The sequence below is a fragment of the Sabethes cyaneus genome, chromosome 1 (assembly GCF_943734655.1).
Source record: "Sabethes cyaneus chromosome 1, idSabCyanKW18_F2, whole genome shotgun sequence".
NCBI classification, from domain to species: domain Eukaryota; kingdom Metazoa; phylum Arthropoda; class Insecta; order Diptera; family Culicidae; genus Sabethes; species Sabethes cyaneus.
The window spans coordinates 86,304,808-86,365,755 of NC_071353.1; the positions used below are offsets into that span (position 1 = coordinate 86,304,808).

Genomic DNA, 60,948 nt, shown 5'->3' on the forward strand with positions numbered 1-60,948 from the left:
GCAACACAGTTCGTAATGTTTTATCGCCATAACTTGCAACACAGGCTCATTGCGTTTCTGTCGCAACCTTAATCGTGACTTAAGCATACAAAAGCATTAAACAAATTGTTTTCGAATACGAACGTTATTGCTTTGTTATTGCTTGTTTGGATAATGAAGGATAAACTACGCTTTATTCACTATGAAATTTCGGCAAACCGGCGTTGAAAATACAAATTCATTTCATACTGAATTTCATTTCGTTTCTTCTGATAGAACGGTAATTCCTAGGTTTATTTACTTTGCTCGATTGGTTCCATACCTTGTTGGGATGCTTGGAAAGCTCCGAGGTAGCAAAGATATATATTTTTGGATAGAACTAAGTGTAAACTCAATTATCTGAACAATTTTAGGTGAAATTAAAGCAAAATTGTAATTGTGCGGTACATACATATTGTACCGGGATGTTGAATCTAAACATACTGTCGATAATTGTAAGCGGTAGGTACCATACAATTGTCCTAGAGCTATCGAAACATCAGCATTCAGTCTAGATTTGAACCCTTTTGAACATCTTTTGACGTAGGACTACGTCTTTGTTTACTATACTGGGACTGGGTAGCACTTTGTAAAAACGAGAAATAGAAGTGTAACGTTTGAATGAAATATTTCAAACGCTAATAGCTACTATACTACTGAACGAAACATAACAGTTAATATGTCGTTGGATAGATAAAATGTCCAGCAATTTTATAGTAACATACTAATAATAATTTTTTATACGCTAAATAGTGAAAATGTGTGTAAAGATTCAAGGTCGAATTTTTCCATACATTTCCCTTGTTATCGCCTAGCTTCACAGGCACGGACGACAATTAGATACACCAAAGGATTTGGATCCAAATGATAACCTTGAGACCACTTTGTAAGCCACACCCCTTTTCCAATCCAATCGGCAACATCGATGGCTATTGACGGCAACACCGGTCCCAAAGACAAGCAAAATCAGAGGGCAATGGCCAACGTGAATCCCACACGATGCACTTAACATTACATTTTGCATTATCCCCATCGCAGACATGCGAAATTGTTCGATAGCTTGCTCAATCAGTGTCGGACAATCATTTAAGCAGCAGCAGCCGATATGGTTTCCCCCACCACCTACACTAGCTTACAAGCAGCAGCGGCAGTGCCAGTGACTATAAAATGGTACTCTTGGTTCGCCGTCTGCACATTCATCGCACAATCGCACTGACGGACGGTCAGCATTTACCATCGACAGCTATTGGTGGCGAAAGCAACGGCATTTGGCGGCAAACACCAGCGATCGGAGCCAACAACGATAGCAATCGGGAGGTAACGATAGCATTTTTGGCGGCTATTGGAGGCAAATCCAAGGACCTTTGCGGCATCTAATGTCATTTTCGATGACAATTCGAGGCACCCAATAGCATTTTGGCGGTTATTTTCGCAAACCAACAGCAAATGGAAGCAAATCGACTGACGGGCAGCAGCAAATTCAGCAGTAGGCCGTTGTGGTCTTAAACAGTTCTTATAAGAACTAGAGTAATTGAAGAATCAAAAGAATTTTCTTCACTTTTCTAAATGGTTAACGTTTCAACGTTCCATGGAAAATGCTTGCTCATTCAGCGTCGGATAATCATTCGAGCAGCAGCAGCAATTGATCTGGTTTCCCCCACCACCTCACTAGCTTACAAGCAGCAGCGGCAGTGCCAGTGACTATAAAATGGTACTCTTGGTTCGCCGTCTGCTCATTCATCGCACAATCGCACTGCGGACGGTCAGCATTTACCATCGACAGCTATTGGTGGCGAAACCAACGGCATTTAGCGGCAAGACCGGTTATTGGTGGCAACACCGATTGTTGACTGCACTGAAGAGGTTGATGTTACTTGTAACCAATGGCCCTTTTAAGGGCCGCAAACTAATTAAATGAAGCATAATCAGAATTTATCTCAAATGTGCAAAATGGTTTTGATTATTATTTGTAACCAACGGCCAGAAACTATTTGAAGGAAGTTGGTTCAAATATCAAACTACGCATAACATATTTATTACAATGATCTGTGGGCTGGCCATTCATTGCTATTTCAACCTTTGTGAAATACAGTAGTGATTTGTTAAAGAATTCGCTATGTCTAAATGGTTGCAGGCGTTATATTTACGTAACCACCGTAAACGTATTCGTGAACAAGTGGCTGGTGTAGTAATTGAACCAAGGATATCCTTAACAGGAGCAGAGCGTACTAGATTATCACGCAAACGAAAGCGTGAGAGTGCTTCTAGTTCGGCAGGTGAAGTTGCAAGTTTGTCGCACGAAGAGGCATCGCCCGCAGATATCAATCCATCGCATACCGTTATAATTCCGTCACATGAAATGACAGGTAAGCATATTTATAGAAAATTATCGCATGCTATTTGAGCTGTTTAGAAAGAAGTTCATAATAAATTTCGTAGCGAAATTACAAAAATACACTACAACTCAGTGCATTGATGGCAACAAATGTTTGTTTATTCGTGAATCTAAAATTGAATCTAAAATTTCAATTTAAATTAGTTGTGAAAATCTGGTGAATACTTAAATTACATAGTGGATCGTGAAACAATGTTCAAACTATCTCTGCTCTATTTACTGTATTTACTGCTAAATTGCTAGGGAATAGTAGGGAAGTGAACTGCTTGTATCCTCATGACTCAAGAAATGCACCGATTTTATTGTCCAGTCCCAGATACACCTGGCTGAGCTTCTATCAAGCAGTTATTAATAATTGTGTAAGACAGATTATCTAGTTTGACATATTATTTAATGAGTATTATATGACACAGTCCTACGTCACCCTTTCGTACAACCCTTAGGGCTGTATACCTTGTAGTTTTTAGATAATTTTATTTCTAAATGAGAAATCATTCGATTTCTTATCACAATGACTTAAACCGAGCTCTTGTAAAAAAATGGTCAGCAATTCACAGAGGGATATTTGAAAAATTGTTAATTTTATCCCAAACAGATTAAAACAGGTCATCAAGAATGTAAATGGTCCTACAAGGTAGCAGTTGAGCGAGAAAGGACATTTGTTTCAACTAATAGTTAACTGTCCGAATACTTTTTTGGCTGCATTTTTGAGGAATTCAAACTATATGTACCCTATCTTCAAAACGGAAAGCTTTTCCCCGAATTTTTGTTGTGCATCTAAATATGCTTTAGTTAAACATTGTTTTAAAAAATATGTGTTACCATTCTTTGCAAAAATACTGTGCAAAATTACTAAAAGAAAATTGTATGCGCTGCTGTCCGAATACTTTTTTGGTTGACTGTATATGCGACCCATTTCACAAATTTAGCACTTGACCAATAATAGAACTAACTATTAGTTTAAGGATTAGTTTGTTTTACGAAAAATTGACAAAAGTCTTGGTTTTAGCGATCCAACCAAATGTTTAAATTGTAGCAACGTTTTTACTTTAAACCGTCTAGTAAATTTCTTGAAATTTTCACTTAATACGCGGCTACGAAAATAAGGTGCTGCCACCAGTAAATGTTTAGTCTTCAAAACAAGCAAGGTCAGGAAATCATTAAAGAGTGTGAGGAACAGAAAGATTTTTGACAATAATTCTTCATTTACACTCACATATCTCAATAGAGTTAACAAAAGGGTGAGTGCCGCAGGTGTAAACAAAACGCGTGAGTTATTTTTTGCTGGACGAGCCTAGCAAAATCAACTCTCAAATGGTTTTTTGACGTAGGACTACGTCTTACGGCAAGTTTTGAGATAGGGTGTCATTCCAAAAAATCGAAAAATGCGAGCGTCACGAAAAATGAAAGGTTTTGAGCAAGGGTAAGTCGCTTAGAACATTGTTGCAGGCTCAATTTAAGGAACAGCTTACCTCATTGATTACAATTGCAGTACATTCATTTCACAGTTTATGGCACACTGTAGCCCACCTTTTTGACATTTAAATTTGGAAATGTTAAAAATTGGCAGCCCTGCCAATATTTGTTATTGTCAAAACGATCAAAACAGTCTGGCTGGGCGCAGGCGAGTTTGGCAGGTTTCACACGATCAGCACCTCAGCGGCACAGTAAGGCACAGACTGAACAAAATTTCTATGAATAAAGTGAACGGAATGTTCTCAGCGACTTACCCTTGGTTTTGACCGCTAATAGCTCAGCGGTTTTCCGATCGATTTTCAATATTCTTACACTAATCGATCGGAAAATCTTCTAAGAATTGACCCAAATGAAGAAAAGTATGGGTTCTTGACGTTGAACTATTGAAAAATTGAAAATAATGAACCTATCTTTTACCAGAATTCTCGCTTCGTGATTGGTTGAAAGATTCTTTGCGATGATCTAAACCTATACCAATTTGATATCTGTGCTTGGAAAGTAAGCCAAAACAAGTGACCAAGTTTCCTCATTTCAACAAGATTTCTTAACACCGCAGGTAAACCTAGACCATTTTGATGTCCTTGCTTGGGAAGTATGCCAGAAAGAGTGACAAAGCCCCCTCGTACCAACAGATTTCTTACGAACGCGATTGAGCCTAGTCCAATTTGATGTCTGTGTTAGGGAAGTGTGCCAGAAAAAATGACACAAGTTCGTTGTCCCAACAGATCGCAAATTGTTTACTGCGAGACGAATAAACCTCGGCGAATTTGATATCTGTGTTGGAAAAATGTGCTACAGCTGTAGTGTTCGGTTATAATACGACTCTGTATGAAGGTGAAATTAGTCATAATCGATGCTGCCAATTTCAAAAGCAGTTTTTTTGTTTGAAACAAAAATTCGGTTTATGAAAATATATTCGCTGTGTTCAGATTGGCAAAAAGAATGCAGTATATACATTTTTATAAACACAATCCCGCTTTTGGGCCGAAAAGCTGCTTCCGAAATTGGGCTTTCCGACGAAAAGTCAATGACTGCTAGTTTCCCGTGAATACGCATGCTTACCGTTTCATTAGAAGTGTATTGAAAAGATGTGCTGTTGATAAAATAGGATTGAATTGGTAAAATCCCTTCAACGTGGGGAACCATGGGTAATAAAAACAATCTTTAATTTCAGTAAGGTAGCAGGAAAGCAATAGTTTGTGTTCTTGATTTTGTTAAATTGTTTTCAAATGCACAATCTTTTGAGAATTGAACGTATGCAATGTTACTACTTTGATAAATGTTACATACAACGCATGTAGCATGTATGTATGTTGCATATAGCATTTATATATGTTGCATATAGCATGTATACATGAAGAATCGAATGATTACAAGCATGCTACTATCACTACCCAGGTAACCAATAAGCATTAAAATAAGCAGTAAATCAGTCGTTTATTAGCATCCCTGGCGTTTTATACTGCAGGTTGTTGTTTATCAGCTTTTTGACTGCATAACTGTTGTAAATTGGCATCCACAATTCTATTTAAATTCTTCTTGTTGGTAACTCGCTGCAAATAAGCACTGTCAGCACTATAAGAGGGCTAGCAGTAAAGTAGCCGCATATTTTGCCAAAATAGCATTTAAGCAGCATTTAAGGCAACTTAAATGCTTATTGGCTTGCTTTTAAATTGCATTGGAAATGCTTATTGGTTACCTGGGTACAAAGAGACTTACGTAGTCCTGCGTCACCTATATATGCGGTCGTGTCTTGTACACAACCCCTCTGATTTTTAACAGGGGACTGGCAACCCTATCTCTTTCAACGTCAACTGACAGCAACACACATATCGCGGGCCGTTTTGAATACGGCCCAAAACAAAAACCTGTCATTGCTAATTTTTGCTTTGTTTTGATCGTGGCGGAGCGCTCAAACTGCCATTTGGAACTGGTAGAAGTATTAAGCATCAAATCGGAAGCACAGAAAGTTGCAGGAGCGAAATTTAAAAATGTTTACGATATGTTGTGTTGTTATGCTGCGATCGACATGTTAGCTGCAAAAACATGGTCGCCTGCCAGCCCCCTGTTTTTTACGCTTGCGGTATTCGCCCTTTTGTTGATTCTATCTTCATATGCACAATTCCATGAGTGTAAAAGGGATGATGGAGAATTGAATTGAATTGAATTGAAGATAGAACTAGCAAACCAGAGAATGTGGCAAACGTGAACAAATCGAGCGAGAGCTGATTTTCTTATACTGGTCCAGCAGAAAATAACTCATTCGTTTGGGTTACATTTGTGACATTCGCCCTTTTGTTAATTCTATCTAGAAATGGCTAAACTCTATACTGAAAGCACAGATTGAAAGTTTAGAGTGACTGTATACAGTCACTCTATGAAAGTTGAGTTGTTTCAGTTAGAGTGACTATATACAGAGTGGCGACAATGTCAAAATTGGAATGATCAGTGTCATTCCAATCGAGCAGACGGCCTATCCAATGCGTATGCAGGAAAGAGAAAGAAAAACCTTGGAAAAACCGCATTGCATACATTTGGGATGACTTGTCGCCACTCTGTATATAGTCACTCTAGTTTCAGTATAATCAATATATATAGAATGCCAGTGTCGCAGGTGTTTCATGAATATTTTGGTGGCAAACATGTTGCTGGTTCGTGTCTTGGATACGGGAACTACAGCAAAGTTTCGTTAATTGGTGGTTCGTTAATTGGGCGGTTCGTTAATAGGGTGTTCGCTAATAGAGGTTTTCCGTCAAAATTTTTTTTTCCACTAAATGTTCGGTTTTGACTCTTAGAAATTATACCCATATAAAACTTTCTTTATTAAAACCTCTAACTACTGTAAAAATGAAAAACTAAAATACGTATATTTCAACCCGTCACTTCTCGGATGTATTACATGCCTTTTTGTACCAGTGTCCTCTATTTTCACCACTTCGAAACCATTTATGGCACTCTTTACTCTTGTGGCAAGCAACGCACGAAACGAAAAAGAAGGTAATCATTAGCTTCATTCGTTTTGTCCTTTTCACTCAACCGCTGATACACATATGTCAATATCTGTTGTGCAATGCTGCCAGAAAATCTGAAAATTTTAATAAACAGTGCAGCCGAAACGAATTTTTTAAAACTCAACATTCGTGATTTGGTGAAAAGAAACTCACCATTCTTGCAATTTACATTGTTTGAAAAATCGTAGTAAATTCTAGAGTCAACGAAAAAAATATATTTTTGCACCATTATCACTCGTGTTGGGAGTACTTTCGAGAAAAAATAAGAAAAGAAGGGGTATGATCTGACGGAAAACCTCTATTGGGCTATGTGACAACTTGAATGTCAAAATTATATCACAGACAAACAGACATAACTCTTGGAAGAAAAATCAACAAAAATTATCGTACCTCACATTTAGCCTGAACACTAGCACCATCTATGATCGACATTCCCAAATATCAAATAGCAATATGGGTATCCCCCGAAGTAGCAAGTATTTTTTATGGGGAATTCCCCTTCTTTCGTCAAAAAGCGCCACTTTGACCAAAACGGAGACATTTCCAACTAAGCCCAATTTTGAAATGACGGTTTAATCGATACGATGAATGGAAAACGAGTGTTATGTCTGTTTGTCTGTGATTATATGGAATTTTCGAGTTTAGAAATTTCTAACAACTGTCAGTCGGCCCAATTAGCGAATCAGCTAGAGTGCAGTCGTGGCCCAATTAACGAATTCAGGCTGTACATTGTCAAATTGCCCAATAGAAAATTTCCCTGCCGACGAAATACCCCAAAACGACCAAATCGGGTGATTTATCCTACGTGATTTACGGAAGAGCAGAAGGATTTTTTATTGGGTTGCCTTTTTAGTTTGACAATCAGATTCCCGTTTCGAATCGTGCACTCACACATATGCGCTTACAATGTAAATACATAATTTTCAAATGTGTGATGTTTACCACGAGCACTGCAGCGACACTGGCATTCTATATACAGTAGAGATTTGTATAACGCGGATTCGTAGAACGCGGATTTCTATAGCGCGGGTACTACGATATTTTTATAACGCGGTTTTCCGCGTATAACAAATACACGTAGCATATGGATATTGAGTTAATTGGGTCCTAAAATTTGTGATAAAAAGATGATTTTTTTAGAAGGAACGATAAAGCTTCCCATTATGACTACCAGAGTATAGTTTTTTCTTTTTTAAAAAGATGCAGAGCACTAAAAAATTAAAAAACAAAAATATTGTAATTTATTCTCCCTTGACATTACAGATCTTCCTTGACATAACGAAAATAACACGTTTCTGGCAACAATGATAACTTTTTCTCACTGGCAACTCTGGTTTGACATTAGAGCAGCTGATCGTTTTGACAGTTACAGCTTCGCAGTTGTCTCTTGTGCTTGTCTGCGTTTTGCTGGTCGTGAGGAAGTGGAACATCAAATTTGTATTAGTTATCGGATAAAAGTTTTGATTCGGGCAATGTATTCCAATCCATCGATTCACGGTGCTAGATTTTGTCCAAATCTAGTTTGCGCTAAGAATGACTAAACGATGTCAAACTGATGGCCAACAGTATAATCTAGGTACAATCGACCCCGCAGAACAGTATGAAAAAAAAACGCCAACCGAAACTGGCACCGTATTATCAATCAGATTGGTATGTTCTGCTACTCCGATGTAAATCAGCAGTAGGGCGAACGGCAGACCAAAAATTTCTGTGCGTTTCTAACCAAACACGGTCGCATCTCGATGGCGGGTGTTGCATCCGAAAACTGAAGCCATCCACGCTGTGACCAAGTGCAGTCACTACGCTTATTGCTGATTTTGACAAAGGCCTTAATTAAACTGAGATGACCGGAACCGGAAAATGAGCTGTAAACTCAGAAAATGTTTTAGGTCGCGATTGCCAAGCCATTTCCTGACTTTTCAACTTTTGACTTGTTGACACACTATCACATGAGCGTGAAGGTAAACAAAAAGTTTTCCGTGACATTTCAAGACATACTATGGTTTCTTTTTATAATTCGTGTTGTCTAGACACCGCTTGACACAACCATGCACAACTACCCAGCTTTTTACGCGCTATAACGGCGGACGCTATAAATTGTGTTCGTAATATGCAAACAATCTTTTTGACAACTCTGCATACATCAAATCTGGCACTCTTCTCTTGCAACACTACCGTGCTCTTTCTTTCGTTTACGTCAAAGAAGGAAAGCAAAACTGTGCGAAATGTAAACAAAACTATTGCCTTCCTGGATGTAAATGCTCCATCTCTTCAAGATAATCAGTTGGACATCACCCCGTTGATGGGAAACATATTTCCCGAAACCGGTCGGTTTAAAAGGTAAACTACCCGTTTGTAAGAACTATTAGTGTTATGTCCCGTTCACTAAATATTGAGTTATCGGTTCTTACGTTGGCATAAAAATAGTTTTTGTAGTGCCTTCCTTCTTTTGCGTAAACGAAAGAAAGAGCAACACTGCCGTACAGGAGAAGAGTGCCCAGTTTTGATGTATGCAGAGTTGTCAAAAAGATTGTTCACATATTACGAACACAATTTATAGCGTCCGCCATTATAGCGCGTAAAAAGCTGGATAAGGTTGCCCAAATGTTTATTTTTTGTTCAAAGTTTCACAAAATTAAAAAAAAAGGTCTTTAACTGGAATAGCCTAAAAATATAAAATTGAATATCAAAATATGTGTTCCTATCCCTAACCTCATCGATTCAAGCTAAAAACGACATAGGGCTTTAGGACCCAATTGGGGCTAAACTCGAATTTTGAGCGATTTTGAACAGATACGACCGTGGTGTCTTTTAAGAAGTTGTAGGGCATATAACAGACTCTCTAAGTGGTATACGGAAACCACAAAGTTACGGATTGGCCTGCTGGAGATTCCGGAATATCCGTTGAAATTTTCGTATTGGTAAAGTTGGTTAAAATTGGTGAAATATTTTTGAAGTAACTAAGGTCGGGTAATTGATACAAATTTAAAAAAAGTAATAAATAAGTGACCTTAGGAAGCCGTAGGTGGTCCTCCGGAAAATTCAGAATATATCGTGAATATGTTGAGTGTAATTTGGCTACACTAGAAGTATAGTTCAACTATTTGTGACTCAATTTTGCCATTGGATGGTTCATCGGGAGAAAATTCAAAGCTTACCTGAAATTGGTCACTGGAAATGCAAATGTTTTTAATTTGTAGCAGATCAAAATGAAATGGAATATCAGCAATCCTCAACTAAATAGGCCGCTCACAACTGGACATGGCCGCCAAAATGTTCATTGGAAAATTAGGATTTGCCGTCAAAGTGAACAATAAGTGAAAATTCATGTTGAAGTCCGCGTTACAATTTGAAAATGGTTTGATATAAAACATTTCGGATTTAGAAACAGAAATGATGCAAATACTGCAAATGTTCGCTGACAAATAAACGAGGTTATTTGGCAAGTTTGTTGAAATTACCAATTTCGCTAGTGTAATTTGATAGATGTTTTATAGTAAACTGAACTACCGGTAACATTTACTACCTATACTTACAAATCTAATAGCAAATAAATCAACTTTTGTATAAGCTCTTCACCAGGTATTGTGCTCTTCTGGGAAAATTTTAACAGAAATCTAACCATCGTAGTTAGCCATGGCCATTCCGTAATCCGCGTTGACGGTATCTAATATTTTTAAGGGTTTTGCCTGAGAAAAAGTGAGAGAGAAGTATTATTGCTTTTGCTTTCACCTTTTCCTGGACAATTCAGAATGGGGCTTCTTGTAAGAGCGAACAGGCTACGAAAACTTTGTTGCTTTCTTCAACGCGATAAGCAGACTCGAGACTTGATCATCAATTTTAATCATTTAATGTCGGATATTTCGATGCATTTCATAGTGGCCAGGTTGAGTCACAAACCGCTGAATTTATATTCCTATTTCACATTGTTCAATTCAAGGTTGAATGAACATAATTCCGAGCTCATAGAACAATTTTCGCTCGTTAACCACATTTACGGATGTTCCAGATTTGTCAGAGAATCGTATTTGGGCCTCTCAATAGCACGGATTGTTTACTTTACTTATATTACGCCAAATAGTAAGCCATAGGGACTTTAAAAAGAATTTTGAAGCTATGAGAAAACTTCACAGAAATGTAAATTTAGCGGATGTTCCGGAAGCTCTGGAAGACCAAGAGGGCATTTTTTCTGTCTCTCCAAGCATCTGTAAGATGGAAAAATATATACTTGACATCTTCCCCAAAGAAAGCATGGTCGTGTTGATTTAAAATTTCCTAAAATTTGGGTATAGCCCCAATTAACTCAATTTTCATATGCTACGTGTACTTGTATAACGCGTTTCATATAACGCAGTCCCAATTACAGTTGTTTCCGATAGTATAATCAATATATATATATAGAATGCCAGTGTCGCAGGTGTTTCATGGATATTTTGGTGGCAAACATGTTGCTGGTTCGTGTCTTGGATACGGGAACTACATTGTCAAATTGCCCAATAGAAAATTGTCCTGCCGACGAAATACCCCAAAACGACCAAATCGGGTGATTTATCCTACGTGATTTACGGAAAAGCAGAAGGATTTTTTATTGGGTTGCCTTTTTAATTTGACAATCAGATTCCCGTTTCGAATCGATCACTCACACAAATGCGCATACAGTGTAAATACGTAATTTTCAAATGTGTGATGTTTACCATGAGCACTGCAACGACACTGGCTGTGGGGGAGAGGAATAGCACCACTTTTGATAGTGAAACCCGAATTTTCATTAGGATTTACTTCAACTGCAAAACGATTATTTTTATTAAATATGGCATAATAATGTGATTAAATTCGCAAGCTTACAATTATTTGGTGTACTCAGCTATCCAATTGAAGGATCGTAACACTTGGTAGAAATCAGTTACCAAATATCTAATTAATTATAATTCTTTATAATAAATGTGCTTTCATATTGAGGTTATAATCTAAACTTACATGATAGATATTTAATAACAATAAGAAATATATCTTTTGGGCAATTAATTATGCACTTCACCAATCTACGTTAAATACAGAAAATATTATTTGATTATATAAAAAATAAGAATTTACATACTATAATATATAAACGAGTAATTATAACTCCGCGAGCTCCGTTTTACAATCTGATTCTGGCTTCTTTTTCGTAGACAATAAGATGCTTTTGATATCATTACTAACGTAGCCAAATGTACGTCGATCCAGCCGATCGCAAGTCGATTTATCTGATCGCTGGTCGATCAAGCTGATCGCATGAATGTGCGTCTGCTACTGCGCTGCATCGAGGGATCTCGTCGTCACAGTCCCCTGCCGGTGAATCCTGGTGTGGACGCGGTTCCTCCAAGTGCCTATGGTGGGATTCACTATTCTCTCTGACGTCGAGTACCGCCAAATTCACCGCTGCACGCTTTACCACGCCTGTAGCCGTTTGGACCAATGCCTGCCGTACTCGGCCGTCACGTCCCCGAATCACGTCTAATACGCGACCTCTGATCCACTGATTCCTTGAAGCTCCGCTCACTACAAATACCAAGTTACCTACTTTGATGTCTTCGACCTCGTCGAACCATTTGCATCTGCGGTTTATGACTGGCAGATATTCTCTGATCCACCGTCGCCAGAACTCATCGCGTAAATATTGAGCCAATTTCCAGCTGCTACGCAGAGTAGCATTCCCCCAAACAGCACTTGCAACATCTTCCATGTGGCTATTAAGTCTTGTTTAAATTGCAAAAAACTTCACCGGTTACAGCATTGAAACACGCAACAAAGAGGCGAACCAGCCGCAGGCTGAAAACCTCTCTAATATAGAATTAAAAAAAAAAAAACACGCAACAAATAAGCAACTTCATGTTATTAATATGCTGGATTCAGGTTATCCAATACTTATACTGGCTGTCACAAATATATTAGTCTATATCTAGTAACATGAAACTTCATCGCAACATCGTGTTATTATAATGCCATTACTAAACAATAATGTCACATGATGTTGCATCATGTTGATTACGGCATATTGTTAAATAAAATGTAACCAAACAAATACAACCAATGTAACATCATATTCTGCCATATTTTTATGAAAAAATATTTTTCAACGAAGGAATGTTTTTATTTTAACAATAATTACACGAACATTCATCAGGAATCCATGGCATTTACTAAAATATTATTTGATTGCAGTATCTAGTTCGATTTTACACCGCATTTTTCCATCGTAAACGAATTCTTAATCTGGCTGGGTTAATTCTTTAAACTTGAAAATAAATAAATTAATAACTTTCACGAGGCGCATCAAATAATACAAAGCAAAATTATATTTTGCACGATAAATTTTGAATGGCATGGAGATTAGCTCATAATAGGCCCAAAAAACTAAAGTCGCATTAAGAATATTAATATAAATAATTTTCGTCTTGGAGCCCTGAGAGGAAATCCCGGTTCCCGCTAAACATAATTCGTGATGAAGTTGCTCATAATTGTTTGGTTTTTGTGCGAGAAAAAAAGAGAAGAAAGTATTTTTGTTTTTGTTTTCACGCAAGTTGTGACAACGCGGCATAGGATTTCGTGGGAGTGCGAACAGGCTTAAAATCTCTTTTAGTATCGTAGTCGCAAGTTTTGACAACGCGACATAGGATTTCGTGTGAGTGCGAACAGGCATAAAATCTCTTTTAGTATCGTAGTCGCGAATACCTGCTTGTATTTAGATAACGCGCATTGGTTTTTGCGCGAGAAAAAAAGAGAAGGAAGTATTTTTGTTTATGTTTTCGCGCAAGTTTTGACAACGCGGCATAGGATTTCGTGGGAGTGCGAACAGGCTTAAAATCTCTTTTAGTATCGTAGTCGCGAATGGATAGATAACGCGCATTGATGTTCCATAAAACATCTGTGTAACCATTGGTTGCATATAGGCTCCACCTCTTGCGCTTTTTCAATCACATAACAGTTCGATAAAGGTAACTGATGCGAACTTTTACCATATTTGAATGTTTCAATTAGAGTTGCGTAACCCTTCATGCAACAAATGGTGCTGCTTGGGCCTTTTTATTGGCTCCGACGGAAGGGTTTTCTTCCCACTCGAGCATCCCAGCAGAAAATGGTTCGGGGTAAGTGCTTCCTGATCAGCCGACTCGAGTGGGATATACGTTAATGGTCTATGGTTTATCATGGCTTCTGCTTCACACATGATGGTAAGTAAAGTTTCGTCGTCCGGAACTCGGGGAGAATCCAACAACGTTCCGACAGCGACTTTCACGGATCTCACAAGTCGTTCCCACACGCCTCCCATGTGAGGCGTTGCAGGAGGAATGAATTTCCAGCAGGTATGGGCATCGGTGAATTTTGTGACCAATGCTCGATTTCTTTCCAATATCTCTTGTTGCAAAAGATTACTGGCACCCGTGAAACACGTACCATTATCCGAGTAGAACTCAGCTGGAGATCCACGTCGTGAAACGAAGCGCCGAACAGCCAAAATGCATGATTCCGTTGATAGACTGTACACCACTTCTAAATGCACTGCACGAATTGTCAGGCAGGTGAATAGGGCCACCCACCGCTTAGCATCGCTCCTGCCAACTTTGGCATGGATTGGTCCAAAGTAGTCCACGCCGACAGAAGTGAAAGGTTGAACGAATGGTGTCAATCGACTGCTGGGAAGGGACGCCATGGGGGGATGACTTGGAGAAGCTTTGGCTATTCGACACAAATTGCATTGTGACATTACTTTTTTAATTTGCTCCCGAAGTTTAGATATTTCGAAGCGCTGTCGCATTTCGTTCACCACGGTTTCTCGATTCGCATGACGAAAGTGACGATGATACCAGTCGATCAGAAGGAAAACTATTGGATGTCCCTTTGGGAGAATGATTGGATATTTTGCATCGAATAGAACGAATGGTGCAGCATCTATTCTACCACGCTTGCGGAGTATGCCTTTTTCGTCTAGAAATGGCCACGTTTTATAGATGGAACTAGATTTCGCAACAACAGCATGGCGCGATTGAGGAGACCCTTGAGTAGGTTTGAGAGTCGCTATTTCTGAAGGAAAACCCTCCGCTTGTGCCATCTTCCAGAGTGCTTCTTCTGCTTCTTGAAATTCCTGCTGTTTAATTTCTTCAAGTTCAAGGGGTAAGCGGTTTCTTTTTCGGTGAAGATTCTGAATGAAGCGGATAACGTAAGCCATTGTTCGATTGAGCTTTTCCCAGCGACCGAAGCGACTGACTTCCAAGAGTGGTGAAGCAGATGTGTGTATAAGCAGAGGACGTATTTCCTCCACCGTCGTAGTATATCGCCTTTGTTTTGGCCAATGTTCTTCTGTTGTTCGTAGAAAACATGGCCCTACAAACCATGGGCTATCGGAGCGAAAGTTTGGATCCGAACGCCACTTAGTACCTTCGTCTGCTATATTAAGCTTGGTAGGAACCCACATCCATTCTTGCGGTTCAGTCACCATTAGTATCTCACCCACCTGAACTGCAACAAATTTTTGATATCGACGATGATTTGATTGGATCCATGCCAACACAGTAGTGGAGTCACTCCACAGGTAACGTCGGCAAAAGGTTAAAGTGTGAGAATTAATAACGGTATTCATAAGGCGTACTCCTAGCACTGCTGCTTTTAACTCGAGCTTCGGGATCGACAATGTTTTCAACGGAGCCACCTTGGTTTTGGCGGCCACCAACGAAACCTGAATGCTTCCGTTTACCTCCAGCCGGAAGTAGATTACACAGCAATATGCTTGCTCGCTGGCATCTACAAACGCATGAACCTGCAGGTTGGGATTTCCTGTTGGCAGGCCTGGAAGAAAATAGCACCGTGGGATCCGGAGTGTATCCAACAGAGGAAAGAAACTTGTCCAACGAATCCAGCGTTCGTAGAGTTCCGCATTGATTGGTTCATCCCACGTAATTCCGGTTGCCCAACAATCTTGTATAATTATTTTCCCATGGACGAGAAAAAATGATAGCAGGCCCAGCGGGTCAAAGAGTGACATAACTACTTTTAATATTTCGCGTATGGTTGGAATGTGTTCCTCTCGAAGTATTGGAAGTAAATCTTTCCGAAGCATAAACGTGTAGGTAAAACAGTCGTCTGCGGGAATCCATCGCATGCCAAGCACGGACTCCGTTACTCCTTCACGTTCTAGCGCCAAATCTTTTGTACCATCGTCTGAGATCTCACCTATTAGCGATAAAACTTCCAGTCGGTTGCACAGAAAATTTCGTATCTCGAAGCCACCCATGGTATGCACGAGCTTCACCTGGTTAATTACATCAACTGCTTCCTGTACCGTTCGAAAGCTATCCAACAGATCATCTACATAGTGGCTATTTAAAATAGCATCAACCGCTCGAGGAAAAGCGTCAATAAATTCCCTTGCGTTAAGGTTCTTTACATATTGTGCCGAGGTGGGCGAACATGTAGACCCAAACGTGGCAACGTCCATCACGTACACCGTAGGGGGCTCATCGGATGTTTCGCGCCACAGAAAGCGCTGAGATTGACGGTCAGATTCCCTAATTTTGATTTGGTGGAACATCTGCCTTATGTCCCCACACACAGCCACGGGAAACTGCCGAAACCGGAAGAGTACGGTGGGGAGACGAGATAGCAGATCAGGTCCCTTCAGAAGAGTAGTGTTGAAAGAAACTCCATCTACTTTGGCTGCCGCATCCCAGATGAGTCGTAACTTTTCTGGTTTTCTGGGATTAACGACGACGCCGAGTGGTAGGTACCACACCTGATTCGCTTTCGTAGAATGAAGTTCCATTTCGCTGGCCTTGTGGGCGTACCCTTTTTTCACATACTCCTTTATTTGCATGTTAACGCGTTGCTTCAACTCTGAATCCTTTTGCAACTTACGCTCGAATGAGAGGAGGCGCTGAGTTGCCATGGGTAAACTGTCCGGAAAATCACGATGGTCCGCCTTCCATAGCAAGGCCGTCTCAAAACCCGACGTCGTACGTCGTGTGCTCTCCTCAAGAATCCTTCTCGCACGTCTATCTTCTGCCGATTCCAGTTTCTCGACAGGAATTGTAGTACCTGCAGCTTCGATGCTAAAATATTCTCGGAGTTGTTCGTTAAGCTCGCGGTCTGCATCGGAGATCGCGCTAAGATGAAAATAAACAGATGTTGTTTTATCGGAACTGTTTGCACCGCACCCGTATATACTCCATCCCAGCCTACATTTAGTTGCAATAGGATCAGCGTTGCCGCCTTCGCGCCGCTTCAGCGGCACAGTCAGACGAAGGTTGTCCAAACCAATTAATAATTTCTGTTGACTCTCTCCATAATCCTCAAGCGGTAATCCTCTCAGGTGGGGATATCGTCGTGCTAAGTCGGTATAACGAATCGTTTGATTGGGAAGTACTAAACTGCTAACCGTGCGGGCTCGAAAAGGTTGACGCCTCGTTGCACAGTTTTTACCTGCTATCTCCAACTGCAACTGTTGCGATTTCGGTTCCTCGCGTTTCATGTTCCCGGTCCACTGTAAGGTCAAAGGCTCAGACCTTCCTGCAACGCCGAGTTCTGTAGCTACTGTTTCCTCTAACAGGGTAACGGATGAACCCTCATCGATAAAAGCAAAAACCGTGATTGAAACACCGTTCCCAAAAAGCTCGACTGGTAGGATACGAAATAGTGGACAATGCAATGCACCTTGACTGCTGTGACTTGCGGAAATTTTCACAGTGGGCAGAGGGTGGAGCAGAGTGTGATGCCTGTCACTGCACCCGTCGATCGCACACCCTTTCCATGACTTACATGGCCATTTGCCGTGATTATTTAGGCAAGTTCTGCACAATCCTTTTTGTTGTACAATTTTCCATCTTTCTTCCACGCTTAGGGATTTGAAACGAACGCATTCATTTACACGATGTCCAGCTACTCTGCACGTAGGGCAAAGTTTACCGATCGAACCTTGAGACTTGCCTACCGCAGCAGATTCAGGCATTTTTCCGAACTTCTGCTCTGTAGAATGCATTTGATGAAAAAACTTTTCTTTTGGTTTTTGCTTCTCTCCTCTAGGCGTATTGTTGATACACGGTAGCTCAAACGTCACTTCGCTGGCTGCTTCTACCAGACCCGACATGAAATCTCCAAAAGTGGCTAACGTTACGGAAGGGAATTGCCCTTTGAACATAGCCCACTGTAGCCTCAAGGGCTCGGGCAATTTTTCAATTAACTCCTGCATTAAAACTGGATTTGTCAGATGGCTGACTTGGTGTGCTGCCTTAAGATGGTCTACAAGATTTTGCACAGCCAGGCCGAACTCCATAATAGTCGCTAACCGATCATGCCTGGGTGGCGGAAGTCGTTGTATCTTTTCGGTTAGTGATCGAATCAGTAGTTCCGGTCGACCATATAATATCCGCAAAGTTTTAATAACGTGAGGGACTCCAGCGGGTAGCAGCAAGCGACTGCGGACTGACTCCAGCGCATGGCCTTTCAACGATCGTTGTAGGCGAATTAGATTTTCTGCGTCGGTAAAGCCACAAGCAGCTGTCGATTGTTCGAAGCTGCTGATGAAGATCGGCCAATCTTCTGGATGGCCACTGAAAGACGGGAGTTCTCTCCCCATTACCTGACGGGCAGCTAATTGTTGAGCTACATTTACCTGTGGTTGAGAGTGAAACGGTGCTTCGACAGGGTGCTCGACCACCGACCTAGCACGTGGAGGAACTATACCACTATGTGCTACTTCTTTGTCTTCGACGGCGTTGCAAACAGGCCCATCATTTGCTTTCAGATTGCTCATCCAATCCATCGTACGTTCTTTTGGATCGAGCTCCGATCCAATGCGACTACCAGAAACGGACATCTGCTGCATTAACCCACGTTTCTTTTCTAAAGACTGCTGACGTATCAATTGTTGCTGTGCTTGGAACGCTTTAGATTCTTTTAACTTACGCTCGCGTAGCAACTTTTCCCGCTCCATCAGTTGTCGTTGCTCTTCGATTTGACGCTGTTCTTCTTCACACTCTTGTTTTCGAATTTTCTCCTGCTCCAAAAGCTGCTGTTCCTGCATACGTTGCTCCTCTTCAATCAGCCGCATATGGGCTTCCATTGCAGCACGGTTACTGGATGTAATGCTATTAACAGAAGGCGTAGGTGGAACTTTGCTTTTGCCTTTTGATCCCATTTTACTGGATGTTTTGGTAGATTTTTTCTTTTCAGCAGCCGCTGGTTGTAGAAACACAGATTTTTCTGTCGACTGCTTGGCGATACACGATTGACATTGATACGGTTGATCAGCAATCCGCTCATCCACCCCGGCACACTTAAAATGCTCCCATTCCTGGCATATATCACAAGCAACCATGTGATTGTCCGCCGAATCTGGCAAGGTACAACGCTTGCAATTAAATCCGGTGAGATTGTGTTGTCCGTCCATTATTGTTCCCACGTACAAATAATTTTGAAGAATGTGGGGGAGGAATAGCACCACTTTTGATAGTGAAACCCGAATTTTCGTTAGGATTTACTTCAACTGCAAAACGATTATTTTTATTAAATATGGCATAATAATGTGATTAAATTCGCAAGCTTACAATTATTTGGTGTACTCAGCTATCCAATTGAAGGATCGTAACACTTGGTAGAAATCCGTTACCAAATATCTAATTAATTATAATTCTTTATAATAAATGTGCTTTCATATTGAGGTTATAATCTAAACTTACATGATAGATATTTATGGCTCAAAATTATTTGGTGTACTCAGCTATCCAATTGAAGGATCGTAACACTTGGTAGAAATCCGTTACCAAATATATGATAGATATTTAATAACAATAAGAAATATATCTTTTGGGCAATTAATTATGCACTTCACCAATCTACGTTAAATACAGAAAATATTATTTGATTATATAAAAAATAAGAATTTACATACTATAATATATAAACGAGTAATTATAACTCCGCGAGCTCCGTTTTACAATCTGATTCTGGCTTCTTTTTCGTAGACAATAAGATGCTTTTGATATCACTACTAACGTAGCCAACTGTACGTCGATCCAGCCGATCGCAAGTCGATTTATCTGATCGCTGGTCGATCAAGCTGATCGCATGAAAGTGCGTCTGCTACTGCGCTGCATCGAGGGGTCTCGTCGTCACACTGGCATTCTATATATATTGATTCTACTTTTCCGATAGACATGTTCAATTAACGGTATACTTTGGTAACCTTTTATGCCGAAATGGCGCTAGTAGTCGTGTCTTCAGGATTATAGAGGAGTGAACTACAGTATCCCCCCGCTAATCCGACACCCAATAATCCGACGACTCGATAGTCCGGATCTCGCTAATCCGGAAAATTCCGAATTAAAACGTATTGTACTTGACTTCTTTCAATCGAACACTACCTTCGTTTGGCGTCTCCGTTAAAGTCAGAATGGCACTCTTTTTAACTAAATGGAAATGGTACATGGTGCTGCTTCTAACTACGTTCACTTTTGCCATGGCTATAATATTTTCATTGCTATTCTCAATAGACTGATGTGCTTGCGCTTATTTCGACACTAACTAAGAATTTTAAAGTATTTTGTTGACGAAATTGAGTATTACCGAGTATAAAACATAGTTATTGCGTACTTACGACAAATATTTTCAAAAATTTCCGGAGTTGTTTACGTATGGATGTAAACAAAACCACATTTCAAACTCACGCTGACGTCAGTTTGACTGTCGGATTATCGAGTTAAAATTCGCTAATCCGGCTATAAATTTGTCGGATTAGCGGGGCGGTACTGTATATTGTTAATACAGTGGACCCCCGTTCGTTTGAACGATTCCTCATGCAAACTAACGGGGTTACTTTTTAATTTGAACAACTGGTAACCCGAAATATGCTGAAACCTGTGTGAACTGGCCGCCCTGATCTTTGTTATTGTTTTGGGGGTTTGTTTTAGTTGGCAGTTGCAAGTGCGAATATTGCATTTTCCGATCGGATTTCTCTCTTAATCGTTACACTGAGAAAACTTTTCGTATAGTTTCTATGTGTCCCACAAGTATAACCAATATAAATAGAATGCCACTGTTGTAATTAGCAGACTGGGGCTTGTATTTTGCACGCAGAGTAAAATTATAAAACGTTCTTCTTGTTAGACAGTTAACAATCAATCGATTTATTCGCATGGAGTCTCTAGAAAGGAATGACAGTGTTGTGCATGATAGACAGGTTCGCACACTCAACGAAATACTTATAACAGATCAATGTATATATAACATCTCTTCCGCCCTTGAAACATTCTCAGCTTAAAATTAAGGTTTATATAGTTAGTATCAAAATATAGGTTACAGGTTACAAGTTTATATAGTTAGCATTAAAATAGGTTACAGATTCAATCGTTTAGGCGGTTTCCTTATTCTTGTTGAGCGCTTAGGTGTTGCAATGTCACTTGTTACCACATTTTGTTTCTCTTGATTTCCTACCAGTGCACCTTCTTCTGGTTCTGCCGACTGAGTTTCACGGCTTGCTTCCAATGTCGTAGAACAGCTAGGAGTCTGGTGAGCCGTTTGGACTTCATTAGTCGACCATTCTAGCAATCCACTCGAAGAAACTGCAACCTTATCCATAATTTCATGATCGTCAATCTTTATCATAGTGGGATCACTCACAAATTGTAGTTCTTTTGCTGGACCGCTTCTCAGTTGATCGATATGTCTCTTCCATAAACGCCCATCATCCAACTCCACCATGTAATGCAGTTCACCCAATCGCTCGGTAATAACGCCGTATCTCCATTTAGATGAGCCCATGTAATCGCGTGCAGCAACTCTATCATTAACCGCAAAATGACGTAGTTCAATTTCTTCTCCCCGCGGAATCTTTTCTACCCCATTTGTTGGAACCATTAGATCAAGCCTAGATTTTATTTGTCTTCCGAAAACCAGCATAGACGGTGATTTGCCTGTCGTAGGGTGCACTGTTCGCCTATACGCCATGAGGATTTTATGTAACTCAAACTGAACATCTCTCTTCTCGCACTTAATAGCTTTAAGCTTATCCTTAAAAGTCTGCACAAATCGTTCCGCTTGCCCGTTTGTGGCTGGATGATACGGTGCCCCTATCTTCTGCGTAATGCCGTTTTTCTTCAGAAACGTCTGAAACTGTTCTGAAGTGAACTGAACTCCTCTATCGCTTACGATAACCGATGGAACACCAAACGTTGCGAAAAATTCACGTAAATAAACGATCGTTGTATCTGCTGTCATATCCGGAATGATTTTTACCTCTGGCCATTTTGTATGTGCGTCGACAATTACCAGGAAGTTTAACCCCAAAAACGGCCCTGCATAGTCTACGTGTATACGCTCGAATGGTTCTGATGGTCGTTCCCAACAGTGAGAAGATATTCTTGGAGGATTTTTCCTGACACTAGCGCATTCGACGCAATCGCGTGATAAATCTTCTATATCCTTATCGATGCTTTCCCACCAACAATAAGAACGAGCAAGCGACTTCATTCGGGACACACCGAAATGACCAATGTGCAATTCGTCCAAGACACGTCTTCGCAGTAGTGGGGGAATGTAGACTCGGATCCCTTTCATAATACATCCTTTTTGAATTGAAAATTGGTTTTGTTCTATGCCGAACCTATTATGTGGTTCAACAGATCTTCCGCTTCTCAATCCTTCCAATAGAGTTCGCACATTCGCATCAAGTCTTGTATTTTTGGCTAAATCTTCCACAGTAACCGGTAATGTTTCTATTTGATTCAATTCGATGAGATCGACCTCCTCGATCCAACTCTTGTTACCGTTATCGTTGATCGGCAACCGCGACATACAATCCGCGTTTGCGCTTTCTTTTGACGTACGGAATCTTATCTCGTAATCGAACGAGGCTAAGAATACGGCATAATGCTGCATACGCAACGCTGAAAGTACAGGAAGACCTTTTTCAGGCGAAAGGATTCGTGACAGTGGCTTATTATCGGTGATCAGTATGAAACGGTGACCATACAGGTACTGGTAAAACTTCTGAATTCCAAAAACTATGGCGTAAGCCTCTTTGTCAATCTGCGAGTAATTTTGTTGAGTTTTGTTGAGCGTTTTTGAAGCATACTGAATTGGTTTCTCTGAGCCATCAGAATACTGATGACTCAAAACCGCACCCACGCCGTACGGGGACGCATCTGTTGCTAAAATTAACGGTAATCTTGGGTCATAGTGAACAAGTATTTTATCTGACTGTATGTCCTTCTTCACCCATCTGAATGCTTCTTCGCAAGCTTTATTCCACTCGAAAGGAACGCTATTTTTGAGTAAATTATTAATAGGGTAAATATTTGTACTCAGGTCAACGAGAAATCTGCCGTAATAATTTACTAGCCCAACAAAAGCACGCACCTCGTCACGATTTCTGGGACGTGGCATTTCTTGGATTGCGTCAACCTTTTTCTTCATCTTACCAATACCGTCACTATTTATCACGAAACCACAATATTCAATGCGATCCGCAAAAAACTCACACTTCGAAACATTGACTCGGATATTGTAATTATTGAGTCTAAGTAACACCAACTCAAGCCGCTTCAAGTGGGTTTCATCGTCTGGTCCAGTTATTTTGATATCGTCCAGAAATACTGATACACCTGGTATATTACTTAGAATCTGCGATATTTCCCGCTGGAAAATAGCCGGTGCGGAGGCAACCCCGTACATTAAACGGGTTGGCTGATATAAACCAAGATGAGTATTAAGCGTCAAAATTTCACGGTCTTGATCACGCACGGCCATCTGTAAATAGGCTTGAGCCAGATCAATCTTGGTAAATTTTTTTCCGCCTGCCATGTTTGCGAAAAGTTCATCTATAGTGGGAAGTGGGTGTTCATCGATATTGAGATATTTGTTGATAGTTACCTTATAATCCCCACACAAACGTACGCGATCATTCGATTTCATTACGGGCATCACCGGCGTCGCCCAAGCACTATGTTCTACTTTGACTAAAATTCCGTTTTTGACCATGTTTTCTATCTCTCGCTCAACAGTATCACGAATAGCGAAAGGTATGGAACGGGCTTTCAGGAAAATTGGCTTGTTGTTAGGTTTTAAATTCAAACTTGCATGAATACCACGAATTAGTCCGACAGAAGTTTCAAAAACTTTCGGGAAGCGACGAATCAAATCGTTTACTTCAACTGAGACGGGTGTACGAAGCGCAATGGCGTTGACCGTTGAATCTGAGTTGCGAATAATTTCGTTCCAGTCGAAATGTAATTTACGCATCCATTCTCGACCTAGGAGGGGGTGTCGATTCGTGTCAACAACGAACAAACGCAGAATACAAGTGTGCTCTCTGTACTTGACATTTACATTTACATAACCGTGTACTTTTATTTTGCTTCCGCAGTAACTAGCAAGCTCAATCTTGGTTTTCGAAAGCTGCAAGTGATATAATTTCTTTTTAAAATCAGCAAAGCCGATTAAGGTGATAGGTGATCCGCTATCAACCTCAAACACCATCTTCACATCATTGATCTGTAACGATAACATGACTTTTGAAAGTAATTTAGATTTTGCGTCCATTTTACAAATTTCAAGCGTGCACACTTCTGCAACTTCAAATAAATCATCTGTCGAATCGCCTCCACAGTCCTCACCATCATCACTGATCTCTTGAATCTGATTTGCGTCGTACTTTTTTCTAAATTTCCTGGCTCCTCCAAGCTTATTTCCTTGCCCCTTTTGAGATGCTTGTTTGAGACAAACCCGCTGCAGATGACCTGCGAGCTTGCAAAAGTTGCATATAGTACTTTTGTATTTGCAAGTGGTAGCTAAGTGATTGTCACTACCACAGCGGTAGCAGCTTTTCTTTGTAGTAGTATCTGTCGTTTGATCAAAAGTTCGATTGTGCTTCTTTCGTTCCAAGAAATTAACGTCATGTGGCTTTTTTTCCAACAGTTCGGCCCCTTCGCCCGAAGCTTCCATTGAAAGAGCTATTTCCTTAGCTTTATCAAACCCCCATAAAAAGTTTGACAGATGGCATTTTACGCGTCTACCGACAAAATAGGGTGCCTAAGACATCAACCTACTAATCAACCTACATCGTTGGGTTTCGTAGGTAGGTTCATTTCGTCACCCGACTTATTGGCGAATTTAATCTGTTTTCGTAGGGTATCAATTAAATCGGTCAAAGAGTTGGTTTAGTTTGCAAGGATTAGTTTGTCAATTAAGTGCATCGATCAATCATCAAACGGGGTCGGTTTTCGTCGCCCGACTCGCCACCCGATTTATTGGTGAATTTAATCTGTTTTCGTAGGGTATCAATTAAATCGGTCAAAGAGTCGGTTTAGTTTGCAAGGATTAGTTTGTCAATTAAGTGCATCGATCAATCATCAAACGAGGTCGGTTTTCGTCGCCCGACCCGCCACCCAATTTATTGGTGAATTTAATCTGTTTTCATAGGGTATCGATTAAATCGGTGAAAGAGTCGGTTTAGATTGCAAGGATTAGTTTGTCAATTAAGTGCACCGATCAATCATCAAACGGGATCGGTTTTCGTCACCCAACCCGTAACCCGATTTATTGGCGAATTTAATCTGTTATCGTAGGGTCTATTAAATCGGTCGAAAAATCGATTGAGCCTGTATAGAAATACCTGTATATACCTGTTGACAAATCTGAGTATCGAGAAACCCAGTAAACCATTTGGTTTATATATCTCGATTGCAACTGAGATATACGAAATCATATCTGAACGAAAAAGTTATATTTCACGCCATATAAGAACATATATGTACCAAAGTGGAGGCGATATACGTGCGAAAGCTTTGAAAATTATTTGTAATTCTTTTTTGCGTAGTTTTTATAACACGCAACTAAATACTCCTGAATATATGATTAAGATATAATCAAATATTGCAATCGTCTATACTGCTTTATAATTCACAGTCATGAATAGAGGTTTTCCGTCAAATTTTTTTTTTTTACTAAATGTTCGGTTTTAACTCTTAGAAATGATACCCATATAAAACTTTCTTTATTAAAACCTCTAACTACTGTAGAAATGGAAAACTAAAATAAGTATATTTCAATCCGTCACTTCTCGGATGTATTACATGCCTTTTTGTACCAGTGTCCTCTATTTTCACCACTTCGAAACCATTTGTGCCACTCTTTACTCTTGTGGCAAGCAACAAACGAAATGAAAAAGAAGATAATCATTAGCTTTTCATTCGTTTTGTCCTTTTCACTCTACCGCTGATACACATATGTCAAAAACTGTTGTGCAATGCTGCCAGAAAATCTGGAAGTTTTGATAAGCAGTGCAGCCGAAACGAATTTTTTAAAACTCAACATTCGTGATTTGGTGAAAAGAAACTCAACATTCTTGCAATTTGCATTATTTAAAAAATCGTAGTAAATTCTAGAGTCAACGAAAAAAATCAGAGGGGTTGTGTACAAGACACGACCGCATATATAGGTGACGCAGGACTACGTAAGTCTCTTTGTAGTGATAGTAGCATGTATTCATGCTTGTAATCATTCGATTCTTCATGTATACATGCTATATGCAACATATATAAATGCTATATGCAACATATATACATGCTACATGCGTTGTATGTAACATTTATCAAAGTAGTAACATTGCATACGTTCAATTCTCAAAAGATTGTGCATTTGAAAACAATTTAACAAAATCAAGAACACAAACTATTGCTTTCCTGCTACCTTACTGAAATTAAAGATTGTTTTTATTACCCATGGTTCCCCACGTTGAAGGGATTTTACCAATTCAATCCTATTTTATCAACAGCACATCTTTTCAATACACTTCTAATGAAACGGTAAGCATGCGTATTCACGGGAAACTAGCAGTCATTGACTTTTCGTCGGAAAGCCCAATTTCGGAAGCAGCTTTTCGGCCCAAAAGCGGGATTGTGTTTATAAAAATGTATATACTGCATTCTTTTTGCCAATCTGAACACAGCGAATATATTTTCATAAACCGAATTTTTGTTTCAAACAAAAAAACTGCTTTTGAAATTGGCAGCATCGATTATGACTAATTTCACCTTCATACAGAGTCGTATTATAACCGAACACTACAGCTGTAGCACATTTTTCCAACACAGATATCAAATTCGCCGAGGTTTATTCGTCTCGCAGTAAACAATTTGCGATCTGTTGGGACAACGAACTTGTGTCATTTTTTCTGGCACACTTCCCTAACACAGACATCAAATTGGACTAGGCTTAATCGCGTTCGTAAGAAATCTGTTGGTACGAGGGGGCTTTATCACTCTTTCTGGCATACTTCCCAAGCAAGGACATCAAAATGGTCTAGGTTTACCTGCGGTGTTAAGAAATCTTGTTGAAATGAGGAAACTTGGTCACTTGTTTTGGCTTACTTTCCAAGCACAGATATCAAATTGGTATAGGTTTAGATCATCGCAAAGAATCTTTCAACCAATCACGAAGCGAGAATTCTGGTAAAAGATAGGTTCATTATTTTCAATTTTTCAATAGTTCAACGTCAAGAACCCATACTTTTCTTCATTTGGGTCAATTCTTAGAAGATTTTCCGATCGATTAGTGTAAGAATATTGAAAATCGATCGGAAAACCGCTGAGCTATTAGCGCTCAAAACCTTTCATTTTTCGTGACGCTCGCATTTTTCGATTTTTTGGAATGACACCCTATCTCAAAACTTGCCGTAAGACGTAGTCCTACGTCAAAATATATTTTTGCACCATTGTCACTCGTATTGGGAGTACTTTCGAGAAAAAATAAGAAAAGGAGGGGTATGATCTGACGGAAAACCTCTATTGTATATGAAGGCACGCACGACTGCAAAACAACTTATTGTTCACTTCAATTCGACATACTCTAATTATTATACAATTCCAATGTGAAATTGACATGAAAACGATTTATTATGAACTTTCTATTACGATTTTGTGTTATCTGGGAAATGGCGCTACGGGATGATGTTTGTGGAGTTTGCATCAATAGTTGGTAATTTTACAATGTTCGAGTGTAATTATTTAGTCAACAATTTTAACAAAGTGTTTTCGTAGGTACGAGCGGTTTGAATTGTGCTTTATTTGCAGTTGACAGTGACGGTGCCATCGGAGGCCATTGCATAGCAAAGGATAAAACACAGATTGCAAACTTATCAAGGAAGCAGCTGCCGAACCTGGGTCTAACCCAGGTTTAGCTGCTCTGATTCCGGCAGGGCAGTATTACCAATACAACGATCACTGGCACTTTCTGGCACTGGCACCCAGCGGGTAATTTTCCTAGTTGCGCTTACAGTCTACTTAGAAAAGGAGGTTCTTGTGAGCAGAGATGCAGCGGAAATTTTGGGAAGTATGTTTCGGATGTGCAATAAATTCTAGAATTTTATATAACATAGTTCATTGATTTCAGTGAAAACCAATCAAGTCGATGGCTTTCATTTGGATATTGAAAATTATCCTGTGGGCGTTCTTCATATGGCGCCCGAACTGGTAAAAGTTTTGTTGCTACTGAAGCGGCCGAGGAGCCATAAGGTATTACAATTACAAATTTTAACAGTGAAGCAATAATAAAGATCTGAGTTTCAGGATAAAGAAAAATCTACCTGCTAAAGCCATTACACGAGGAGATACGGCTTGAACGGAATCGCAGTGGCAAGAAAGCAGGGACTGAGAGAGCAGAGACTTCTGTAATAATTTTTTAAATAAAAGATAAAAGAACAACGAGAGTGTGATTTCCGATCGACTAGTTCTGAACGAAATGGATTGATTAATCGGGATATAAAATTGATCAACACAGACGAAATAGGTGGATTAATAGGTGCATAATATTGTGTATCCATCAGCACTAAATTGGACTTCCGAAAAACGACAAACGATTTTTCTTCCTTACCGCACATTAAACCTAATGTCGGAAGTAGTGCGTTGTATAGCAAATGAGACGCGCTATACAGCGCACTACTTCCTAATACACTAGGATTAATGTACGGTATGAAAGAAAAATCGTTTGCCGTTTTTTCGGAAGTCCAATTTAGTGCTGGATGCACAATATTATGCACCTATTAATCCGCCTATTTCGTCTGTGTTGATCAATTTTATATCTCGATTAATCAACCTATTTCGTTTAATTCCGTAGGTTGCAAAATTTTTTGCATCGATTAATCCGCCTATCAAGTTTGATTTACTTACTTCGTCATCCGATTCCTCCTCCGATTTGAACGATTTTAGTATGGAGCCCAATTGAATACATCTATTAATCCACCTAATTCGTCTAGATCCGTAGGTTGCATAACTTTCTGCCTCGATTCATTCGCCTATTTAGTTTGATTTACTTATTTCGTCTTCCAATTCCTCCCCCGATTTGGTCGGTATTAGTAGGGAGCCCAATTGCATGCACCAATCAATCCACGTATTTCGTCTGTATGGATAAATTTTATCTCCCGATTAACCAGCCGATTTCGTATGGTTCCGTAGGTCGGCTCTAATTCATCACCCTACTAAACAACCAACTTAGTCGGTTCTAGTCGATCGATTTTGTATACCTGAGAATCGGTATATTCCCCTGTAAAACTCCAATAAGCGTAGGCTGGTAAATGTTGCAAAAATCGGCGATCCGTAGGAAGCAAAATAGGGCGATTCACCCTACGCGAACCTACTAAATAGGGGGAAAAGTAGGAGGGATTTTTTATGGGGACGTCAACATTCTCTCCTCGATTAGTCGCGATCGGATGCGTTTTGACACAACTTCACAGTTGATTACACAGCTCTTTGTTGAGATATCCCCCGAATTTGCAGTATTTCGCGGCTCGCTGTAAATTAGTAATAAATTCAGTTATTGATTCTCCTTCTTTCTGTGTTCGTGACCGGAATTTCCAAACTTCTACCATCTCGAGCGGTTCGGGATCAAAATGTTCTCTCAACGTAGTTGTCAATTCAGCATAGGTTTTTTGTTCAGGTTCATCTGGTGTAAGGTGATCACATAAACGATCGTATGCAGCTGCCCCCATGTAGTGCAATAAATAATCTTTCCACCTGCCCTGTGGAACTCCATATAATCGACACGCGCCCTCTAGTCGTTTTAACCATCTAGCAAATTTTGTTTTTTCTGTATCGAATGGCTCGACCACGAAATTGGGTGTACATCCAGCAACAGCAACGGCAGCAGGCTCAGCAACAGCAGCAGCGGGCTCAGCATCTTGTAGCAGACTCATTTCTTCGAAGCCTTATCCTCTTTCCGACAGTAAGCAATTGGTTTTTTCACTTTCCCGCAGGAGTAACGGTAACAAAAGTAAATGCACTAACTTGGACTTGTTTACAAACGCAATACAATCGTAATTCCACTGAGTAGCAGCAGCAGCCAGAATATGTACTAGTTGTATTTGTATGTGTACGGTATTTTCATTACACCACCCACATCCATTCAGAGGGACCCGTTGCGTAATACCACTCAGCTTGATGCAAGGCAAATCATGAAAATCCGTTGTCGCCTTTCGCCTCTTGTATTAAATATTTTACTAAACACCGTATTCACTCCTAAATCTGTTCCATTTCGCATGGATACGTCCAAATCGTCGCCAAAACTGTTGTAATTAGCAGACTGGGGCTTGTATTTTGCACGCAGAGTAAAATAATAAAACGTTCTTCTTGTTAGACAGTTAACAATCAATCGATTTATTCGCATGGAGTCTCTAGAAAGGAATGACAGTGTTGTGCATGATAGACAGGTTCGCACACTCAACGAAATACTTATAACAGATCAATGTATATATAACAGCCAGTGTCGCTGCAGTCCGCGTGGTAAACATCACACATGTTCAGATAATGTATTTACATTATATATGCAAATGTGTGTGTGCCTGAGATTCATCAAAAGGGGAATCTCATTGTCAAACTTTGACAACCAGTTTAAAATTTCAAATATGGCTGCCAAGTAATGTGTTTGGAAACTTCGCTTGCTTCCAATTTCTGAAAAAATCGGTGCAAAAGGGCGCAGTTGTTGGATTCTATTCATCCGGACGAAAAGAAAAAGAACGTTTAAAACCATTTCACTGGCATAAAAACACAGCGGAGAGCGCACTGATAGCACCAACCAGCGCACAGATAAAGAACAGATAAATAACAATGAGCAACTTTGACAATGAAGTTCCCGATTCACAGACTTGATACAGATTGTTAGCATCATGTTTACCACAATGAGTCCTGTAGAAAAACAGCGACACTGGCATTCTATATATATTGATTCTACTGTCCCACACATAGATTTTTGCAATGTGCCCAATTAATGAACTCTATATGCAAACAGTTATAATTTATGGGTACGCGAAACTTTTGCACCTACTATTCATATGCGCATATTTTTTATGTGTATAATTGCACATACTATTCATATCCGTATAATTTCTATGTGTATTTCTTGGCGGATTGTGCTTATATGTGACACATGATAATTATCTGGAATTTCATATGGAAATTTACCATTAGTTATGTGCAGAATATTTTGAGTGTAGGAAAACGAAATGTGAAACCGATTAAACACGCTAGGTCAGTACATACGAATCGAACAAATAATGTCATGTTGAGAATGACATTTGAACCATTTTTAATTTGCACGTCGTGCAAACCAACGGGGTTCAAATTAAAAAGTATTCAGATTAAAAATGGTCAAACGAACAGGGGTTCATATCTTAGATGAAAACATAACTGGGTAGAGCATTAGATATAAATAAAAAACGAAACAGAGAAATTGGGCTTTTCCTTAGCTGGCACTTCTTCAGATAATTAGTTTTGCATTGAGCTTCTTTTGTATGTATTTTCATGAACTTGATCTCATCGTTTTTACGTTGTTGCCTGTTAGAGGGTTGAGGAAACTAGAGGAGATAAAAGAACTAGTGTAAAAGCAGCGCCATAACCCAAGGAACAATTTTTGCTTATTAAACGTTTAACCGATAGCTTTTATTCAGCACATGCTGTATAGCTGCTTTTCAAGTATGTCTAAACACCTCTGTTCAATGCTTATACAGTTGGTTTTGGAGAATTTAAACAGCACAGTGCTGAATATGGGCGTGGAAGATGCGTTTGTATGACTGTTATGCAACGTATAGTAAAATGTTTATTCAGTACACACTTAAACGATTCGGTAAAATTTACCGAAATCTAGACAACTGAACGTTCGGTAAATTTTTTTATTGCACCAAACATTACTAATGATCTGTAAACGTCGATTGGTACTATCGAAATTTTTACCGAACGTTCAGCTGTTTAGATTTCTGTAAAATTTTACCGAATTCGGTGCTTTTTGTTAAGTGTGTACGTATATAAATATGTTAATTAAACTTCTGCTGATGACACTGAAGCTACGTTTATTCCACAACGGTTCAACATTTAGACAAGCAAAAAGAAAAAAAATATGCAGGAAGTATTTTTATTTTATTTTGTGGGTTTCGTTATTTTCATGGCCATTTTTGTATGCATATATTATAATTTAATAAGAGACTTGGTAGGAAATCATTGGTTGACTCAAAATTCATCAAGCCTGCCATACTCTTTTTTCATTCACCCGGATTCGAACTTACATCCTGTCGGTCGGAAGCCGTCAACGAACACATCTGAGATAACTGACATATGACAGGCGCCGAGTTTTTAGCCGATGTTCGCCCAATCTTGCCAAATAGTCATCCACGATTGGCATTGGATGGCACTCTCGAAGAACAGCTTCATTTACACGGCGTAAATCGAGACAGATTCTGGGGTCACCATCTGACTTTCCTACTACCACTAGAGGCGAAACCCACGTCGCAGGTCCTTCTTTTCTCTCAATGATATCTCTGGATAGCATCAGGTCCAACTTTTTGTTGACGGCGTCTTCCAATGGCATTGGTACTCTCCTGAGTGGCTGAAAAATTGGCTTCACTCCTGAATCCATCTGGATATGAACTTGCACATCCTTGATTTTAGAGAAAGGTTTTGTATCAGTTCCAATTAGATGAATGTCCAGTCCAACTTTTAGTATTCCCAAGCTCTTGGATGTTTGGTCTCCCAGCAAACATCTTTGACCCCCTTTTATAACGTAAAACTCCGCTCGAATCGATTTGCCACTAATCGGTACATCCGTGATAAAAGTCCCGAGTATTGTCAATGGAATGTTACTTGCATATCCTCTCAATATTCTTGAGCTTCCCTTGGCGGATTGATGTATTTTTACATTTTTCTGTTTCAAAAATTGCCATGCTGCATCTGTTACCAAATTTACATCAGAGCCTGAATCAACAAGCACGTCCAGTGCTACTCCACCGATTTCGCATTTGACAATATTGGAGTCATTTCCCGTATGAAAAGCATAATAGGTCTTTCCATTGTCCTCAAGTATTTGCGTATCATTCTTCTCTTCCTCAACGAGACGTTTCTTCTTCGAATGGATAGTTGACTTATCCTGAAGTTTGCGAAACCGACACCGTGATTGAAAATGGCCTACACGCTTGCACAAATGACAAATTTTTCCTTTGGCTGGACTAACTTCGGCAGAAGCGATATGGTCGCGTCGTCCACAGTTGTAGCAACTGAAATCAGTGTTTTGTGACTTGTAGGGCTTTTTTGTAAACGATTTGGGTGGCATATATGCAGAACGATCATCAGGTTTTCCCAGCGGCTTACTGCTAATTTTCAGAATTCGATTATCCGTAGACTGATCACTAGCCTTGTGACTGAAGTCCTTCACTTGATGCTCTATGCCTTCAAGCGTGATCCCAAGGGCCTCGATCTCACTGAGTGGACGATCCTGTTGAAGAATACGCCGGCGCAGTTCTGTAGACGAACAACCCGTGATTATGGCGTCCGTGAGAAAAACTTCAGTCATCACTTCTCGCACTTCATCTGAATACTTATCAAAGCCACAGTCAGATGATGATGATGATGGGGCCCACCTCATTCCCCTACAAAGGTTTGAGGTAGTCGATTTATCTAATAGATAATTAGTGAATATACATTTGAACCAGGTAAGCAAACAAAACGATCTGGTTTTTGACACAGATATAAATTCTTGCGATAGTATTCAAATACAAGTTACAACTATTAAAAATATATGATTTTTCAAGTTATTGCCAAACCAAGAATCTCCAGTATCAATTTGCAACCTTCTGCCAGCTACCAAGATGTTCATATCATTTTGGTCAAGCCGATACCCAGTTTAGCCCGCTACTAAGTCGACGCAGTCCCGACGAGGCCATTCCCGCTGTAATCAGCAAGCAAAGCAAAGTCCAACCTTCAACTTAGTATGAGACTTATAAGGGCATCCCCACCCAGGGAAGTCAAGAAAATTTCCAACCCGAAAAAATCATTGACTGGCTAGGAAAATATACATCTAATAACAAGCAGAAGCATCCAAATCTTCCTGAACACTCACGAATTTGTCAATTACTAGTAGTAAGGTCATATATTTCTAATAGAAAGAACAGTCAAATTTAAAATCAGTCCTCTATATCTGTTTAACGCGCGCGGTTCTCAAACCTTTGAAGACTACTCTATTATTATTTTTTTTAACTACATCAACAATTACAAAATCCATCATCACCATGGTGACAAACATAATAGTTTTAATGTGCTTTATTAATCTCTAACAAATACTTGATTAACATATGTCCAAATTAAATAATCAGTAGCAAGAACTTCGTCAAATATTATTTACATTAAAAAAAATATACTAAAAAAAACTCAAAATACAGCCTTTACGTGTGAAATGCATTGTCTCTTAAATTCTGATAGCGTCGTTGTACGTCTGATGTGCCTAGGTATCGAATTATATATCTTAATTCCCTTAAAGAACAAAGAATTTTGAGAAGCACTAGTTATAAAATTAGGTGTTCTAATCTCTGCCGCATTTCTAGTATTATATCTATGGATGTCACTTCCCCTTACAATTCGATCACACAAATATCGAGGCAGCAATCCATTAACTACTTTGAATATGAACACCATTGTCAAGAAAACAATTCGTTGCTTCACCGACAACCATTGCAAAGCGTCCAGCATCAACGTTGAGGAAGTGAATCTATTGCATCGCAAAATCAAACGCATGATTTTATTTTGTAAACGCTGTAACCTCGATATTTGTGATTCATTCGCTAAGAATAATATGGAAGTGCAAAAATCTAAGTGGGGAGAGATGATTGATTTATAGAGATGAATCTTACTAATAGTATTCAGCTCTTTTTTCAAACGACAGAGAATCCCGTACTTCTTGGCAATTTTTTTGATGACATTGTCAATATGGGTATTGAACTTGAGTTTGTCATCAATAATTACTCCAAGATATTTAATCTCGTGTACCCGTTCAATGATTTCACCGTCAATCTCTACATCAACGTGATCATTAAAACGGTTGCGCGATATTACCATTAATTTGGTTTTACTGGTATTCAACTTCAGTTGTTTGAATTTCAACCATCTACTCAGCGAGCGCAAATCTACATTCAAGTGTGTTATGGCATAATCGAGATTTTTAGCTGCTATGAACAACACAGTATCATCAGCGAAAAGATTGATGTCACAGAAACGTAAGACTCGTCTCATGTCATTAATGTACATAATGAATAATAGAGGCCCTAATACACTCCCTTGGGGTACACCTAGAGTGTTCCTCACGGGATCTGAGATAAAATCATTAAAAATTGTCTTTTGAGTTCTGTCACATAAGTAGCTCTCAAACCATTTATATGCATTACTCGTTATTCCGAAGCGCTTTACTGTTTGCAACAATAAGGGCCTAGAAATCGTTTCAAAAGCACGTTTCAAATCCAAAAACACCGCAACAATAGTATCTTTACGCTCGATATTCTCTTTCCATTTTGCTAACACCAAATTCAATGCAGTTTCACAAGAATGATCTTCCCGATATCCTGATTGCTCTGGTATTAGCAAATCGTTATTGTTAATATAGTTCAACAGCTGGCCTTTTACAACAAGCTCTAAAAATTTTTCTAAAGTGTGCAACATATTGATAGGGCGAAACTCTTCGGCTTTAATCGTCCCAGCAATTTTTTGAATTGGAACCACTAACGATTCCTTCCAAACATGTGGCACGTGCCCAGTTTGCAATGATTCATTTATAAGGCTCAGCAGGTCGTGTCCAATGACATGAAAGCAATCTTGTACAACTCTAGCGTTAACATTATCAATTCCAGTCGTTTTTTGCAACGAAAAACAAATATTTTTAAGTTCTACTAATGTTATTGGATGAAAATCGCTGAAACAACAGTTAGTGGCAATCGGTTGTTTTATTTCATCTGGTTCATCAACTAATTCAATAGATTGATTAATTGAAGAAACACTATCGATGAAATAATTATTAAACTTAGAAGCGATTGTTTGTTCAGATTGCTCTTCAGTGCCGTTAAAAGTTATGGACCGCGGTTTACAATCGCCAGGTTTTAACAAAGATTTGAGTATTCTCCATAACTCTTTGCTGTTGTTTTTGTGTTGATCAATTTTCCTCTGTATATATTCACTCCGTGTCTTGTTTAGAGACTGTGAATATATATTCCGCGAAACGGTATAGTTGTACCAATGATCACTTCTATTTGTTTTACAAAACTTTTTGTACCATTTGTCTCTTTTGCGTTTAAGGCGCAGCAAATCCAAATTGTACCAGCTATTCGAGTTCCGAATAACAACGAACTTTTGTTTGACTAACTGATTGGTACATGCTTTTAAGGTGTCATTAAGCACCGCCGTTTTCTGATCAAGGCTCCCTGTTAATGGAGAATCCAAGCTTCGTGCAACAAGTTCCGATACCTTTTGTTTCGAGTAATTTTTCCAGGTCTTTAATTTCACCAGACTACTACTACTGTTCATGCTACGATCGATATTTATTACTATCGTCTCATGATCAGTAATTTTTAACTCAGGGCACACCACTGCCAAAACAGAGTCAAAGTTAACGTAAACGTGGTCTATTAAAGTTCTACTGAACCTGGAAATACGCGTATATTCTTTAATTATTTGTTTTAAATTAAAGAATTCCGCTAATCGCTTCAAATGATTCGAATTATAGTTATCGCGCCAATTTATGTTGAAATCTCCCGTAATCATAGTAAATCTACTACAATCCACGAATATTTCAAACCAATTTTCTAATATCTCTATAAATCGTTGGTCGCTAGAACTGGGAGAGTGATAAATAACACCATAATTTCCCATCTTCATGCCGCTTTCCACTGTTATGCCTAAGAACCAATTACAATCGATTGCTTCGTTGTAGCGAAGAATAAATTGAACAGATTCTTTGACATAAATAGCAACCCCTCCAGTATGCCTTGAATGTGAACAACAGGCAGATATTTTGTAGAGTGACTATATACAGAGTGGCGACAATGTCAAAATTGGAATAATAATTATCTGTCAGTGTCATTCCAATCGAGCAGACAACCTATCCAACGCGTATGCAGGAAAGAGAAAGAAAAACCTAGGATAAACCGCATTGCATACATTTGGGATGACTTGGCGCCACTCTGTATATAGTCACTCTAATATTTTGTATCCCGGTATAGAATATTGATCAAATGCATCAATATCTACAATATGTGTTTCTGACAAACATATCAAAGATGGACGTTTTTCTTCTACAATCTGTCGCAACGCAGAGTAGTTTGTAGATAACCCAGCAATATTCAAATATATTATGTCAAATTTATTCACATTTCTCTTAGAGTTTGGTTCTAGGGGTGACTCACTTCGCAATTTTGCATTAGCTTTTTACATCATTTGCATTCACTGCAAAAATGCAAGCGAGATTTTTTTGCTGCAAGATTTTTTTATTGGCGGCAACCGTCAGTGTCAGCGCAGCGTGTGACAGCAAGAAATGTCATTGAACATTGAAGTCGAACAGAGCTGAATTTTTTTTACGACCCAAAAAACCAACCCGTGGAATTGTACAGCGTCTGAAGGGAAAACAGGATCGGTTCCGTGGTAATTTGTACGTCAAGCGTGTTGATTTCTCTACTCGTACTGTAATTTTCGCAATCCCAACCTTATGATCCGTCAAGTAGGAGTACCGGAGCCGTGTTGCTAAAATTTTAACGTTTCCAGTAAGAGTCAATAGCGCTAACATTACGGTAAGATTTTTTAACTTTATTCATTTTATATATTCTGATTAATTTTTATATTTCTGTGACAGAAAATGCGTCAACTTATTATGGCAATGCGTCAAAAATGGCACAGAAAAATATTCCAGAGCAAATTACGTGCAGCAAAAAGGAAACGTATTTAAGAAGTACCTTGCGTACAGTAATCGTGGCGGGATGGCACGGTGTCTCATTGACTTCATTACATATTAACTCTTGCAGAAGAAATCCAATCTGGTGACACCCCGAAACGGAGAGTTGCTATTTGCTGCTACGCAGGATTTCATCACTGGTGCTTTTCTGCTAACGCAGAAAGATCAATTCCTTACTCGAGAACAGACTATGCAATTGGCTGCCTGCATGCTGTCCAGTCCTTATACTAATATGAAGATTGACCTGCCAAAACCGGCCATAGTCAAGCCGAGAAAAATATGGATAGGCAAGCAAATTTTCAATTTGATACTGAAACCGAACAGGCAGTGCATTGTAAATGCCAATCTCTCGAAGAAAGGTCGCTATTATACCAGTGGCAAAGATATGTGCATCAAGGATTCGTGGGTTTTCATCCGTGACTCCGAGCTGATGTGTGGCGCAATGGATAAAGGTACAATGGGATCTGATACAAAAAGCTGTATGTTTTACGTGATTGTGAGAGATTTCGGCGAAGACGGCCATCCGGTCGATGTGGCGATTGGCTTCCTATTTTATGATGAATCATGGTTTTTCGTTTGGAGTCGGGGGTGTTACCTCTAACCGAAAACTGCTGGGTGAAAAGCAGGCCTTGCTGAAAATGACTACAGACGGTGTGACGAGTACATTGCCGAAACAAAGAAGGGAATACTCTAATGTCAGCCAGGTTGCACGGCGGAAAAAACAATAGAAGCAGTGATACTGAAAGAACTTTCCAGCATTCGAGAGCTGACAGCTGCTTGCTTCCGCGAGCTACATCCGACCGACAGTTCCCTCATTATGGCCCAGTTGGATTCGAAGGGCTCTAATGTTAATATTTCTCAGATGATAGTCTATGTCGGACAGCAGGCCATCAACGGTCCAACGGGTTCGAGGATCGGGCGCTGTCATATTTTGAAAAATTCTGTAAGTATACTTTTTATTGTTCATTTAAAAAAAACAACATCCAATCTTATATATGCTAGTCTTAATGTTTAAAAAAAATCTACAATGACCAACATAAAGCGAAATTATCGACTGGTTTCGAAACCGGTCTCAATCAGCGTCACTCCTTTTGAACATTTTTCTTGTACTTTTTGCCTTTCTACTATATAAATATATAGTATAAAGGTATAGAAATCACTTGGAAAACCGGAAATGGAAAGAAGGTCCTGCAGGCCGAATGTCATATACCATTCGACTCAGTTTCGAAAACTGAGCATTTTCTGTATGTGTGTATGTATGTGTGTGTGCGTGTGTATGTGTGTGTGTGGGTATGTAACGCTTTCAATCTCACTCACTTTTCTCGGAGATGGCTGGACCGATTTTAATGTTCTTAGTGTCAAATGAAAGGTCTAGGTGTCCTATAGGTTGCTATTGAATTTCATTTTGATCGCACTTTTAGTTCAAAAGTTATGTATAAAAATACGAAAAATATGGAACTTCATTATCTCACAGGTCCCTTAACCAATTTGAACAAAATTGATTGCATATGAAAGAGGAGTCTTGCAAACCCTTAACTTCCAAATTGCATGACGATTGGCCTTGTAGTTTGAAAGTTACATAAAGAAATGTGAAAAAATAGTATTTAAAACATATTTTTGAAACATATAAACATCAATTCAATGTAAAACATCACGCATTTTATTTTAATTTGAAAATTACTGCTGAGATCTATCAAACGAAACCGAGTTATTTAAAATCGGACGGTTCATTCAAAAGTTATTCAAACTTTAACACTTGAGCACCGTATATTAAACCGTTAAAACGTGTGAAATCAAAACATATCAATCAAATGTTGATTGTATTCAATGTATGTATGTATGTATGTATGTATGTATGTATGTATGTATGTATGTATGTATGTCTGTATGTATGTCTGTATGTATGTATGTATGTATGTATGTATGTATGTATTTATGTATGTATGTATGTATGTATGTATGTATGTATGTATGTATGTATGTATGTATGTATGTATGTATGTATGTATGTACGTGTGTATGTGATGACAATTTGCAATTTTCTAATTTGCATTGAAATTCAAGAAAAGTGAGAAACATGTCAATTGTCTGAAGTTTTTGAAGCCTCTTAGTGTAATACGAACTCTGAAATTAAAGAAAAGAAAAAACTTTTACCGACTAAATTCCACTATTTAATATTCATTCGCGACAGATACGTATACGCTTTGAAATAAGGCACTGATGAAGCCTGCACGTCTTAGGCGAACTACGTATCTGTTGCAAATAAATATTAAATAGTGGGATTCAATCGAAAAGTTTTTTCTTTCTTTGATTTCAGATTTCAATTGTCATTTTCTTCACTTGCTGTTACTCACAATTGTACAAGAAAAGGCCGCCTGTAGACCCGTTAGAGGGTTATTTTCTAATTTTCTATATATATTCATTCAAGTCTGCAAAAATTATCTTTCGTGTTAACATTATTTTTCTGTTCTGTTCAGATGTTTCTGAGAAATTAAATAATGATTATTGTAGTAGAAAGGCTAGGTCACGCCGCTAGGTGGATTAATTCGGGTTTTTTTTTGATGAATTGCTCCAAGGACTTCAGTCATTTTTCTTGTATTCTTCTGTTAAATATTGAGTAGAAAGCAGGGAATCGTAAATGGATTTGGATATAATTTAAATTGGATATAATTCCCTATAACCCGTTAACCACTAGCTCACACAACTACTAGGTGAAAGCTGTTGGTAAAAAGACTGTCTAAAATTGGGTGCGCCTCCTAAAAATAGAAAAGTTGGGTAATGTTAGCTGAATAATTACACTTCATATTCCAATTGTTAAATAAGTTCTAGGAAAAGTACCTACTTGTTTCATAGTAACAGTTTTCCGAAAAATTCCGTCCTTTAAAGGGTACGTATAAAAGAATTAGAGGAAACTCTGCCATAAGATTTACACGGAAAAGCAAATCAAACAGTTTTATTTATACGGCCTAACATAACAGCCCCATGCTGGGCAATTTAGGCAGCATTGGCAGCATCGTACCTGACTCCAAATTGCCGTCGCTTGAAACAGTTTGATTTTAGTTTTATTTATGTACATTGGGCGAACCCCTGCGCACGGGCATAACCTTGAGGATTGCTTAACTGCAACCAGGTCCCAGGGCTGGTCTGTATCTTTACATAGATGAAAGATGCACACTAGTGATGTCAAATGTGATGAAGCATGAACGTATACATATAGCGGAAATCACTGCCATGGTGAAATAACAGACAGAAATCCATTTTTATAGGTATAGATTTGTATGGGAGTCCCCCTTCTTTTTTCCATGTGTGGACTCATTACTGCGACCAGTATAGTTGATCTATTGTAAGGTGTTTGCTGTATGACCTGCACTGCGTTTCATTTTGCTATAATCGCAATTGAGTGAACGATATGCTTATTTTAAATTGTGTGCGTGCTTGCGTGTATTGGGGTTTACCCTTCCTTCAAAGTTTGATCTACTTTACCCACTTATTACTCGCTGCCAGCACTATCCCATATTATAGCCGTCCCTGGCGAGGACTCACCCGTACCACTGACCAGTACACTTAACTATAGGAGGGACATTCGCACTATCAAGAGGCTTCAGATGGTAAATATAGAATTCAGCACGAAGGAAGGGTAAGTGGAGGGGCCTGAAAATAAACCCATGCTAAAGTCACTTGACATCAAATTACTTGATTCTACTAAGATTCGAACCCACGACCACTCGCTTGTCAAAGCAGACTCGGTAACCTTGCGGCTACGGAGCCCCCCCCCCCCCTCTTAGTGGGGTGACGGATCTCTAACCATCATAAGAACCTTACCTGGCCCCAAAAACCCCTGAATGCTAATTTGCACGCCGATCGGTTCAGTAGTTTTCGATTCTATAAGGAACATACGGACAGGCAGACAGAAATCCATTTTTATAGGTATAGATTTTGCTCACTAAAAATAACGTACTTAAACGTTATATTTCAAGTGCCAGTGGTACGCAATAATTGTATTGTGAAACTGAATTGTTATTTATGCAACTTTTTATTGTCAATTGCAAGGAAAATTGTACCATCCAAAGTGCGATATCGCTCATAAAAGTGCTATTTTAACTTAAATCGTTTCGGTCTCTTCGGTGCACTTATTGCTTGGAAGATAACGAAAAAGTGCGCCGAAGAGACCGAAACGATTTAAGCTAAAATAGCACTTTTATGAGCGATATCGCACTTTGGATGGTACAATTTTTCTTGCAATTGACAATACAAGTTAAATGCAATAACGAAAGCACAACTTATAAAAAGTCATTATCGATATTAGCTGCATATGCGTTATAAACGAATAAAACGTATGGTTATGTTTTATTTCAATAACATGTATATTAGCAGTGAGTCAGGTAAAACAGTAGTCTGGTAATTGTCAAGACAACGCTCAGAATCAACATCAGAAATCGCCCAGGTAACCAATAAGCATTAAAATAAGCAGTAAATTAGCCATTTATTAGCATCCCTGGCGTTTTATACTGCAGGTTGTTGTTTATCAGCTTTTTGACTGCATAACTGTTGTAAATTGGCATCCACAATTCTATTTAAATTCTTCTTGTTGGTAACTAGCTAGAAATAAGCATTATCAGCACTATTAGAGGGCTAGCAGTAAAGTAGCCGCATATTTTGCCAAAATAGCATTTAAGTAGCATTTAAGGCAACTTAAATGCTTATTGGCTTGCTTTTAAATTGCATTGGAAATGCTTATTGGTTACCTGGGTCTTGTCTGGCAGCTGGTAATTGATAAACCAGGCTGGAAGCTATCGAAACACAGAATCGGTAAACCAAATGCAATTCTCAAGTCGTACACAACAAAATCAGGGACCGTCACATCATACCAGTTCAGGCAACTCCAGTGCACATAGACATAATGCTTCCACGGCGACCTAGAATAACACGTGAGTCGTATGAATATCAAGACGTGCGTAGTACATTGTTTGACTGATTCTTTAATCTATTATTAAAGACGACCAAGATTGCTCGGGGATTTGCGTGCTAAATTTCGGAATACCTACATTTCTTCAACATTCATACACCATCCCAGTGCAACATTTGGCATCTTTGTGACGAGATTTGTTGATAAAGTTCTATCTAGTCGACTGTCTTAGGAAACTCATCCAATCAATTCGGTTGAGTTATTTTTTTCTCTTTATTTTTAAGTTGCATTGCTGAATGACATGCAGATAATTGATTGTATGGACCATGCAAGAGTGTGTCGATCACCATAATTATAATAAAAAAGAGATTGTTTTTGATAAACTTCCGACAACGCGAAGTACCAATACCAAACTGCAGATGTTCATGTCATATTTAACTGTTGTAGCTTCATATTATCAATTTCGTACAAGCAGTTGAAACATTACTTAGTGGGTTTTCGTCAGTTTTGATTTGAATATTGAAAGTAACGTTGACATTAGAAAGTTCTGGTTTTGCGTAAATAAGTGCTGTTATTGAGTTATTTTGAATGAGAGTCACTTTGACTTGTTTTAAAATATACGTATTTTATTTACTCACTTGTTTTTAACTTAACAAACGTAACACCGCAATACGGTAGAAAACTGCGCGCTTACGGAGGTATATCCAAAAAACTTTCCGGCGTGATTAGCACGGAGGTAACCAGTTGCGGAGCAGTTAACTGAATATCAAATCTTTAGCAACATTACGGAACCAGCCTGCGACGTCGGCACGTATGGAAATACGGCAGTGCCAGCTCAACCAGTGTGATGCCTAGATACCAAACATCGGTGCGAATGTCATACGCAGGCTTCACAGGATCTATTCACTCCGGCACCATATATGCCGCACACCCAGCTAATCTTAGTTTTGTATCTGGTTTGTGATCTAAAGACCGGAAAATCAAAGAGGTTCTATTTTGTCTTCTTCGAAAACCAGCGATCGACGGTTTTAACGATTGAATATGAACGATAATATGAACGTTGTATTAAATTGTTGAGCCGAATGATACGGGAAGATCAAGTTGAGGACTATAAACCACCGAAAGACGATATGTCTGACGAGGAGATAAGTGTCAGTTGTATATAGAAGGATGTGCACAAAGTATAGTCAGTTTATAAATAAGACGGTCTATTAGATAACTTTAACGTATTAAGCCATTTATCAGAGATTTGAATGTGTTAAACATTCTCGGAGATATGAAACATTGTATTTGAACATATAGTTATAACATAACATGCTGTACATAAAGAAATGCTTCAAGAATAAATTCTGCGTTTCCCGTTCCAGTCGGGCCAATTCGTTCACCGTTACTGTGTTAGTTGCTCTCCGTGATCCCTATAGCAGCTGCTAATCGTTTCTCCCAATACGTAATTTTGCCGTAAAATTCATTCATTCATTGTCACTTTCATATTTTTATCAATTTGTTGAATGGTAACATTCAAATGGTCCATTGTCCTTATACATCGGTCAGGTTAGTCTTCCAGCAATTCTTGTCACGCTCACGTCCCTTTTATGGGACCGCAGATGCCAGTGAACTCGCTGGAACCACGCGTTCGACGTGCTCCGCTAAGAGGCCGATTCTGTGGACGCAGTTGCTTTTCTTGTCCGGCAACATATCATTTCTTATTGAAGGTTGTTTCACTAGAAATGCTCTCGCTATTCATATTCACCAGGTGATTAAATTTTCTCATTTCAAAAGAAACTTTGGAAATTTAACAAAGGTCTTATTAATAGTTCGTATTTAGACCTTTGTATTTGGACCTTTGTTAAATTACCAAAGTTTCTTTTGAAATGAGATTTTTGGACCAAAAGATGACCCAACCACGACGGCATTCCCCTACTTCTGAGGTAAGGGCTGTGCACGTTGATGATGCTTATATTGAAGAATCGGCCTTTGATTCTCAACCTGCACATTCGAGGATTGATTGGCCACCACCCAATCACCCATGTCCGCATCCCGCCCATCACTATGAAAGCTATACCCAGTTCGTGTGTTGCCGCAGCTCTGGTAGATGGTATGTCCATCTCTGAACGTACGTACCGTTGAACTCTTCCTGCACATCTCCTGCAGCGCTACGACGTCGAACTTGCGGTTCTTCAATACGTCGGAGAGCACTCGAGTGCTCCGATGGAAGTTGAGAGATCGGCAGTTCCACGTCCCGAGTTTCCAATCCATAGTCCTTTTTCGCTTAATATATGGCCATGGAATTCGGATTTTGTCGCTTCAATACCATCCTCACAGAGGGTTATCAACTTCGGCAGCATCTTATTAAGTCTTGCTTCAGTAACAGTTTGCACTTAACACGGCATGTATACGTATCTCCAAGTGACGTTCTACATGATCCACCATATCCTTCTTAGTAAACCATGTGATGACATTGATTGTACGGATCAAGTGTCTCAACCGTCTCAACGCCAGAATACTATCAAGTATCAACTATATCGGTCGGAGAGAATGGTGGACTTGCTGTGTATGATTGAAAATCAACCGGGTCGGATTTTGATCGGTTAACATCAGAGCGAGTTGATTGATATTGATTTGGCTACGTACAGTGAGGCGGTGATTGTCCCGGCAGGACAGAATGGGTGTGCAATTTTGCGGAGTCACACCCGATATCTAGGCGGTGATCGTACGAAAAATTACCCTGCGAGATCCAAATTCGCTGTCTGTCGAACATGAATTGACGACGCATTCCGGGAGTTTGTGATGTGCAAGGCTTTTATTTCATTTTTAGTGGCAGACAGTGGAGCCGCAACTATTGAAATTTTCACCGTCTAATTGTTCTAGGCTGGCAGTTGTTTCCCCATTAAAGCAGCTTCGGCTCGTAGATACGGTTGTGTCGATTTTACTGCCTCCCCTTGCAACTGGGACTAGCTGGTTGAGCGACTGGCCAAAGTGTATCAGGGTGGCAACTCAATCTGTGATTTCAAATTCCTGGTTTTTTCCCGGTTTTCCTGGTTGATTTTTGAAAAATTCCTGGTTTTCGAATATAACTCAAAATTAGCATCAAGAATGGAAAAATACAAGTTTTTTGTGTTGAATATTATGCTGGAAAGTTTGTCGGGTTATCTATTCCCTTTTACTAAATATGAAAGAGTAAACATAAAAATTTATATTTGCTACACTGACTAGGATTGAAACCAGCGGTGAGTCTTCTCTAGCAAATTTTTCTCATGAAAATGCGTCGGCGACGTTAGCTAAAGGCAAACATTATGAGAAAAATCGGCGAAAGAAGCAAAATCGGACAAGATACTTTTTCTCGTTCGGGTCTGTCTTTTGCAGACCTGCGGTTCCAAGTTAGGATGGTAAGCCGTCATTTTACGGCATCTTTGAAAGATGCACTTTTCAGAGGCCTGCGCAGGGCTCTGTATGCCATTCCCCCAAACTCATTCATGCCTACTTATAAGGGGCATGGATTAAGATTTTGGGTGGAATGGCTTAACTCTTGCAATTCCGCATGACGGATTAAACGCTTTGCTAGGTCATCCCCTCGGGGGCGCTAAGTTTCCTAACTTAGTTAAAAGCTTTATGCTCTTTTCGAAGACGACCAGTATCCCTTCGGGAGTTGAGATGCTTTACCGGTTTTACCGGTATTGCCAGGCACTTTTCCAATACCGAATTACCGGTTTTTCCACGTTCAAAAACCGGTATTTTCTTGCATGATTAAATAACAACTCAAGAAGCTTAAATCACTGGTAAAACTTTGAAAGTGTATTGTTGATAGTTCTCCCAGTCGACCTCGAGGTATGGTGCTGGCCTAATAAGCCAGTCGTCGTATGTTCGAATCTCGACTGAGAGAGGCTGTTAGAGTCAATAGGATCGCAGCAACTGGCCCTGCAATTGCCCTGCACTCTAAAAGCTGGCTGCGAATTTTGTCGTATAAAAACAGAACGTCAAGTTTCGAAATCGGAATGTAGCAGCTAGGCTTTGCTTTGCTTTTTTTAGTTCTACAAATAATAATTCAATCATGTAATTTTTTTCAAAGGGAAACCTCTGAAATACCTCACTGTTGTCAGCATAGAGCCGGAGTGCCTCGTGCTTTTTAAGCAGTTGTCTCCATTCAACTCAGTTCACTCCATGGGTCACTCATCGCTAATTTCCCAGCAGTTACAAGTCGCTTTTGATCTGGTTGAGCAATCTAGCACGTCGATCCCACCGAGTACTTGTGGGGTTGTTGAAAAGACCCGGTTTTGTCGCACTGTCATTTGGCATCCTTACGACTTGCCCAATCCACCGCAGCCTACTGACTTTGGCCAGATATAAGGGTAAACGGGGTAACAACGCCCGCCGGGGTAATACCGCCCACCATGTTTTTACAGGGCCTTGCTCAAATTGGTGTTAAATGTTGATGACAGTCATATTACTGAATGCGTTCGCAATATTTTACAATACCTTGTACAGCAATATCGTATAAACTATCGGAGAAATAAATAAATACAGATTTTTCGTTATAATTGTTTCGTTTTTTATAACTTTGTTCCCGCAGAACCTAGGGTCTATTTTATTCAAAACGTTAAAACTTTTAGTAAATCCAACCCATATCGCATCTCTGATCCTGTCTTCATCCGACAGTACCTAAATTAGGTAACTGTTCATGCAGTTTTGTTGAAATAAATAGTGAAATGTGTAACTCGGTCATTTGGGGGTAAAACCGCCCACAACGAACGGCGCAAGACCGTTGTACAGAATGTTAGTGCGCTAAGGAGATTTTTAAAATAATTGCATAGTTTGGACCAAAGAATCTCAGATTTACATAAAGCAATATAAATGTGCTTAGTTTGTAGCTGGTAGACTGTTTGGAAAAATCTAAATCGCCAATTTTCCCGCGGGCTCTATGGACATTTTCTTGTTTTCTCAGTTATAGCTTTTTTCAATAATTCCTCCCTCTTGGAACAAATATCATGGAATAAACATATTTTTTATGAAAAAATGGGAATCGAAAGCCAAAGTATCGATATCTGGTATCGCAATATATCGGAACGATCCGATACTGAGTAATGAGTATATCGCAGCCAAAATATCGATACTTCGATATTCACCGATATCGAAACCCGAAATATTCAGCAGGTTTTCAGATACGATTCGTCACGGGCTTGCGATGCAGCCACCTGCCTCGTTTATGTCGTTGACATCTCCGCACCACCAAGATACCGTATACGTTCCACTCGACAATGTTCGCTGCAGATTTATCGGTTAGGTGGGCGCTTTTTAACTAGAAGCACCAGGACTAGAACTGATCAGTTTCAAACAATTTTTCAATAGATTGGTCTAAAATGCAACAAAATATCCTGACAAGATTTTATTTTGAAAACCCCGCTAATTTGCTGCAAAGTTTGTTATATTTCAACAGAAGTAGTATCATAAATGCTTACATTAACTCCTATTATCAGAAAAGTGTTGGATGTAAATTAGATTCGCATAAGTTTACCTTCTCACATTATTTGTTAACATTGTGTTATTCTAGGGGGGAAAATATTAAAGATAATCCACATTTCAAGAAATAAAATTCCAAATTAGAATCAGACTTTGGCAAAACACCGAACGTAGCTTATACGGTCGTTACCGTTTCCTAAAACGGTTAGGAATTTATCGGTGGTGTTGAATTTGTCATACTTTTAGGACCAGTTTTCAATACTCCCGGTTAACACATTTCCGAGTTATCTGATATCGACCAACGCGAGTTAACTGATATCGGCAAGACTGTCATCTGCATATAATTTGAGTGAAGCCGAAATGTTTGGTCCTGGGGTCCAAGTTGAAAGCACTCCTTTTAGTTAATTTCGGTAAAGCTCTATATATCCGGAAACATCTAATAAACTAATGTTAAATAATAAAAAAGTTTTTCGATTTTCTAAAATATTTTGAGTGACACAAGGCATGGCTGGATTATGAGATTCGCATTTTTAGGCAGAGAATATAAATAACTGATCAGGAGCAGGAGCGGTTTAAAGCAATCATACGTAGCTCGCTTCACAGTTCACAGTATAAATGGTTCTTGCAAATCAATCTGCGCTTGCAACGATACGATGTTCGGTGGTGGCTTCAGGAAACAATTAACCTAACAATCCGTTGATATCGGCATCCACCGTAGAAGAGTATTCTCAAGTTTGCAAAAACACACATGGAGGTGCTTCATATTTATTTCAGTTGGCCGTGTGAGTCAATGAAATAGATAAGGGAATACGAAATCCTAACGCTACACAGTGGTCGGAAATTTAAAATTCTTGGCCAAAACCTCAAGATGATGAGATTCCATGTTTTTCGGGCTGCTGATTTCAAAAATGGTATTGAAAATGTGAAATTCAAAATGGCTGACCCAAAATGGCGGCCTTTTTTGCTAAATTTTAAAGTTTTTGATGTAAATTTCACCTAAAGGTGACTTTCAGGTCGTTGAGCTCAACAATAAAACTCAAAATGTAAAATGGCCGACCAATATGGCGGACCACTTTTGTATCTTTTAGTCCTTTTTAATTTATATCTGGCTCAGCATGTTTTTTGGTCTCTTTTTCAAGAAACAAAATTGAATTAAAAACAAATTCAATTTAAAATCGCCTTATTTACCCTATTAAAATCGCAAAATTCCATATTCTATTAGGTTATGCAACATTACTTTAAAAAATAATATTAATCGGAGTGATCATCGCTGCTGCTTTCATCACCGTCGCCGATTTTATCGCTGTCAGTGTCATTGTGTGTTGTCTTGTTGTGTAGCGTAACAACGCGATTGCAAGCAATCATTCTTCGAAAAATATGTTCCATTATCTTCTCACTCGTATATTTCCTTGATGCTTTATATTCATGTTGCGCGACTCCCAAGCTCCAGAATTTGTGCGGGCACTTTCCAATGTTCAATATTACGTCTTGCAGTATTTTCGTCATTAGAATTGCTCAACCCTGGTGTCGAGCGATCAATAAGCAAGTTTGAATGCTTATGCATGTTTGTATCTATAATTTCCATGTTTCAACCATTTTCTTTTCAACATTCTGAGCGTTCATTTAATTCGGCAAATAATAATGTGGCCCATCTGCCTTAATTTCTCCTTTTGGAGACCCTGCTGCCAGTTACCCTCATCCATTCGTTAATTTACAGAAGCTATAAAATGAATCGTAAGAGTTATTATTAATAATCTGTCACATTACGAACGATCAGGTGCTGTTAGAGTCAGTAGGATCGTTGAACTAGCCCGTAATTGTACTGTACTCGCGAAGTCTGTTGATAAAGAAGGGTAGTGTTTAATGACGGTTATCCCCTAGGCTTTGCTCTGCACCATCAACGGTTTATTTGTAAAGAACAGGCTAATAGATAAAAACAAGTTAAAAACTAGCACAGGTTGTTTGGAGCATCAAAAGCTCACACGTCCGATTTCGCCTACAAGTGCGCGTCAACACTAAATCTCCATTTTCTCGTAGAGTTGCAAATAGTTGCAAAAAAGCTACACACCCTCCGTCACAATTTGCCGCTCATAAAAATATATAACATTCGACGGCACCTCGCGGCACAAAAAGTAAATGCCAATTTCATTGCGCGCGCTAATTGAAAAAACTAGCATTTGCGAATGAAACTTTAAGCGTTGTTAAAGTATATATATATAACGAAAAAACTGAATTCCCATATAACGCTAATGAACTACATACCTTCAGAAACGTTATCCATTTTGGTTTATTGTTAGTTGATAATGCGATAACGAACCACATGCGTTATTGCCAAGAGCCACATATGCAAGCCGCACTAGCGAAGAGTCTCTCATACACTGACGTTTGACAGTACGCCAATCCACAAATCTACATTATCGATAGTTGATATTATTGGATATGATAAAATGACTTATTCTACGTGTAATTATGTCAGAATATGTCATGAATGATAACTTTCGATTTTGAAGGTTTTGGCCAGGTTTTTAAGGTTTCCAACCACTGTGCGCTAGCAAAAAGACACACATCCAGCATATATCCGAGGATCTTTTACAAAGCTAGCACACGTAATCCCGAGTGTTACCGAAATGCTAAAAACCGGCGTCTGAAAGACAACACCGAAACGGGTTAAGGTTGCTTTTTGAGCGTGCAATTCATTTTATCAGGCACGGCAGCAGCGTACCGCCTCAAATAAACTTTGTAGCATTTTTCAAATGCGGCATGCAGTATGGTTCAGCTTTAAGACACGCCTGTTTGGAAGCTTGAGAACTGAAACACGCTTCGATAATTTGGCAAAAAGTTATGCGTGAAGAACTGGCCTTTTTGTAGCTTTCGATACCTCTAATATCGGGTGAAAAGGTATCGATATCCGATAATATCGCATGGTAAAATATCGATGCCTGATACTCGATATGTCGAATGAAAATATCGATACCTCCGGTATCGATAAAATATCGCACATCCCTAATGAAAATATAGCAAATTATCTTAGCAATGGAAAAATAATATGCATCTGCTTTATCAATCAGAACAATTTGAAATGTCAAAAAATGACCCACCCGATAAATTGTAGGAACTTTAATACCCATATTGTTATATTTTATCTTAGATCCTCTCTAGTCCTTAAAGATTGACTCCAGGATGCCTAACCCGATCCATCTTGTTGTCTAAAGAAACTATACGGTATCAATTTCAAGACTGTTGGTACCTATATTACTGATATTCTTCCAATACGAGTGGTTGCCGGACACTCTTTCGAATTTGCGAATCTCGGGGAACTATGTATTGTTTGATAGCAAACTGGTTCAATTTGTTTAAATTAGATAAATTCACGAATCCAATGCCACCAGTTTCATTCAAATCGGTTGAATATTATTAAAGTTATACGCTATGGCGGTTTTACCCCGTTAGTGGGCATGTTTCACCCCGCATGGAAAAAATACTCTATTTTTTGGAAGTGTTTCCAAATCGCAATAAAAAATAGAAAATCATTACAAATATTTATGTTTTTATTTTTTACATGTAGGTAATAGATCAATTGTTCATTTAAAGCAGATAGATTAGAAATTGAGCTACAACTTTTTTTTATACAGGTGGTTTTGCTTAGGCGGGCGGTCTTGCCCCGTCTACCCTTACGATTGCAATCTCTCCAACAAGTGTATGTAGTTCGTGATTCATAAAACGTTCCCTCTCTCCGCTTTCAGTTTGTGCTCCGCCAAATATCATCCGCAGCACCTTCCGGTCAAACACGACAAGAGCGCGTATTTCCATTGTGAGTGACGTCACAGCTTCAAGTTTGTAAAGAACTACCGGTTAAATGAGGGTTTTGTACATTGTTAGCTTCGTACAGTGGCGTATGCTCCTTGATCATAGCGTTTTGCGAAGGGCAGAGCAGGTCCGATTTCCTGGATTTCCTACTTGAATGCACCAATTTATTAAGAATATTGCGCAACAAAAAAAAAATGTGCGATATACAGTGAAGCTGTTCAGAAAATCTCTAGTGAAAATTGACGGAGTATTCTAGAGAAATGTCAGAACACACCACCGAAGAAGGATTCGTTCGGGTGCTAATACAAACTGAAATAGAAATAACTTTCTGATTAGTTAGAATAGCCTGTTGACAGGACTGAGCCAATTCTACGTGCTCCAATCATCTCTTCGATCTAAAAAGTAAATATACGCTGTACTAGTTATGCGATGAATAGTTCATGAAGAATGAAGAAATCGTTGCATTGCCAGAACCAGTCCAAGCTGCTGTCGAATTGCTGTAACGGAAAAATTGCAAACTCTACGACTCTAGAGCTGCTCTCGGAACACCTCTCAGGTATCGCACAACTGCTGTTCGATTTACTGTATTGGTAGAATTTCAGAGAAAGTTCATATATTTAAATTTATTCGTTTTATAATTAACCGCCCTATTCGTGATTTAAAAACAAATGACTTTGTAATATTCTTCAAGACATCAAGGATGTTTTGCTAATAAAATTCTGTAAGGTACTTCCTTTATCCGAGGACACTGAATGAAAATTCTTTGCCTCCGCAAATTTTTTCATTAGAATTTATTCATTAACATTTGTTCTCGTTTAAGAGACAATATGATAAATTCTCTTGGCGTTTTAAAACTAAATTTTTTTAATGAACTAGTCAATTAGTTATGCCGAAAGAAATTGAGTACCATTGATTATGGAAAGATCTGCTTCAAATCATAAAATTTTTAAATGTAGTTTTCGATTATTAACTTTTAGCGGTTTTCATCAATACCGAAAAACCGGTTTTCGAAATACCGCCCAGTATTGGCATCTCTATACGGGAGTATAGGTTTTCTTTTATTTAAATGTTTTTGTGAAGATTTCTTTCCCCCGTCCAAACCCTCCCATTCTTCCTGATCCTTTTCCCTTCCCATCAGGGAAATGATGATGAGAAGCCAAAGCGGCGAGGCACAAATGTCCAAAATAAATATGAAGAACGTGCCACCCGAGCTAAAAATACCTTCTGAGGATTGAAACCACCCGTTTCCATAAGTTAACTCAATCTAGTACGATTAACTACTTTAAAGAGAAATTTCGTACTTATTTAAAATTTAAGTCATTCTGTAACTCGAATTGAGAGCTTGCTTTTCAATTTTGTAAAATTAAGAGTTGCGGAATGTGGCCACAGATTACTTCACAGACCCTTGCCCAACAACTTGTCTTGCCAGTTGGCTCAACGGGTAAGAAAAGCTAGCAGCTTGTAGCTCCAAATACTGGAACTAATCGAGGTCCAAGGGGCTTACGAGGCTCAGAGCGAATAAACAATAAAAACGATCGTATCCTGATTCCAAACACGGCGAAAACCAAGATTGAGTGTGCACGAACCAGGGCGACTGAGACAGCAACCCATCAATGATACTCCAAGCTGGAAAGAGCTGTTCAGAAGTTCTGTAAACGCGACAAAAGAGCCAGGGTCAACTAACTAGTTGAAGAGGGTCACTACCAGCAGACATATCCACTTATTGTAGAAAATTTTTGCTACCTTAGTTGACTTAGCACCAATGCGAGGATGTCGCCACGGGCAGAGCTGGCTAATTACTGATCGACCGTCCGACCGACCGAGACAAGCCTAACTGTTCATCTAAGCATTTAAACAACTCTTCCGAGTCTCAAAATCTGCAGACTAGAAAAATCAGCAGCGCGTGATGCCCACAGTACGTCGCATCGACCGTATCAACCCGGAGGTGCCGTCATTAATAGAAATTGTATATATGAAGTCTTGTAAATCACCAGGAATAGTCTGTATTTTAGCCGAGATGCTGAAATCTTGCCCAGTATCGCCATCGCAAATGTTGCATCAACTCTTCAGCAATATCTGGGAAACTTCAACATTTCCGGTGGATTGGATCCTTCTGTGAGCCCTAAAAGGGTTGCTACAGGAGTAAGACAGGGTTACAAACCTTCATCGCTACTGTTCCTCGTCGTTATGGATAAAATTTTAATTGGCTTTGATACCAAACCTGATCGAGGATTACCCTGAAACTTTTTGACAATGGAGTACACTAGAATCTCGTTTTACGTCCGTTCATTTTACGTGATTTCGTTTTACGTCACTTTTTTTACGTCCAAATTTTGAATTAACGTCCTCTCGTTTTACGTCCAAAATTTGAATTAACGTCCACTTTTTTTACGTCCAAAACTTGAATTAACGTCCTCTCGTTTTACGTCCGAAATTTGAATTTACGTCCTCTCGTTTTACTTCCGAAATTTGAATTAACGTCTTCGGGAAATGACTGCCACCTTCAAGATGGTATGGAAAATAACGCAGAATTGACTCCCTACGTGGCGCTAGTGGGAGGGGGGGCTCCCATACAAATGAAATTCAAATTTACTCATAACTCTAGAACTAATCAAGCAAAAGGAACCAAATTTGGCATGTAAGGGGTTTTGGAGGCAAGATTTTTTTCTATAGTGAATTTGGGCCTTTGCCTTCTTTAAGAAGGGGGATCCCATACAAATGAAATATAAGTTTCCTCATAACTCGAGAACTTATCAAGCAAATGGAACCAAATTTGGCTTGTGGGTGTTTTTGGAGACATGAATTTATTTTACGATGCTTTGAGACCCCTTACCCCTGTGGTACGAGGATAAGGACTCTCATACAAATAAAACAGAAATTTTTTCGAAACTTCCCGAAGACCGTAACTTTCTAGATAGCCAGCAGCGCAACACACCGCTTGTATAAGAATGCTACATATATGCTAGCGCCACGTAGTGAGTCAATTCTGCGCTATTTTCCATACCATCTTGAAGGCGGCAGTCATTTGAGTAACCTTCCCGAAGACCGTAACTTTCTAGATAGCCAGCAGAGCAAGGTACAGCTTGTATAAGAATGCTACATATACGCTAGCGCCACGTAATGAGCGAATTCTGCATTATTTTCCATACCATCTTGAAGGCGGCAGTCATTTGAGTAACCTTCCCGAAGACCGTAACTTTCTAGATAGCCAGCAGCGCCAGATAGAGCTTGTATAAGAATGCTAGCGCTACGTAGTAAGTCAATTCTGCGCTATTTTCCATACCATCTTGAAGGCGGCAGTCATTTGAGTAACCTTCCCGAAGACCGTAACTTTCTAAATAGTCAGCAACGCCAGATAGAGCTTGTATAAGAATGTTACATATACGCTAGCGCCACGTAGTGAGTCAATTCAGCGCTATTTTCCATACCATCTTGAAGGCGGCAGTCATTTGAGTAACCTTCCCGAAGACCGTAACTTTCTAGATAGCCAGCAGCGCCAGATAGAGCTTGTATAAGAATGCTACATATACGCTAGCGCCACGTAGTGAGTCAATTCTGCGCTATTTCCCATACTATCTTGAACGTGGCAGTCATTTGCGTAAACTTCCCGAAGACCGCAACATTCTAGATAGTCAGCAGCGTAAGATACAGCTTGTATAAAAATGCTACATATACGCTAGCGCCACGTAATGAGCGAATTCTGCATTATTTTCCATACCATCTTGAAGGTGTCAGTCATTTGCGTAAACTTCCCGAAGACCGCAACATTCTAGATAGTCAGCAGCGCAAGATATGGCCTGCATAAGAGTACTACATATACACTAGCGCCACGTAGTGAGACAATTCTATAATACATACAATCCGACGAAAAGCCCTTGATCTGCTAAACAACTTTGTTGAAGACACCAACGTGCTATACGGTCAGGATCACGAGTTATTCCATGTTGGAACCAATTATGTCAATTCGTCCACTTTTTTTACGTCCAAAACTTGAATTAACGTCCTCTCGTTTTACGTCCAAAATTTGAATTAACGTCCTCTCGTTTTACGTCCGAAATTTGAATTAACGTCCACTTTTTTTACGACCGATTTGATTTACGTCCCCCAATAGTGGACGTAAAACGAGATTTGACTGTACTTGACTCTTTATTTTATTTATCCGTCGAGGAAAGGAATTTGGTCGCATTGTTGCGCGAAGGAGTTCATTCTGGCCTGTGAGCTTTGCTTTTTGCGCCACGTGCTATGATGTTGGAACTTGAAATCAAGCTTGCCAGACTAGCAACTTTCTGCACTTGTTACGTACCGTCCTGGCAATAATGGCAAGTTTAATTCAAAACTGGAATGCTTTCATTCTGCATCAAATGCACAACGAATTCTTGGAGGCGTCTAATTTCACAAATTGTCATAAATAGTGTTTTGTGGGCGTTTGAATAGAATTATTGATATTTAAATTAAGCATTGTTCACATATTTTAACAAAGTCACTTATAGAAGTAAATCATTTTTACAGATAACAATAGCAGCTGCCGAAGATTAACCGAGATAGACCAAGTTCTAGCGGATGGTCAACTAAAAAACAAATCAGCTCACAGCAAGGCGAACTGTTCGCTCTCTGGTTCAAAGCCACCAGCAGTTCCCGAGATGACGATGGCAAAGGCAAAACCGACGTAGGATGGTAGCGTTTCGGAGCAAAAGAGCGATGAAATCGCGAGTGTCGCGGAGAAAAAAACCAACTATCCGCGGCCGGTGTTAGTTTGTCGTCTGCGCTGCCGGCCGGAACCGGCAAACTTTCGTCTGACGGTGACAGTTTTAGCTCAAGTACTGGATGGCTTTGGATTGTGATTCTGTGGATCTAGTTTCATCGGTTTTCTGTCGATCAGCAAGATAGTGACAGTGTGGTTGGGTACAGTTGCGGCGCGATTAAGCTACTTTTTTTCTCCTAATCAAAGTCGAATTCGGTACTGTCGTGGTCGCTACTGTATCCAAAATAAGGCCAAACACATTTCTGGACACGAAACGATTACTAGTGCTTTGATTGCTGCGCTGAAGCATGGCAGTCAAAAATCGTTCAAAGAGCGCAACAATCCAACAATGCATATTCTGGCGTGTAATTTACTGACCCGAGGTTATAGCGATAAAAACAGTGGTCGGAAACTTTGGTTCGTGCTTACAAAGACGATGTGATGAACGATCGTATTAGAGTTGATTATGAGAATTGCGCCCCGTTTACCGACAATTGCGTGGATGATTTCGGAACGAAGATTCCACCGAAGTGGATGTCGAAACAGGAGCTCAGTACGTTGGACCCGAGTACCGGAAACAATTTTGTTTCCATCGATGATAAGCATTCAACCGATAGTGGCAAGCACCTGATTGCTCAACTCGTAACTTCTTGAAGATTCCCTCGCTGGCTTGCGATATACCGGAGCTACGTTGCTATCCTGTTGACTTTTATTCTGATAATGTAACCGGTCATAATGCGAAAGATAATGAAGTTCTATCTAACCTGGTTAGATGAGACTTAGAACTAAGCCGTTGATTAATATTTTTATGATTTGTCTCAAAATGAGCAACTGTAAGAAGAAAAAAAATCCTAACTATAATAATGAAATATATTGACATTCAAATAAAAAATAAATATATAAATAAAAAATCTGACAATAGAATAAATTTGAAACTTTGATTTTTGTTAGCTATTTTCTCTAAAAATCCCATCGAGAAAAGGTGATGTTTAACAACATTACTGAAAGATTTTGAGGGATCTTCGTGTTCCCTTAATAATGTATATGCTATTGCGGTTGCTGCGCCGAAAGGATTGCGACTGCTGAGCTTCTGTCTAACTGGTCAACAACGATGCCACCGATGATGGCACGCACCATGATTCAGCTCTTCCGGTATTTTTTACGTCCTCGTAATCACTGCGGAGCATTTCCAAGTGACACCATACACCCTCCCTCAGTGATCCAGTATCGATGTTTCGCTTTGAATGCTAAAACGACAAACAGCAATGGCAATGACTACGTTAAGCTGACATTTCATAGAATTACACTTACCGCCTTACCGTATTCACTTAGGTTTCGAGAACGGTCTTCCGAAGTGGTTCCTGCTCCTAGTAACTGCTAGTAGTGACGTGGTCCGGAACGCGACCAACAAACTCCTCCATTGCCGGTATTCTGTACGAAAGCTGGTTTATCTTACCATGGTTAGGTAAAAGTGCAACGGCGAGCCTCCGATAAAGTTATTAAACTGCAGGTTGTCAATGCACTTTCATTGAAGAATGCTCTATACCGCATCCTTCTATTAAATATACATGATTACTTGCATAAAAACAATTTTTACCACTAGCAAAAAAAATCAGCGCACAAGCAAAAATAAAATAGTTCTCTGGCGGAATAAACCAGCTACGAACGGGACAGAAACACAACACAAACGCGAAGAACAACAACATATCAGAGAAGTTTTTGACAGATGGTGTTGCAAAATTTGCATTCACTGCAAATGGATGCAAAGCGATATTTGCAGTGATTGCAGTATTTGCAGTGAATATATTTAATATAATTCTAGTGAGACGCCCCTAGGTTTGGTTGCTATTTATCGAAATGTAAACTGCCTTTTTTCTGCTCATACAATTTCTTGTAAACTAAGCATGCTGAACTAGATGCTGCGTGGTTAACGTCCAAATTCATTTTACGTTCTTTATTGAATTTAATACAATTAACACATTTCGAAACAGTGGACGTACAATCAGATGTTCTGTGTTGTTCACTGCACAAAGAGCACGTTTCGTCATTCTTACAATCCGTACTTTTGTGACCGAATTCTCCACATTTGAAGCATCTTAAAACATTAATTGCCGGAGCAATATGGCATCGAACGCGAATACTGGCGCGGTAACCATAGCATGGCGGTAGAGGAAATGCTTCGTCAAACACGAGCGTCTGTTCACCAAGGAGGTGCGGCTCAAACAGCGTCTGTTCTCCATGTTAGGGGCGGCTGATTATTATACTCGTCCTTATGCCAGCAGGGACTCTAAACAGAGCTGTGCACGATGGTCCTCCGGCGAGACAGGGGGTTAGGGGCAGGCCCAACAAGCCGCCCTGGAAAACTAAAAGTTACCAACAACGAAGAAGAAAATAGGGATCGGAACAATCGGCGTCGACCCACGCGACGAAATAAGGACTACGATTGGAAACTCGGGACATGGAATTGCAAATCGCTCGGCTTCCCGGGTTGCGATAGGATAATATATGATGAATTACATCCCCGAAACTTCGAAGTCGTAGCACTGCAGGAACTTTGCTGGACAGGACAGAAGGTATGGAAAAGCGGGCATCGAGCGGCTACTTTCTACCAGAGCTGTGGCACCACCAACGAGCTGGGAACCGGCTTTATAGTACTGGGAAAGATGCGCCAGCGTGTGATTGGTTGGCAACCGATCAACGCAAGGATGTGCAAGTTGAGGATTAAGGGCCGTTTCTTCAATTACAGTATCATCAATGTGCATTGCCCACACGAAGGGAGACCCGATGACGAGAAGGAGGCGTTCTACGCGCAGCTGGAGCAGGTGTATGATGGCTGTCCGCGACGGGACGTGAAAATCGTCATCGGTGACATGAACGCGCAGGTAGGACGGGAAGCTATATATAGACCGGTAATCGGGCCAAACAGCCTGCATGTCGCAACGAACGACAACGGCCAACGATGCGTAAATTTTGCAGCCTCCCGCGGAATGGTAGTCCGAAGTACCTTCTTCCCCCGCAAAGATATCCACAAGGCCACCTGGAGATCACCAGACCAACGAATAGAAAACCAAATTGACCATATTCTAATCGACGGTAAATTCTTCTCTGATGTTATAAACGTTCGCACCTACCGCAGTGCGAATATAGATTCGGATCATTTCCTAGTTGCAGTTTGCATGCGCTCAAAACTCTCGACGGTGCATAACACGCGTCGAAGTCGTACGCCGCGACCCAACATCGAGCAGCTACGAGTCACCGGAGTTGCCCAGGAATACGCGCGGCAGCTGGAAGCAGCGCTACCAACGGAAGAGCAACTTGGCGCAGCAACTCTTGAAGATGGTTGGAAAGGCATTAAGACCGCCATCGGTAGCACTGCACTAGCGGCACTAGGTACAATGAATCCGAACCGAAGAAACGATTGGTTCGACGGCGAATGCGAGCAATTAGTGCAGGAGAAGAATGCAGCACGTGCGAGGATGCTGCAATACCGTACGAGGGCGAATGTGGATCGATATAAACAAGCACGGAACAGGCAAAACTCAGTCTTCCGGAGGAAAAAGCGCCAACAGGAAGATCGGGATCGCGAGGCGATGGAAGAACTGTACCGTGCTAACGATAAACGGAGGTTCTACGAGAAGTTAAACCGCTCGCGCAAAGGCCATGTGCCGCAGGCCGATATGTGTCGAGACTCAGACGGTAATCTTCTCACGAACGAACGTGAGGTGATCGAGAGGTGGAAGCAGTATTATGACGAGCACCTTAACAGCGATGTAGCTGAACATGGAGGTGACGATATGGCAATAGATCTTGAAGCACGTGCAGAAGACGACAGAATACCAGCCCCTGACCTCCAGGAGGTAGCAGAAGAGATCGG

At 39.7% G+C, this 60,948-nt stretch overlaps 2 protein-coding genes and 1 pseudogene across 2 annotated transcripts; 1 reads left to right on the forward strand and 2 right to left on the reverse strand.

The window, feature by feature from the left end:
- Window positions 1-12,142: 12,142 nt before the first annotated feature.
- Window positions 12,143-19,318, reverse strand: LOC128745910 (uncharacterized). Its single transcript, XM_053842976.1, has 2 exons — window positions 14,067-19,318; window positions 12,143-12,578 (listed from the first exon to the last, which is right to left on the reverse strand). Exons 1-2 carry the CDS (start codon window positions 19,316-19,318, stop codon window positions 12,143-12,145), a joined length of 5,688 nt encoding a protein of 1,895 aa, XP_053698951.1.
- Window positions 19,319-21,261: 1,943 nt separating this feature from the next.
- On the reverse strand, window positions 21,262-33,753 carry LOC128745911 (uncharacterized protein K02A2.6-like). Its single transcript, XM_053842977.1, has 2 exons — window positions 32,674-33,753; window positions 21,262-24,417 (listed from the first exon to the last, which is right to left on the reverse strand). The coding sequence occupies exons 1-2, from the start codon at window positions 33,751-33,753 to the stop codon at window positions 21,262-21,264; spliced, it is 4,236 nt and encodes a 1,411-aa protein (XP_053698952.1).
- A 4,603-nt stretch (window positions 33,754-38,356) lies between these two features.
- LOC128745913 (DNA-directed RNA polymerase III subunit RPC1-like) lies at window positions 38,357-57,728 on the forward strand (annotated as a pseudogene).
- The last annotated feature ends 3,220 nt before the right edge of the window (window positions 57,729-60,948 follow it).

Excerpts from the sequence above, each read along its gene's own strand:
- LOC128745910 (XM_053842976.1), bottom strand. The coding sequence starts at position 19,318 with ATGGACGGACAACACAATCTCACCGGATTTAATTGCAAGCGTTGTACC. Across the intron at positions 12,579-14,066 it reads ATAAACCATAGACCATTAAC|CAGCTGGAAATTGGCTCAAT; the intron begins GTATATCCCACT and ends TACTCTGCGTAG.
- LOC128745911 (XM_053842977.1), bottom strand. The coding sequence starts at position 33,753 with ATGACTGAAGTTTTTCTCACGGACGCCATAATCACGGGTTGTTCGTCT. Across the intron at positions 24,418-32,673 it reads CGTGGGTTTCGCCTCTAGTG|ATCAATGATGTGAAGATGGT; the intron begins GTAGTAGGAAAG and ends TTATCGTTACAG.